Source organism: Adiantum capillus-veneris, chromosome 30, assembly GCF_014529385.1.
Source record: "Adiantum capillus-veneris isolate H3 chromosome 30, ASM1452938v2, whole genome shotgun sequence".
Lineage (NCBI taxonomy): Eukaryota > Viridiplantae > Streptophyta > Polypodiopsida > Polypodiales > Pteridaceae > Adiantum > Adiantum capillus-veneris.
In genome coordinates, this window is record NC_140960.1 from 7,541,694 (window position 1) to 7,613,782 (window position 72,089).

At 39.7% G+C, this 72,089-nt stretch overlaps 1 non-coding gene across 1 annotated transcript; it reads left to right on the plus strand.

Annotated features, from left to right (window-relative positions):
• Window positions 1–39,767: 39,767 nt before the first annotated feature.
• On the plus strand, window positions 39,768–39,870 carry LOC147417498 (U6 spliceosomal RNA). Its single transcript, XR_015187377.1, has one exon. It is a non-coding gene; the product is annotated as a U6 spliceosomal RNA (small nuclear RNA).
• The last annotated feature ends 32,219 nt before the right edge of the window (window positions 39,871–72,089 follow it).

Sequence of the window (72,089 nt, forward strand, 5' to 3'; positions counted from 1 at the left end):
GCGGAGGTTTCTCTCATCATTTAAGGATTAAGTTGCACTTTGAAAAGCCATCAATCTCAACCTCTTAAGTGTATTATAAGCTTGAAAAGTAATACCACTTAATTTCTTTGAGTAAGGATCGTAAATACAAGTTGTGTGGGAATACGATGTTGTGCAAATTCCCCTTTGAACTTTGAGTGTAGTAAGTGGCTAATGTGATGCTAAATATAGTTTTTATTGCATGTATGTGTGTGTGGGTGTTTGTAGCGAAGGACAATGTGTGTATGGACTAGCGTTAGCTTATTAGTACTCCATGGAAGCCCTTTAAAATTCCGAGGTAGCTTGCAAATGAGTGTGGGTGTGTGGATATGGTAGCACATCGAGGAATCTTGCAAATGATAAGTGTGTGTGTGGATATGGTAGCACTACAAAGTAGCTTGCAAGTGTTGAGTGTGTGTGTGGATATTGATAAGCATAGGTTGTATTGATTTGCAAGGGTTGCTTTATGTAGCCAAGAGGGTTGTCTTGCTAATAGCGCAAGAATGTGTGTGTGTGTGTGTGGGAGTATTACCATAGTGAAATTGTATGTGTGTTGCTAAGAGAGAGCGAGAGAGTACGGAAAATTTGAGTTCTTCCATTGGCACATGGAGCCACCAACAAGTAATGATAATGAGGGTATTAGTGCTCACATTTCTCGGTATGTAGTATACTTTCCCGAGTGAAAGGAATATAACTAGGTTAACATATGGCGATTTAGTCTTGAACCTTGATGAAAACCTTGGATTTTAGAATAATTCTAGTCGTCTTATCTAAACTCATGCAAGGTCATAAAAAAAAACTTCCACAGTAGAGATAAGGATAAAGAAATTAGTCCAAATTATAGATTGAAGTGATGAGATGTGTGTGTGTGTGCGCGCGCGCATGCACGCTCCTCTATCCTTATATCCATGGAGAGATATTAAAGCACTATTGAATAGAGAGGTGGATTGACAACGGAGGTAAGACAAAATTTCTTTGTATTTTATGAAAGGCTTCTTGATATGTTGCTGATTAGTTGCATGTTATGATGTGTTTTCAGATATTAACAAGAAGCTGCACATGGGTTCCATTAGGGTTGTCGAATCCCAATTCACAATACCCACAAGGTCTAAGCTTTTCTATGATCAAGAATTAAGAGAGAGAAGGAAAGGGAAGGTACAACAAAGGAAAAGGGGAAGGGGTGGCATGTATACCCTCAATGATGAAGGGAAGAAGAAAATTGCTTATGAGATTGAAAACTTCTTAAATAGAGAGCTCAAGGCATCACCATGGAAATCAGCCAAGAAATTTGGACTCTATTTGTTGAACATCTTGCTTTGCAAACAATCCACGAGAACTCTGTGATGGAGGAGGCTACTATTCATCAAGTAGTCCTTTCCAATGTTCGCAATCATTTGACCCTTGCAAAGCATCCATGTTCTAATGAGGATTTATTCATGAAAAGTGAAAAATTTTCAATGATGTTGAATTCACAAGAGCTAATTCCTATTCCAAAAGTACGTGGGTCATTCAAACTGGCTGTCAAAGCTTGTACAAGGCAAAGTCACAATTCAATGTTGATGCCATTAGCGAGTTGTTCTCATTGGCTGCATGTCACGAGCAGTAATGTCATAGCCCAATCACATATGAAATTAAATAGTTGGTTTATGCATTTTGGAGAGATAAGACACGTGTTTCTTCTAACAAAGAGGATGTCTGTCATAGGAGATTAAAGTGACAGGTTTCTATGAAGCACCCTGTGCATCTCCTTGATGAGCCTTAAGTACTCGACCTTTTTTCTTGATAATCATGTACAACATATAATGGTCGTCATATTCTATATGATGATTAGCATATGGTAGTCGGGAATCCATTTTTCATACTTAGGAACCTGAATATCCGTGTATATGCTTATTCTCACACAACACATGCTAGTTACAAACCTGTGTATGATACTTAGGATGCTAGATATATGTAAATTCACAAGTGAACATGAAATTTAGCATGCTTGATATGCTAGATAGCTCAAATATATTAGTTAAATGTATGAACACCCTAATCAGCATGATGTATAAGCTAATCAATTTACTGCAAATCCTAGCTTGTATGGTTGATGTGCTAGTTATTATACTTCAAATCAAGTGTAAGGTTTCCAGTTTCCGAAACCTTAAAATTTGTACAAAGCTTGAAAAATTTAAATGGAAAACCACTGTTAAAGGATTCAAACATGGCTAATCTTGGTATTTTTGGAACCATAAGCAGAGCTTTACTATGTTTAATAATTTTTAGAATCTGAATCCGATAAAAACTGGAAAAGTTACAGACCCTGGAAGATTACAATAGGAATTCAATTAGTTAATGAAAATTGGATGGTTTCAGTAATAATCATTAACAAGGACTTTTTACACTGCGGTTCTAGAATTAATTGGTATTCCAATTTTCATCATTAGAATCATCAAAAATCAACGAAAGTAAATTTTGGAAGATATGGGGGCTGTGTGGAAGCTGGGAGAACCTACCAGGGACAGATATAGCAGCAGGTGGCGCCATTTGCAAGCTGGGGGGCTGCTTGGAGTGTAGAAACCTGCCAGAAGCTGCTCGGTGCCCACAAAAGCTATAAAAGGACCCCCTTCTCTTCATAATTTTTCAGACTCGGAGCCTTGACACTCTCTCTCTCATCTAGAGAGAACTCTATGCCAAAATCACTAGAGATTAAGGTCTAGTCGATTAACCTAAACGATAATTAGCCTAATCCTTCTTAATTAGCAAGGCTAGATTAATCTATTTTGTTAATAAATCAAAGATTAGGCCTATGTATACTTAAAAAACCTCTCTTAATTAATTATACTCTGTTGATTGTTGTAATTAAGCTTGGTGTTGTTAAGCTAATTAATTATCTTATCATATTAGGACTGAAATTAGCCAAATTAACCACAAATTAATGAAAAATATATTAATTAAGCTTAGATTAAGTTGAGGTAGTTATCAAAACTGCATTAGATATTAATTAAGCTAAAAAAATTATCCTATAATTTTTTGAGTAATTTTCCTAATTAATTAGGCAGAATTATATTGTTTTTAGAGAAACTTAAAGAGGAAAATAATCAAATTGATTCAAAATGCTTTGAGTTATTTATCACTCGTTAATTATGTGTTAAGAAACCTGTGATAATTAGGAGAAGCTCATATAATTAATTTACCTAATTATTTTAACAAAATACTATGTTTTTAAGACAAATTAAATAGGAGACATTATTAAATTAATTTCAAATAATTTGAGCTATTTATTAGTGGTTAATTATGTGTTAAGGAACCAATGATAATTAGAAAAAATTCAGATAATTAATTTACCTAATTACTTTAGCAGAAATACTCTATTTTTAGGACAAATTAAATAGGGGAAATTAATAAATTGATTTCAAATGCTTTAAGTTATTTATTAGTGGTTAGATAGGTGTTGAGAAACCCGTGATAATTAGGAGAAGCTCATATAATTAATTTATCTAATTAATTTAGCAAAAATACTATGTTTTTAGGACAACTTAAATAGGGGAAATTAGTAAATTGATTTCAAATTCTTTGAGTTATTTATCAATGGTTAATTAGGTGTTTAGAAACCTGTGATAATTAGGAGAAGCTCAGATAATTAATTTATCTAATTACTTTAGAAGAAATATTCTGTTTTTAAGACAAATTAAATAGAGGAAATTAGTAAATTGATTTTAAATGCTTTGAATTAATTATCAGTGGATAATTATGTGTTAAGAAACCCATGATAATTAGAAGAAGCTCAGATAGCTAATTTATCTAATTATTTTAGCAAAAATACTCTGTTTTGTGAAAAATTTAAATAAGAAAAATTAGCAAATAGATTCAAATTGAATTGAGCTATTTATCAGAGGTTAATTAGATGTTAGAAAACCAATGATAATTAGGACAAGCTCAAATAATTAATTTAAAAAGACTCTATTTTTTAGATAATTTAAATAGGGGAAATTAGTAAATAGATTCAAATTGAATTGAGCTATCTATCAGAGGTTAATTAGATGTTAGTAAACTCGTGATAATTAGGACAAGCTCAAATAATTAATTTAGCTAATTACTTTAGAAAACATACTCTATTTTTTAGACATTTAAATAGGAGAAATTAGAAAATAGATTCAAATTGAATTGAGCTATTTATCAAAGGCTAGTTAGATGCTAGGGAACCCGTGATAATTAGGACAAGCTCAAATAATTAATTTAGATAATTACTTTAGCATACTCTGTTTTTTGGATAATTTAAGTTGGGAAAATTAACAAATAAATTCAAATTGAATTGAGATATTTATCAAAGGTTAATTAGATGTTAGGAAACCCATAATAATTAGGACAAGCTCAAATGAGTAATCTATCTAATTTCTTTAGTAAACATACTCTGTTTTTAGGACAAATTAAATAGGGTAAATTAGCAAATAGATTCAAATTGAATTGAGCTATTTATCAGAGGTTAATTAGACCTTGGAAACCCGTGACAATTATGTTACCATCAGATAATTAGTTTAACTAAATATCCCAATAAAATTATATTATTTTTAAGAAAAAATAAAAGGGGGAATATAGTAAATTAACCCAAGAACCTTTGATATAAATATCAGAGGAAGAACACACCTTGAGGAATCCATGATAAATATTCCAACCTTAGATAAATAGTTTAGGTATGTATTTTCAATAAAAATAACCAATTTTTGTATAAAATGGACAAGGGAAATTAGTAAATGAATTTATCTAATTGCCGAATAAATACCCGAGGTCCAAAATCATTATTGAAGAGTGGGAAAAATTATTTATACAATAAATAATTTATAGAAGGAATATCTCATCAAATTGACTATTAAAGATATCTACTTACTCCAAAAATCCTTAATTTTGGGTAAATAAGGAAAAAGAAGACTATCCAATTAAGCTTCTAATAGATTAAATCTTTTTATAAGGTTGCCGACATGGCTCCCAAGAGAACCAGGAGAAATCCTCTTACTGAGGAAGAGGATGTTAGCAACAAGCGAAACAAAGCCACAAATGACCATGAGGTTGGGCCTAGCCATAGGCCAACAGAGTAGAGTCTACGGGCACCCACCCCACAGCACATGGACGAGCAGTCCAAGGTGGATTTCTATTTTGTTCACTAAAAGCTTTTAAAGTTCATTTTTAAGTTAACATTGCATACGTAAGGTTAGGAATGATAAACTGGCTGTAAATGGAAGGTAACTTCCACGAAACCAACGAGCAATGATTGTAACTAGGAAAGAAATGATTGGGTTATGACTGATTGACCTAGGAAAGAAATATTTGACCATCCTTAAGACAGCTTGTCTCAAGACACCTCTGATTCCTTGGAAATATTTTACTCCAGGTAATGAGGAATGATGGAGATACCATCATGGAAGAGTCGGTTACCTCAGCACGCGTGGAGTCTTTATCGCGTGCTTGTTTATGTTTGTGGATAGTACTTTCAAGTTTATTCTAGAGGAACCGCCTGGTTGTATGGGCAATTGGTTTTGGCGTATGGACGCCCGGACTTTGGGTGATGGGTTTTTTCCACCCCGGTTTTTATAAATAAGTAATGGGTACCGTTTTTCACCCCTGTATAGGTGTTCTTGAGACAAGTCAGTACTGATCAGAGATACTTCAGAATGACAGTACCTTGTCTTAAGTCTAAAGATGTTTTTTTGCTGAAAGAATGTCTTCAATATTGTTTTCAAAGGTTGTCTTAATGAAATGCAGTGTGAAAGTTAAAAACGATCATTGTTTTAATTGTGAAAAGAATGTGGTAGTAATTAAACAACACAGAAATCATGTGTGAGTGCGGGGTGGTAAGTGGGGATTGACTAAGGTTGTCAATCATGGACGGGTGGACCTGATTGGTCAAGTAACTATCCATTCCCGCGCACTAAAACGATTAGAAACTTCTCACTTGGAAGAGGAATCCACCAACGGCTGTGCCTTCACATACGTTAGGGGGAAAAAGCGTTGGCTAAGGAAACCTTAATCTGAAGGATGAAGAGATAGGGCCGGAAATTTTATTTTATGGTCCCGTTTCCACTGCGAGACATGACTAGGTCTCTTCTAGGGCTATAAACCTAAACCATTGTCAATGGTGAAGGTGAATTCCCTGGAATTTTTCTTGTTTAAGGACTCTAACTTTAGTAGTCCGAGAGACCTGTCAATGGTATCATCCCGTTTTTTGTGTCGGCGGGATTGGGGACCTTACAAGTGGTATCAGAGCATGGTCTAATAAGTTCCTGACCTTAGGAGGATAAAAATTGAGAAATAGGTACAAGTTTTATTGCATTTTTAATTATGGTATATTGTGAAATGAGAATTTCCCTATCAATACATGAAAATATCCGCCAAGCTTACCAAAAGTTTGTGATTTTCAACATCATGTTCGAGGCTACTTGCAGCTCCAACAACTTTGTACTTCGCAAGAGCATTATGCAATTGTTAGATTTAATGGTCTCCCCTCCTCCTACATGGGGAATCAACTGGTCACATTTGGCGGAATTTTCCTGATTGATGCGGGACAGTTAGAAGGGTTGACACTCAATCTAAAAAGACTAAAGTGGGCAGAAACACTTCGGACCATCGAAGTTTTCTTCTTCAGTGGGACTGAAGATCCATATCATACCATTATTATAGATGGGGTAGAAGTGTCACAAAATCAGTGGATCTATGATCAGGTAGACACAGTAATATACCCAAGTAGGATCAGGCCCATGAGGGTAGGCCCAAAGTTTAGGGGACCAAAAGACGTCATATTTTTTGATCCCCTGTCAGATCCACCAGTGGTAAAGAGGATGTTGATCTAGAGAATTACACATTGTATATAGTATGACTCCATCTTGTACATAGTATGAGTCCATCTTGTACATAGTATGAGTCCATCTTGGACATAGTATGAGTCAGTGTTGTATTAACCTTTGTATATACCATGGTTTTATGACATGTTTGTGTAGTTTAAGTATGATGGTGATAATGATTGTCAGGTTTTTGTTTTCATTGTTTTAAAAGTATATGGATTAGAAGACTTGCATAACAAAATAAAAGTAGGGTAATCACTAAAAGATTTCATTAATTACAAACTCAGGGAAATGCAAAAAGTCTCTATACTCCCACCCAAGAAAAGAAACTACTGTTAAAAGAAGTTCAACTCCCAACTATCAAGGGAGAAGGAACCAACTTAGAACGTGATGCCGAAGCATGGCTCGACGCCATGGATGATTATTTCTTGGCAGCAGGAACTGCTTCGGAAAATCAGACAATGTTAGGAATGTTTCGACTCACCAGAGATGCCAAACTCTGGTGGAATAAATACGGTAGAGATAATCCTTCCATTAGTCCCTCTTGGGAAAGAATGAAGCAGGCAGTGAAGGAAAGATATCTTCCTCCAGCTCACCAAGCTATCAAAATGAATGAGTTCTTCGCCCTCAAATAGTTAGGGCTTACTTTGGAAGAGTATTACACCAAATATGTGTCTTTACAACGTTACACACCACCAATGACTATGGAACAACAGATTGCTCGTTTCTGTCAGGGTCTAAACAAACCTTTGAGTAACCGCTTGGAACCTATGAGACCCACCCCTATTCAAGATGCTCTTCTAAGAGCTAAACCACTTGCAGCTGAAGGAAACCCCCCTGCCAGGAGCTATTACAGCTACAATAACTTTAGAGGAAGAGCAAGGGGAAATTATAATCAAGGAGGTCAACGGAGGGCAGTGTCAACTGCAGCCACTATAGAGCAGACCTTTCCGAACATCAGATGCTATGGGTGCAATAAAATGGGACACTACAGGAGTCAATGTCCTGAGGGGCAAAATCCTCAAGTTGCTACCGGAACCACTCCTCAAACTTAGGTAGAACAAGGAAATAATCAAAGAGGTAGAGGCAATAGAGGACGAGGCAGAGGAAGAGGTAGAGGAGACAGATCTTATGCTGCAGTAGGAGAGCCTACCTTGTTGGATGAGGAAGATGAAAGAGCTACTCTTTTTGCCACCATTGATAACCCTGGAGCTCGGCAACAGTATGTTGTCATCCAAACCACTGCAAACAGAGAAGGTGAAAAATTTGAACTACTTATAGATTGTGGCAGCACACACTCTTTTCTCTCCCCTAAATGTTTAAGGAAACTTAAATTGAACCAATATCCCACCAAGAAATTAGTAGTAGAACTAGCAAATGGGAAAAAGGTTCTATCTCAATTTACAGCTAGGGAAGTTGAGTTTGAACGAGGGGGAACCTTGACTTTATCCTACTTTTGAACTCTACTAGTAGGAATCTATGATGGTATTCTAGGAATGGATTGGTTAATAAAAAACGAAGCCTGAATTCACTGTGCTCAAGGGAACTTAACCTTCGAAAATCACTTAAGTGAAGAAACATTAGTACAAGGATTAAATGGGAAGCCTAAGGCTCATTTAGTTAAGGCTAGTCGACTGCTGAAGGGGTTATGTAAAGGGAAACATATCTTTGTAGTAAAACTTAATAAGACAGCTGATTCAAGGGACAACACAACCCCAGAATGGCTTAAAGGCTTTTCAGATATATTTCCGGAAGATCTCTCAAATTTACCTCCTCCAAGGGATATAGACCACGAAATCGAAACCTTCCCAGGTAGTGAACCAATTTCAAAAAGACCCTACAAAATGTCCCTCCCTGAAGCTATTGAATTAAAAGAACAGCTTCGTCAGCTTATTGAACAGGGATTCATAAGACCAAACATTTCATCTCGGGGAGCGCCTGTTCTATTCCAGAAGAAGAAGGATGGATCTTTACGTCTCTGCATTGATTATAGGGGGCTTAACCAGGTATCAGTAAAGAATAAGTACCCCATTCCTCGCATCGATAAATCGCTTGATAGGTTACATGGAGCTAAGGTATTCACAAAAGTTGATCTCAGATCAGGTTACCATCAAATCCGGATTAAGGAGGCAGATATTTACAAAACTGCTTTCAACACCCGGTAGGGGCATTATGAGTTCATCGTGATGCCTTTTGGTCTTATGAATGCTCCAGCTACTTTTAATTATCTCATGCAGGATATATTCATAGAATATCTGTATGATTTTGTATTGGTGTTTTTCGATGATATCCTGGTATATTCCAAGGATGAAAAAGAGCATGAAGACCATGTACGTAAAGTACTTCATCTTCTACGCCAACATTAGTTATATGCCAAGATGAGTAAATGTGTGTTTTCCACGCCAGAAGTTAGTTATCTTGGTTTTATAATAAACCCTGAGGGAATTTCAGTAGACCCCGCAAAGATTAAAGATATAATAGACTGGCCACAACCCAAAACGGTCAGTGAGATTCGAGGATTTTTGGGCATTACACGATGGTATAGAATCTTTGTCAAAGATTATGCAGTTATCGCCGCACCCCTGACGCAGCTACTTAAAAAGACAGCCAAACTTACATGGGAAAAGGAATAGGAGGATTGTTTCTTCAAATTAAAACAAAATCTCACATCAGCTACTGTACTCAAACTTCCTAACTTCACTCAAGAGTTTGAAGTAGTAACAGATGCCAGCGGTCTTGCTATAGGAGGAGTCTTAAACCAAGAAGACAGACCAGTCGCCTTTACTTTGTGAAAATTAAGAATCCACGAGCTGAATCATCCAACTCATGATCTGGAACTCCTAGCTGTCATCCATGCTCTAAAACTCTGGAGGCACTATCTTCTAGGAGGAAAGTTTCAGTTAATCACCGATCATCAAAATGGATTTTCTCACAAGCAACACTCAACATGAGGCAAAGAAGATGGATAGAAATCTTATAGGAATATGACTTTGAATAAAATATAAACCAGGGAAAGAGAATGTGGTTGCTGACGCTTTTAGCCGTAAGGTTTTTCTTGGGGCTATTTCCATAGTTGACAATCCAATCCTCAACAACGTTAAGGAAGCTTCCCTGGAAGATAAGGATTATCAAGAACTTCTACAGGTTATCAATCAACAGGACCTAAAAGAGAAAGAGAAAGACAGAATCAAGGATTATTCACTTGAGGATGGGCTTCTCTATTATAAGTATCGGCTTTACATTCCTAAAAATCCAACATTAAAGGAGTTAATCCTTTATGAAGGACGCAACACTCCAGTTGCCGGCCATCCTGGCTATGCAAAGACCCTTAATGCCATAAGGAAAAGCTATTTCTGGCCAAGAATGAAAGGAGATATACTTCGCTACATCAGACAATGTCTTTCCTGTCAAAGGATTAAGGCTGAACGAGTAATGATGCCAGGAAAACTTCAACCTCTGGACATTCCTCAAATGAAGTGGGAACTCATTAGCATGGACTTTGTAAAAGGCCTTCCCACTGTTCAAGGGGGTTACGACTCCATTATGGTGGTAGTGGATATGTTGACTAAAGTCTCCCACTTGATGCCTGTAAAAACAACTTACACTGCATCAGACATAAGCCGTCTCTTTATCAAAGAGATCTTCATATTACACAGGCTTCCTAAGAGAATAGTCAGTGACAGAGATGCAAAATTCACTTCAAAATTCTAGAAAGATTTATTTGAATCATTAGGAACTCAGCTATGTTTCAGTACATCCTATCACCCTCAAACAGATGGCCAGACAGAAAGAGTGAATCAAGTTATTGAAGACATCCTTAGAGCCTATTGTGGTAGAGAACCCCGGAAATGGATCCAATTTCTTCCTCTGATGGAATTCGCCTATAACTCTTTCTTTCATAAAAGCATTGGGATGTCACCATTTAATGCTCTTTATGGGCATGAATGTATATCACCCCTAAACTTTTTTGACCCTACTACAAGAGTAGAAGCTTCAAAACAAATGTTGGAGGAGATGGATGCCCAAAACAAAGCCATAAGACAAGACATTCAGGCAGCCAAGGAACGCTAGAAATTGTATGCTGATAAAAAACGGTCTGATCCGGTTTTCAAACAAGGAGATAAAGTATTCCTAAGGGTACGGCAAAAAAGAAGCACTCTATCCTTGGGAAAATACAAAAAACTAAGCCCCAGATATTGTGGACCTTATGAAGTGATTAAAGTAATCAGTGATCAAGCTTATAAACTAAAATTTCCTGAGCACCTCAAGGTCCATAATGTACTCCATATCAGTCTTCTAAAACCCTACATCCCAAATCCAAATCACACTCTAGATGACGAACAGATTGTGATGCAGAAGCAAGGAATTCTTGAACTCCAACCAGATTGTATTCTCGACACTAGGGAAAGGAGTCTGAGAAACAGAGTTATCAAAGAATATTTCGTCAAATGGAAGGACTACCCCACTGAAGACACCACCTGGGAGGATGAAGTATCACTTCGCAGAGATTTTCCCAATTTGGGTTGAGATGAGGACATCTCAATTCCTTAAGTTGGGGTGATTGTAAGGTTTCCAGTTTCCAAAACCTTAAAAATTGTACAAAGCTTGAAAAATTAAATGGAAAACCACTGTTAAAGGATTCAAACACGGCTAATCTTGGTATTTTTGGAATCATAAGCAGAGCTTTACTATGTTTAATAATTTTCAAAATCTGAATCTGATAAAACTGGAAAAGTTACAGACCCTCGAAGATTACAATAGGAGTTCAATTAGTTAATGAAAATTGGATGGTTTCAGTAATAATCATTAACAAGGACTTTTTACACTAAGGTTCTAGAATTAAGTGGTATTCCAATTTTCATCATTAGAATCATCAAAAATCAACCAAAGTAAATTCTGGAAGATATGGGGGCTGTGTGGAAGCTGGGGGGAACATGCCAGGGACAGATATAGTAGCAGGTTGCGCCATTTGCAAGCTGGGGGTCTGCTTGGAGTGTAGAAACCTGCCAGAAGCTGCTCGGTGCCCACAAAAGCTATAAAAGAACCCCCTTCTCTTCATAATTTTTCAGACTTGGAGCCTTGACACTTTCTCTCTCATCTAGAGAGAACGCTACGCAGAAATCACTAGAGATTAAGGTCTAGTCGATTAACCTAAACGGTAATTAGCTTAATCCTTCTTAATTAGCAAGGTTAGATTAATCTATTTTGTTATTAAATCAAAGATTAGGCCTATGTATACTCATAAAACCTCTCTTAATTAATTATTCTCTGCTGATTGTTGTAATTAAGCTTGGTAATGTTAAGCTAATTACTTATCCTATCATATTAGGACTGAAATTAGCCAAATTAACCACAAATTAATGGGAAATATATTAATTAAGCTTAGATTAACTTGAGGTAATTATCAGAGCTGCATTAGATAGTCATTAAGCTAGAAAAATTATCCTATAATTTTTTGAGTAAGTTTCTTAATTATTTAGGCAGAATTACACTGTTTTTTAGAGAAAATTGAAGGGGAAAATAATCAAATTGATTCAAAATGCTTTGAGTTATTTATTAGTGCTTAATTATGTGTTAAGAAACCCATGATAATTAGGAGAAGCTCAGATAATTAATTTACCTAATTACTTTAGCAAAAATACTCTGTTTTTAAGACAAATTAAATTGGGGAAATTATTAAATTGATTTCAAATGCTTTGAGTTATTTATTAGTGGTTAATTATGTGTTAAGAAACCCGTGATAATTAGGAGAAATTCAGATAATTAATTTACCTAATTACTTTAACAGAAATACTCTATTTTTAGGACACATTAAATAGGGTAAATTAATAAATTGATTTCAAATTCTTTGATTTATTTATTAGTGGTTAATTAGCTATTAAGGAACCCATGATAATTAGGAGAAGCTCAGATAATTAATTTATCTAATTACTTTAGCGGAAATACTCTGTTTTTAGGACAACTTAAATAGGGAAAATTAGTAAATTGATTTTAAATGCTTTTAGCTATTTATTAGTGGTTAATTAGGTGTTTAGAAACCTGTGATAATTAGGAGAAGCTCAGATAATTAATTTATCTAATTACTTTAGCTGAAATACTCTTTTTTTAGGACAAAATTAAAAATGGGAAATTAGTAAATTGATTTCAAATGCTTTGAGTTATTTATCAGTGGTTAATTATGTGTTAGGGAACCCGTGATAATTAGGAGAATCTTAGATAGTTAATTTACCTAATTACTTTAGCAGAAATACTCTGTTTTTAGGACAAATTAAATAGGGAAAACTAGTAAATTAATTTTAAATGCTTTGAGTTAATTATTAGTGGATAATTATGTGTTAAGAAACCCATGATAATTAGGAGAAGCTTAGATAGATAATTTATCTAATTACTTTAGCAGAAATACTCTGTTTTGTAGACAATTTAAATAGGGAAAATTAGCAAATAGATTCAAATTGAATTGAGCTATTTATTAGAGGTTAATTAGATGTTAGGAAACCCATGATAATTAGGACAAGCTCAAATAATTAATTTAGAAATACTCTATTTTTAGACAATTTAAATAGGAAAAATTAGTAAATAGATTCAAATTGAATCGAGCTATTTATCAAAGGTTAATTAGATGTTAAGCAACCCATGATAATTAGGACAAGCTCAAATAATTAATTAAGCTAATTACTTTAGAAAACATACTCTATTTTTTAGACTTAAATAGGGGAAATTAGCAAATAGATTCAAATTGAATTGAGCTATTTATCAAAAGTTAATTAGATGTTAGGGAACCTGTGATAATTAGGACAAGCTCAAATAACTAATTTAGATAATTACTTTAGCAGAAATACTCTATTTTTTGAACAATTTAAATTGGAAAAATTAGCAAATAGATTCAAATTGAATTGAGCTATTTATCAAAGGTTAATTAGATTTTAAGAAACCCATAATAATTAGGACAAGCTCAAATGAGTAATCTATCTAATTTCTTTAGTAGAAATACTTTGTTTTTAGGATAAAAATTAAATAGGGAAAATTAGCAAATAGATTCAAATTGAATTGAGCTATTTATCAGAGGTTAATTAGACCTTGGGAACCCGTGATAATTATGTTACCATCAAATAATTAGTTTAACTAAATATCCCAATAAAATTACATTATTTTTAAGGGAAAATAAAAGGGGGAATATAGTAAATTAACCCAAGAACCTTTGATATAAATATCAGAGGAAGAACACACCTTGAGGAATCCATGATAAATATTCCAACCTTAGATAAATAGTTTAGGTATGTATTTTCAATAAAAATAACTAATTTTTGTATAAAATGGACAAGGGAAATTAGTAAATGAATTTATCTAATTGCCGAATAAACACCCGAGGTCCAAAATCATTATTGAAGAGTAAGGAAAATTATTTATAGAATAAATAAGTTATAGAAGGAATATCTCATCAAATTGACTATTAAAGATACCTACTTACTCCAAAAATCCTTAATTTTGGGTCAATAAGGAAAAAGAAGACTATTCAATTAAGCTTCTAATGGATTAAGTCTTTTTATAAAGCTGTTGACATAGCTCTCAAGAGAACCAGGCGAAATCCTCTTACTGAGGAAGAGGATGTTAGCAACAAGCGAAACAAAGCCACAAATGACCATGAGGCTGGGCCTAGCCATAGGCCAACAGAGGAGAGTCTACGGGCACCCGCCCCACAGCACATGGACGAGCAGTCCCAGGTGGATTTCTATTTTGTTCACTAAATGCTTTTAAAGTTCATTTTTAAGTTAACATTGCATATGTAAGGTTAGGAAGGATAAACTGGCTATAAATGGAAGGTAACTTCCACGAAACCAACGAGCAATGATTGTAACTAGGAAAGAAATGATCGAGTTATGACTGATTGACCTAAGAAAGAAATATTTGACCATCCTTAAGACAACTTGTCTCAAGACACCTCTGATTCCTTGGAAATATTTTACTTCAGGTAATGAGTAATGATGGAGATACCATCATGGAAGAGTCGGTTACCTCAGCACGCGTGGAGTCTTTACCCCGTGCTTGTTTATGTTTGTGGATAGTACTTTCAAGTTTATCCTAGAGGAACCGCCCAGTTGTATGGGCAACTGATTTTGGCGTATGGGCGCCCGGACTTTGGGTGATGGTTTTTTTCCACCCCAGTTCTTATAAATAAGGAATGGGTGCCGTTTTTCACCCCTGTATAGGTGGTCTTGAGACAAGTCAGTACTGTCAGAGATACTTTGGAATGACAGTACCTTGTCTTAAGTCTAAAGATGTTTGTTTGCTGAAAGAATGTCTACAATACTGTTTTCAAAGGTTGTCTTAATGAAATGTAGTGTGAAAGTTAAAAAGGAATCATTGTTTTAATTGTGAAAAGAATGTGGTAGTAATTAAACAACACAGAAATCATGTGTGAGTGCGGGGTGGTAAGTGGGGATTGACTAAGGTTGTCAACCATTAACGGGTGGAGCTGATTAGTCATGTAACTATCCATTCCCGAGCACTAAAACATTTAGAAACTTCTCACTTGGAAGAGGAATCCACCAACGGCTGTGCCCTCACATATGTTAGGGGGAAAAAAGCGTTGGCTAAGGAAACCTTAATCTGAAGGATGAAGATATAGGGCCGGAAATTTTTTTTTATGGTCCCGTTTCCACTGCGAGATAGGACTAGGTCTTTTCTAGGGCTATAAACCTAAACCATTGTCAATGGTAAGGGTGAATTCCCTGAAATGTTTCTTGTTTAAGGACTCTGACTTTAGTAGGCCTAGAGACCTGTCAATGGTACCATCCCGTTTTTGGTGTCGGTGGGATTGGGGACCTTACATCAAGCTGGTTGTTGAATCTTATACAAGGCAAAGTCACGAGTTAATGTTGATGGTAGTGGCGAGTTGTTCTCATTGGCTGCATGTCACAAGGAACAATGTCATAGACCAACCACATATGAAATGAAAGAATCGGTTTACACATTTTGGAGAAATGAGACACATGTTTCTTCTGACAAAGAGGATGCCTGTCGTATAGGAGATTGAAGTGATAGTTTTTTAAGAAGCACCCTGTGCATCTCCTTGACATGCATTAGGTAATCGAACTTTTTTCTTGGTAATTATGTAAAACACATAATGTCATTGTATTTTGCCAGTTGATTAGCATATGGTAGTTGGGAATTAGTGTGTCATACTTAGGAACCTAAATATCCATGTATGTGCTTATTCTCACACAACACATGCTAGTTAGAAAGCCGTGTATCATACTTAGGATGCTAGATATATTCCAATTCACAAGTGAACATGAAAGTTAGCATGCTTGATATGCTAGATAGCTCAAATATATAAGTTAAATGTATGAACACCCTAATTAGCATGATGTATATGCTCATTAGTTTAATGTGAATCCTAGCTTGTATAGTTGATGTGCTAGCTATCATACTATAGATCTTGCTGCATGTGCTAAAGACAACGCAAATATCTACTCTCAATCCATGTTAATAGCCCAACTATGTGAGCTAACAATATGTTTGTGCTAATTATCATGTTGAATATGCTCACTAACATAGGCATGCTAGATATCAAGCTTTATGCTTTTGTTAACATAATACATCTTCTACTTACACTACAAATGGTAAATAACATAAATGGCATGCTACATAGCATAGTTCATGTTTGAGATAGCATAGTTGACATGATACATAGCATACTTTACATGGTTGGAAGCATAGTTGACATGGAAGTCAATATTAACATGCCAAATACCATGGATGACATTTTAGATATACTAATTAGCATATTTTATGTTTTAGCTAGCATAGTTGACATAGTAGATATCATAGTTCACACAATAGATAGTATAGTTCACATGGTGGATAGCATAGTTGACGTGCTACATAGCATAATTGACATAACATAGTTCAGGTTCTTTTGATAGCATTCTTTTGATAGCATTCTTTTGATAGCATAATTGACATGGAAGATAGCATAGTTCAAGTTCTTGATAGTATAATTGACATGGCAGATATCATACTTTAGATGGCTGATACCTTAGTTGACATGGTGGTTACTATAGTTGACATGCTAGGTAGCATAGTCTAGATAGAATAGTTGCGATGCTATATAGCATAGTTGATATGCCACTAGCATAGCTAATATGCTACCTAGAATAGTTGCCATGCTAGATCGCATAGTTGACCTAGAAGCGAACATACTTGCTAGCATACATGTCCAAAGTAAGTAGCATAAACATGTCGTATATCAGGAATATTGGATATGCTAGATAGTATATGAAAATTATTAATAATATTCATAGCAGATATGTTTGTCAACATATAGGATATGCTAGTTATTATACAAAAATACTAGTTAGCAAATATACATATTAGATATGCTAGTCATAATTCAACAATGAAATCCACCATATGGATACACTACAAAGTACATGTGATATCCTAACCATCCATTTGGGATATGCTAGATAGCATATGAGACATGCTAGGTAACATTCCATATTTGATTCCATGTACGCTTTTGCTTTCTTCAGCATTTATGCATGCTAGCCAACATCTACACTACCATCTATCCTTACAATTAAGTCTTTTGACCAGCAATAGAGAGGGATAACTAGATGACCAGGTATGCTAACTAGCACACTAGGTATGCTAACTAGCATCGTAGATGTGCTAACTAGCACTCTAGGTATGCTGACTAGCATACCAAGTTGCATTATCAAATATATTAACTAGCATCCTAGGTATTATAATAAGTAACATATTAAAATATATTTCCAAGTATGCTAACTACCCTACCAAATATGGTAGCAAGCATAGTAAGTGTTTTAACTAGCATTCCAAGTATGCTAACTAGTGTTTTAGGTATGCTAACTAGCATAGAAGGTATTCTACTAGCATACCAAGTATGCAAACTATCGTATGAGGTTTTCTTACTGGCACATTAGGTATGCTAAGTAGCATACTTGATTTTAACACCTTAGAAGAGTGCTAACATGATTTGTGTGCTAGTAAGAATGCATAGTGCTTTGAATCAACATATATAATGTAGCTTGTTAGTATGCACAAATTTGCTAGCTAGCATACAAAATTATGCTAGATACTTACAAGATGCTGCTAGTCACTAAACCTATTATTTCTTGAACCATACCTTATGCATCACGTAGCCTAATGTATGAACGAGGATTGAGAATAAAAACCATTTACTCGAATTTGGTGTGATTGGGGACTCCTATTTAGATATCATCCTTGACCAACTTTTAGGTATAGACAATTAACAATTGGAGACTCTGCGATGGTATCCAAGCCAATATGTAGCGGATATGTAGCAAGAAACAGAACATGTGGTACTTCTTTTTGCAAGGCATAATGATTATTATGTAAAGCTCAACTAGATCAAAGTCCAAGCCACAACCACAACATGATTTGGTTAATCCATGAAGCCCTGAACCCAAATCATATAAGATATTGGCCACAACGTGTCGACCTAGGGTAAGGCAACTTTTGCAATTGCGAACTGGATCTCCAAATGTGTGATCAGTTGCAACTATCACTTTGCATTGTGAACCACATATTCTTTACTCTTAAATTAATACACACATTTTTTTGTCGGCCCACACACGGAGGCGCGCGCGCGCACACACACACACACACACACAAAATTACATGAGTCCTTTCTCATGCTTCACTACATAAATTGGACAGAAAAAGCCTGGCTTGTTTAAAAAAAAAACCACCCTTTTTTTCTTCACCTTTACATCTCTATTAAATTATCCATTACATGATCACACAAGCAACTGTCACAGTAATAACTTGTGTTTGGACACTCGGCCAAAGGTAAGATATGGTTGGCCAAAATTACACCATACTCCCTGGTGCTAGGTGTGCTATTAAAATATCCTCTAAGGGGCTGTCCAAAAATGAGATACAAAAAAATCTTATAGTGTGGAAGAAACTGCGCTAGCAAGTATAACCGCTCAAAAAATCGTCACTTCATTGAGTGTTCCACATAATAATACTGTGGCCCTAAGCCCATGGCTTCAGTTACCATCACAAGATGGATATTGTTCCTGAAGTGCTCTCGACCCCAAAGGGTCACCCCGTGTCACTCTATCCTGATATGTCCACCACTTCATCTGCGTAACCGATGTTCCTAATTGGAAGAATAAAAGACGCTCATAACGAAGTATAGTGGTTCTCCTAATGGACTCACTCGATTGCTGAAGATGAGGAATGGTTATGTCTAAAGCCTGATCTTGATTATAAGTCATAGCGTATAATGTTATGACACAGCTTAAGACAAGTAATGAGTTGGTTGTAAACTCTTTGAAAGTTACTCAAGATTGATACAATGCACTCTGAAGTTTAAAAACGCCCATCTTTTATAGACCTACATAGCTACCTGAACCTAATGGATATCTGTACGAATAGCCCAAGCTACTTGGCATCTCTTATTGGGTCTAATATTACATTAACTCACCTCTTTGTGATTGGCATATGTTTCTTCTAGTAACTTACCCAATTGGCTAGCTTACTGATAATACTCTCGTTTGATATGTCGGTTGTATGAGTAATTTCTTGTCTGTGTCCATCTTGAGTTAGAGGCTAACCTCTTTAGGAATTTTAAGTGCCGCGTATCGACCTAGCAACAGCAGTCTAGAAATTTCATACTATCTACTGCCACAATAATATTGATGCTCATAAAGGATTTAAAAAATTAATTAAAAAATATAGCTATCCTCTTTTTATATTGTTCAAAGCTTGTCTTTATCTTTTAATTACCCTAAAAATGCCTTACACTTGTGATGCGTGTACTTTGAGTAACCCTCTGCAATACTTCTCTTTTATTGGCCTGGTCGCACACTACCCTCTGCATGCATATAGTGAGTTCACAGGCGCGTGGATGCAGTGCTTGTGACTCGACACTTGCTTTTCTCAACCGGATTGTGTGCTGAAAGAAATCCCTGGAAACAGGGTCTTTAATGGCGACCTCGATTATGGGAATGCCTGGCATAATCTGGGTCCCTTCTGCTACAGCGGGGCATCATCATCTATAAAACCTTCACTGATTTACATCAAGTGAGTACTTTACTCACTTAGCATCATGGTTTTGTGATTACAGCTTGTGCGTTCAAAACTTATAAGCTGTTGTGACTTCAACAGCCTAAAAGTATGGAGAAAATTTTGGTGGAGTCGTCATCCTCTCGAAGTCTACAGGTTATCAAGCTGTTCGGCACTCATGTAGCCTTTAAAAATATTGGGCTGGACTGGTTTGGCTAAAATGAAGGTGCTTAAATTTAATAAATGGTAATTTTTGTTTGTTTAATCTTTGGCTAATTGGACATTTTTGTTTAAAGATGATGCTCTGATTCAGGGATGTTTGGAAGAAATTGAGAAAATTTACTATTGCTTAACTCAGGTCACTGAGGTGCTGCCAGGTCTCTAAAATATTAAGAAGATTCACTGTCTAGTTACTGTGGTGCAACCAGATATTGGAAAAATTTGTAGAGGTTGTTGAGCATCACATACCCAAATAATGTAGTGTTTTTTAGGCTGTTTAAAGCTTGAATACTTTTTGCCTTCATACATCACTTGCCCGCTTGATCACCACTTGCAGTTTGTATATATTGCTGACTTATGGTTACTGGATAATCAGTTGCGTATAATCACGTGCTAACAAATTGTTTTCTTGTGGCTATGGGTGCAGGTGAGGGCTATCTTCTTTGATAAAAACATTCTGTTCTATGTGGTTGATGACTTGTGGCGTATCTCTTACCTTGAAGTAGCATCACCCCAGACTTTGGGATTACTTTCTCCCATGTTGTACTTTGTTATCTTCATTACCTTGTACAAAATTTATTTTCAACTGCAAATAAATTATTGTACAAATCCATTGTATTTGCCTAGAATTATTGGTCTGTGAACAGGTAGTGTTTATTTACGTGTATGTATCTATTTAGAACTGCTACACACACAATAAATGCAAAAGAGTGATTGGATTGTCTTTCTCTCTGAGACCTTAGTTCTAGTTCTAAATTATTATATTCTAAATAGGCAGGGGTGCTATCACACAGTCTCAGTGGTCCCCTTTGACTTGATGCGTGAAAGGTTGCTAGCATGACCATTCCATTCTATACTAAAGATTCTCGTTCTCTCTTTCTAAATGACCCTTTTTCCTTGTCATTTCACTAGTTTATTACTTTTGTCTACCAGGTTACTAGAAAACTCACTGCAAGAATGAAGGTATGCTCTGACCCAGTAAAAAGAGCCGTAATTTTGGAGAAATTACAACTTGCTAGAGAAATACAAAGCATCTTTCCTAATATCTCTCTTAGGATTAGGCTCTATCTTCATAGGGCTATAAAATTAAAAAAGAAGTTACACTCTGTATAAGCTCTTTGGATCTACTCAACTCTTCCAAAATGCGGTAACCTAATTGTTGTTATTGAAATCTTTGCAGATTGTCTCCCTTTCCCAAGGGCTCACTCTTCCTATGGAACCCCTATCCTTTGCTTCTCTACTTGTCTTGAAATGTATACAAGATAGCGAGGCTTCAACTCTAATTGTAACATTTAATGGCCTAGTAACTCGTGTGTAGCGTAAAATAGCATGAACATAGTGAGCATTTCATTAGAATAGATTCCTAATGAGATTAACAAGAGTGCTTGGGTGGAGAGAGCAACAAAAAGCATAACACCTAGTTAGATAGGATGAAAAATACTTCAAAAGAGAGAGAAATTAAGCAATTGACAACAATTGAGGACTGGATTTTCATGGAGCCGGTCCCCCCTCCAAAAGGCTTTGTATTATGGTTTCTCCCATCAAGAGAGACATTTTACAATACAATTTCTTGTGTTCCTTCAATACTAGATAGTGCAATGAAGATGGAAACTTCATGCACTATGCAAAACACTTATCAAACACAACATCAATTCCCTCACAGTCTCAGACCCAAGACCTCACACACCTTCGAAGATGGTGAGAGCTAGCGGGGTATGAGAGTAGATTGAGAGGAAGAAGGAGTATTCTTACGAGAAAGATGTACATCTCCTCACATAATCACTCATATTAGCATAGATTAGCTTAGTAATTAGCATGGTAGAGGAGATGAGCATGCATTGAAGCTTGGCTCTTGGTTGGATTTGCATCACAAAGCCAAGAGTTGTTGATGTAGGCCTTCCTTTCCACAAGCTTGGAGTAGGTGATAAGCTTTCCATTAAAGCTTGAGAAGGAGAGAGAGTCTTCTTTACTTCACACATGAGATTGTGTGAGTGTGTGTGTGTGTGTGTGATAATGCCTTGCAAAAATCAGCCCCCTCTCTCTTGGTCGACCCCTCTTGCTATTTGCTCTTGCTAGCATCCTATTGGACCTCCCAGGCTTAGCCAATGGTAATTAAGCAGCATAAGTGATAGCCTTCTGACATGTGTCCCCCTTCCCCTTTTTGTGAGAGCTTTAGGTAATTATTTAATTCAACTAAACTCTCATTGGACCCATTTGCCTCCTGGCCAATAGGAATCAGGCAAGCCATTGGGCTGTTGAATGCTCATTGGTCCCCTTGGGAGACTGTCCAATAGTCTTCTAGAGAGCTTAATTCTTATTGTTTCTTTTATTAAGTGTTTTTAAATTAATTAAACTAGATTTACTCTAGCCTAATTCTCATGGGTCCACCTCCAAGGCCATCCAATAGGAATTGGGTACACCTTGTGGGCATCTGGGCTAGGGAGCTGACATGTGTCCCTCATTCCCTTTGTGTAAAGGGAGCTTGTGTGTGTGTGTGTGTGTCTCTCTCTCATCCCCTACTTGCAAGTCTCGCCCCCTCCTATGTCGGGATTGACAAAGACTTTTTGTGACACACACTAAGCATCCAATTTCCCTAGTGTCTGGCCTTTGGACACAACCTTTGAATTTTGGAACCTTAGCATTTTGGAAGTCTTAATGGGCTGAACCTTAGGGTCTTTTAAGCCCATTGTTGCACATTGCTCTTTTGCAGATGGCCCCCCCTTTGGATCCCTATTTTCCCTCCTTTGGATCCCTAATGTGGCTCGGTCTGCTTGCTTAACCAATATTCTAGTTTTTTCTCCCCTGGAACTTTCCCATGTTAAATGATCAGTTTAACATGAGAAAATCATTCAGGAGAATTAGATATTGATTATTATGACATTACCTCTCTCTTGAAATCATAGTCGCATTGACTATGGGGTAGAGAAGATAAAGCATATTCATTAGTCCTTTTTCCTAGCGGGTAGAGGATCCCTATGTTACTCTATGACATCATTCCACAATGGATGACTAGTCCATTTGGTGCTTGAGAGCTTGAGCTGCCGCAAGCATGTCTGCACATTAGTCCTATCATCTTCCATAGCAGAGTGACAAGCTCTACTTGGTGTTCGGAGACGTCGTCTCCACAAACTTGATCTAAGCATGCATACTACTTCATTTTTGTGCACAATAAAGAAAAAGAGAGTCTTATAAGACAAAAACTTTGTTCATTTTTAACAATTGTACATTTGCTTACTCTAGGGAAGCATTGTAAACATTGACAAGGTTTAGGTTATCCTTTAATTGTATGCCTTGCATCCATCTAGCATATTCAAAAGGATAATTCTTAAACCTTAATAAGATATCGTCGGATAGTCTTACCGCCTCTTAGTACCTTGTCTTCATGTCGGAGAATGGACTCAGGTTGCAGCACCTCTTCTTGGTCCTCGATCTTTGGTGAGTCTAATAGTTGGTTCTTGAGGTGGCTCTCCTTTGTAAGGCTTTAATAGGCTCACATGGAAAGCATTGTGTATGAGCCAATGACTGGGCAACTTGAGTTGATAGGCCATCTCATTGATTGGCCTAAGAATATGGAAAGGACCATAGTACCTTTTTGCTAACTTAGCATAGTATTTTTGGTGTCCCATAGGATTCTTGCGCGTGATGTGCCTTAATCGAGCCTTATGAAATTTTAATAAGACCCAACATTTTCTTTAAAGGCTTGGGCTCTTCTGTGCTTGTCAGCAGCAGCCTTTTGCCTTTGCTGTGAGATAGAGATAGCATCCTTAATCTTTTGGAAAGATTCTTGTAGGTCTCGGCTATACTCATCTGCAGCGAATATCTTCCCATGTACTCTTAAGTAGCAAGGGACTTCTTGATCTTCCCTCAATTACCTCAAAAGGTGCTTTTCCCGTGGAAGTATGTACAAAATTATTGTAAGCATACTCCACTAAAGTTAAGTACTTCTCCCATTGGGATCTTTGATCTACTTCTGTTACATAGGCTTTTAGTAGATCGATAATTCTTAGGTTAGCTATTTCACTTTGGCCATCCGTTTGCGGGTGATAGGCCGAAGAGAAGTTTAGCCTTGTTCCTAAATTCTCAAGACCCTTCCAGAAAATACTGGTCATTCTAGGATCTCTATCCGACACTATGGATGTTGGCAAGCCATGGTACTTGAAGATTTGTGAAATGAAGAGGGTTGCCATTTGATGGGCTTTGATAGTCTTTTTGACAGGTATAAAATGAGTTTGTTTACTGAACTTGTCTACTATCGTCCTTATTCCCGTATTCCCATGGATAGACTTAGGCAATCCAAAGATAAAATCCATGGATATGATCTCCCATGGAGAATTAGGGATTGGCAAAGGGTGAAGCAATCCAAGTTGCTTCCCTCTATCAAACTTTGTATTTTGGCATACCACACATTTAGAAACATACTCTTGTATGTTTGCTTTCATGGTAGGCCAATAAAAATATGTTTCAATCCCCTTTAGGGTAGACTGAATCCCTCTATGCCCTGCATAAGGAGGAGCATGAGATTCATACATTACTTTCTCACGTAGTGAGCTAGTAACACATAGTCTATTGCCATAAAGAAGATAACCATCTTGTAAAGTAAATGGATCCTCTTTCTTCCCTAGTGCAAGGGCTGAAATCACATCTCTAAAATCGGGATCAATAGCATACTCATCTATCATAGAAGATAGATCATTGTGAGTTGCTATGGAAACCGCATTCACTCTCGGCCGTCTTGAGAGCGCATCGGCTACTTGATTATGCTTGCTAGCAATGTGAGCAATATGAAAATGAAATTGCGAAAGAAAATTTGCCCACCTCATTTGTTTGTCGGAGATCTTGGTCTGTGTCATGAAGTACTTAAGACTTTGGTGATCCGTTCATAGAATGAAAGGAGTCCCTAATAAATAATGCTTCCATGAGTCTAAGGCATGTAGAACTACAAGGAGTTCCTTTTCATATATGCCTAGAGCTTGCTCAACAGGGTCAAGCCTTCGACTTTCATAGCCTATGGCGTGCCCTTCTTGACGCAAAACAACTCCAAGGCAATCACCACAAGCATCACATTGGACCTCAAATGGCTTTGAGAGATCCAATAGTGTAAGCACAGGTTGAGAGATAAGATTTCTTTAAGCTTTTCGAAAGCATTGTTCTCCTTGGTAGACCATGTGTACCTAACTTTTTTCTTTGTTAGGTCATGTAATGGTCCTGATATTAGTGAGAACTTTTCTATGAAGCGTCTAAAGTATGCGCACATACCTATAAAGCTTCTTAATTCATGAAGATTCCTTGGTTTAGGCCATCCTTTTATTACCTCTAACTTTGATGGATCCATTTGGATGCCATCTTGAGAGATAATGTGACCTAAATATTGAACCTCTTGTAAGAAAAATTCACTTTTCTTTTGATCAACATAAAGTTTATTCTCTCTTAGAACTTGAAATATTACCTGGAGGCGTCGCTTGTGTTTGTCTAATGAATTAGAGTAGATGATGATATCATCAAGGAACACTCCAGTAAAGGTTCAGTGAGGCCTGAATAGCTTCTCCATCAAGCGATTGAATGTGGTTGGTGCATTGGTCAAGCCAAAAGGCATGACAATGTATTCATAAAGACCAAACGTAGTGCAAAATGCGGTCTTTACAATGTATTGATCAACTATCCTTATTTGATGATAGCCACTTTTAGGTCAATCCTACTGAAGTAGGTGGAGCCTTGTAGCTTATCAAATAGGTCTTCTACCCGTGGAATGGGAAACCTATTTTTGATAGTGATCCTATTTAGTGCTCTATAGTCAACACACATACGATATGTGCCGTCTTTCTTTTGCACTAGTAGCACATGAGAACAAAATGGAGATGAGCTAGGCCTAACCATGCCCTTCTCAACTAACTCATGCACTTGCCGCATAATCTCCTCTTGTTGAGCTTGACAAACTCTATAAGGAGGTTTGCTAGGCAGTGAACTTCCTGGAAGAAGTTCAATTGCATGGTCATCATTACCTCGTTTAGGAGGTAGCTCACAAGCAATGTCGTCAATAAAGACATCTTGAAACCCCTTGAGAAAATTGGATAACTCTAATTCCTTTTGGTTGTGTATATTTCTTTCACTAAAACATTAGGTTCATTTTGAGAATCTTTAACAAAATCATGTACACGGAAATAGATCTCTTTATTGACTTGTTGAAAGCTTGAGTATGTAAATGGGTATAGTGTTACCCATTTCCTTAGCATCTATATACATATCTTTTTCCTTGAACTTAAAGGAGATTTTCCTTTCAGGGAATTTAACATTGGCAACCATGCGGTCAAACAAACCATGGTGCCCCTAGGATTACATCCTCATGCTTGAGAGGAGAGATAAAGAAGTCCTCTTTGTCCACATAGCTTTGGCCAAACATGGAGCCTCAATTTCCCGATTAAGGGAGTGACTGAAGCTTCTTGCCCCTTGAAAGCATCGTATGCGGGTAGGGCATCTCCCATCTCATAGGCTTGTATGCCTAGGTTGGTGGCCAACTCTATAGATATAAAATTATGAGTAGAAACAGGGTCAAAGAGAATAAAAGCATCATGTTCTCTTACCTTTCCCCAAGCATGGCATAGAGGAGATCCTTTGTGGTGAGTTTTCTCCTCTTGGGTTTCGACCAAGGTAGCTCTAGAAGGATCATGGCGGTTGTTCTTTTGGGGACAAGCGCATTACGCATGACCTTGTTCGCCGCAGTTGAAACACCGGTTATCCTTGCGATAACGCTCAAGCTCTTTAGGAGAGAGTTTATTTTTGCCTTTGTAAACTCCCCTTAGGCTCATTGGAACCTTGTTTTCAGGGGGCTTAGAATTCCTCTTAGCCCCTGTTTGGAAATTGATTTGAGAGGCCACCATAGTATGATGTATTACCGCCGATATGGTGCGTGGCCTTTGGGAGTTGACATAATCCACCATTTCTTTGGTTAAACCCGCACTGCTTTTGCTCTCCAAAATCCAACTTTTTGAAGACAGTGGCTTTGACTTGTAGATCCCAAAACTTGTCTACATATTTGTGGATGGATTCATAGGGAGAGAGATTCAAGCTTTGCCATTCGGTGAGTACTTTGTCTTTGGCATCGGTGGCCAAAAATTACTTCATGATGGAAGCTCTTAAAGCTTTCCATGTTTGTGGAGCTTCACCGTTGGCCCGTAGGCTAGACCACCATTGTCTGGCGGAGTTTTGAAAGTACATAGCTACATGGCATAGCTTAGAGGACTCCGTGAAGCCCTCATCTCCAAACGCCGCATTGTATTGTTGGATAAAGGCCAAGACTTTGCTCGTAGCACCAAAAGTGCCATCGTAGGTAAGGAAAGAGATACTCTTCCCTCCTTCAAACTTCTTGAGCTTGGATGACCTCTTCCATGCGGCATAGGATTTCCTATGGCCTCTTCTTTTTGATGGTTCAAAGGTTGCACCATCACTTTCTTTAAAAGATGAAGAATTTGAGGAAGATGGACAAGAGGGTGATCTCTTTCTCGCCTTTTTCTTTCCTTTCTTATTTGTCTTCACCGTCACTTTCATAAGAGGAAGAGGATGAAGAAGATGGAGAAGAGGGTTTCCTCTTTCTCGCCTTTTTCTTCTCTTGCTTTTTGTCATCCCTCTTTGAAGTATGGTGTGGAGAAGTATGCGATGGTTTTCTCCGTTTTGGAGGTGATGGAGAGCGTTTAGCCCGCCGTCTTCATAGAGCCATCTCCACCGAGGTGGCGGGAGACTCACTTCTTTCTTGTTCCTTCGGTGGAGGCTCTTGAATTCTCCTTTGAGAAGGAGATGCGTCATCAAAGAGCAAATTTCTGAGCCCTTCATAGGGATCCTCTTCTTCTTCCCGAATCGGAGAGACACCTCTTTTGGAAGTCTCACAAAGAGGCTTCCTAGGTGTTCTCTCATCATGGTGGGGAGCTTGGAGAATCCCATGAGCACAAAGCTGCCGTTGCACTTCACTTTGGAGGGATGGATTGCCCATGGCTTGTTGAAGCCTAGAAACAAGATAGTTAACAAGCATCGGGGCATCATTAGTAGCTTGCTCATTAGCAAAAGCAAAGTTATCAACATTAATTTTACTCTCTTTACTATTGTCAGCCATTCTAACAACTTTTAGGTGTAAACTTTTTAGGTGTACTTTCGCACTTCAAGCCCTAGTTGCTACTCCTCTTTACCCCTTTAGAAAAAGCACTCAAGCTACTGTACCCGTGGCTCGAATACCATTAATTGCAAGGAATAGAAGAGAGGGTCGTTCAACACCAAAACAGCACCCGCTCATGTCAAGCTTCTAATAGCTCAATAGTGGTGAAGCCGTAGGCAAGCCCCGTAGGACTCCACTATTAAGACCATAGCTCTCGACGGTGATGCCCCGTTAACTGCACAAAGGCAGGTGCACAGCAAGGCTAAAAAATCACATGCAATTAATAGTACCAACCATTTATAGATAGCTTGAGGACCTCCCTTCTTGAGCAAGAAAAGAGAAACCGTGTGCTCTGATACAAATGTAACATTTAATGGCCTAGTAACTTGTCTGTAGCGGAAAATAGCATGAATATAGTGAGCATTTCATTAGAATAGATTCCTAATGAGATTAACAAGAGTGCTTGGGTGGAGAGAGCAACAAAAATCATAACACCTAGTTAGATAGCATGAACAATACTTCAAAAGAGAGATAAATTAAGCGATTGACAATAGTTGAGGACCGGATTTGCATGGAGCCGGTCCCCCCTCCAAAGGCTTTGTATTATGGATTCTCCCATCAAGAGAGACATTTTACAATACAATTTCTTGTGTTCCTTCAATAGTAGATAGTGCAATGAAGATGGAAACTTCATACACTACGCAAAACACTTATCAAACACAACATCAATTCCCTCACGGTCTCAGACCCAAGACCTCACACACCTTCGAAGATGGTGAGAGCTAGTGGGGTATGAGAGTAGATTGAGAGGAAGAAGGAGTATTCTTACGAGAAAGATGTACATCTCCTCACATAATCACTCATATTCGCATAGCTTAGCTTAGTAATTAGCATGGTAGAGGAGATGAGCATGCATTAAAGCTTGGCTCTTGGTTGGATTTGCATCACAAAGCCAAGATTTGTTGATCTAGGCCTTCCTTCTCACAAGCTAAGAGTAGGTGATAAGATTTCCATTAAAGCGTGAGAAGGAGAGAGAGTCTTCTTTACTTCACACATGAGATTTTGTGAGTGTGTGTGTGTGTGATAATGCCTTGAAAAAATCAGCCCCCTCTCTCTTGGTCGACCCCTCTTGCTATTTGCTCTTGCTAGCATCCTATTGGACCACCCACGCTTAGCCAATGGTAATTAAGCAGCATAAGTGATAGCCTTATGACATGTGTCCCCCTTCCCCTTTTTGTGAGAGCTTTAGGTAATTATTTAATTGAACTAAACTCTCATTGGACCCCTTTGCCTCTTGGCCAATAGGAATCAGGCAAGCCATTGGGTTGTTGAATGCTCATTGGTCCCCTTGGGAGACTGTCCAATAGTCTTCTAGAGAGCTTAATTCTTATTGGTTCTTTTATTAAGTGTTTTAATTAATTAAACTAGATTTACTCTAGCCTAATTCTCATGGGTCCACCTCCAAGGCCATCCAAGAGGAATTGGGTACACCTTGTGGGCATTTGGGCTAGGGAGCTGACATGTGTCCCTCATTCCCTTTGTGTAAAGGGAGCTTGTGTGTGTGTGTGTGTGTGCTTCTCTCTCATCCCCTACTTGCAAGGCTCGCCCCCTCCTATGTAGGGATTGACAAAGACTTTTTGTGATACACACTAAGCATCCAGTTTCCCTAGTGTTTGGCCTTTGGACACAACCTTTGAATTTTGGAACCTTAGCATTTTGGAAGTCTTAATGGGATGAACCTTAGGGTATTTTAAGACCATGTTGCACATTGCTCTTTTGCAGATGGCCCCCCCTTTGGGTCCCTATTTTCGCTCCGTTGTATCCCTACTGTGGCCCGGTCTGCTTACTTATCCAATATTCTAGCTTTTTCTCCCCTGGCACTTCCCCATATTAAATGATCAGTTTAACATGAGAAAATCATTTAGGAGAATTAGATATTGATTATTATGACACTAATTTTTTATGCCTCAAAGGATTCTAGTCTGTCAATTGTCCAGCTTATTTCTTTTGACCAACGGCTGAAAGTTCTCGTTCTCCTCATTAAGAATAAAATTGAAAGTATCAACCTACTGCTAGAATTTACTTCTAATTTGGTCGGTCTTTTCAAAGCCCATATTCAGGACTTAGCTTCCTTCTCTTCTAACGGCTCTGAACTTTTGCGGGCTTAGTCCCAACTCCAATAGTCCCTCCACCTAACAGCCTCTTTTGTAGATATGTTGTTGCATTGGAAGCTGTAAAAGATTTTCCAAAGGATCTTTGTTCACTCAATGAAGCTTCCCTTTTGGATATGGTGCCAAAATCTATAGGGCCTTTCCTTTTTTACCATCACGACAGATTGAAGTAGAATCCTTGGGTGTAGAGCACAGACTTTGGTTGTTCCCAAATAAAGGGTTTCTTGCACCCATTTCTATGGAAACTTGGGTTTTCCTTGCCAACCTATCACCTGCCACTATTGAAGAATGCAAGCTTAAGGTTCTTAAAGGGATTCAGCTCCTGGATAAAGGAGATCTGATTAAAGCTCCATTCAATATGAATTTCCTTGATGATAAAAAATGCGGATCTAATACAGGTTTATATGCAAGAACCAAAGGTGTGATGACCTTTAGTAAAAATAATGTTGATTACTACACTAAAATAGTATGGAATGTGTTCACACCTTACCTTAAGTGTGCATGCAAATTTTTAGATCCTAAAGTTGCTTGTGAGTCAAGCATCATTTGGTTTGACCATGCTATTTGGTACGCCCTCAACAATCTGCCAAATATATTTCCTGACAAAGTAGAAGATTTTCATCTTTCCCTCTTTTGTTTGTGGCTTGGTGGACAAGCTAAGGATCTGGTCTTAGCTCAAATCTCCTTTATACATTACAGATCGATTATGTGTGACACCCTCCAAGAGCTTGGTTCTGAAGGTTGTGGCACACTGTTAACCAGTTATGGAGGTTATAAAGGAATCAAAAGTATGGTTGGTCAAATCAAGCCTAATATTGATGATGATGAAACTCAAGTTTCCAAACTCCCCGACACTCTTGTCTCTCCGTCGGCTTCTTGCACCTCTTTCTTGACTCCCTCCTCTAGTGATTCTGTTTTTGGGAGAGGGAGAGCTAGAAGTTATATTAGAGGCTGTGGCAGAAACCTACAAATCCAAAATCTTTTGGATATGTAATGTGCAGGTACGAAGGAACGCCTGTGGAAGACTTTACCTACCTCCGAAGGAAGAAGCATGTAATAGAATATTTTCACACTGCTTGTTTACTAGCAAGATTTTGGATTTTTTTACTCCCCAATCTATTTTTACTGAATGTTTTAGACATGTTTTTGGATCAAATCTGTTGCTAAAACATGTGATGTTTGGATGAAAATACTTGTCGTCTATCAAAAATCTTTTTTATTCAAATGATTTCCTCCACAATGAAGAGGTTCTTGTCTGCGCTTGTCACCTATTTTCGAAGTTTTGTAAGACTTTTACTAACTTTGGCTTACATGTTTGTACTTCTAACTTAGAAATCATATCTAATACTCCTGTGAGGAGCCTCTTGAGTAAAGGCTTGAATCATATTCCTCCTTTTCCACTAAATCCTCAGCTTGCCTTATTGGCTCTACTTGAAAGCCTGGCCGACTTGGCCTTAAAACTCCAATTGGAGGTTGATGTTCACATTCTACTTACCTCAACACTCAAAGAAATTTTTTGGAAAAAGATCAGTCTTATGCCGCAAGTATGGCTAAGTACTGAGACTACCTGGCTAACTCCTAAATTTAAGACTTCCATCTCTAATATTAAGGAGAGATGGTTCATTATTGGCCTTGATAAAGCCTCGAATACTGCTTCCTTTATATGTTAAAAAAATAGCTTTTGATTCTACCTATTCCAGACTCAATGGTGTGGATTTTTTCAAACTTGATACCTCTTCGCTTAGAACTTCTATATAATGATTTATCAGGACTTGGTTATTGTCCTAACTCTCTGAAAATTCTTGTACTCTCCCAACTTATAAAAATCATAAGCATAAATTTAGATGGATTACTGACGCATCTAATAGCCTGTTTTCTTGTATTACGAATGACATCACCTTTTGCTTAAACCTACTAGAAATTGAAGCAATTTGCACCATCAAGCGTAATGATCTTAGATGATTCGGAAATTTAGACTGCTGCCCGTTTTGGATCATTGAAAATGCAGCATAGGTTTTTGTTAACCTCCCAAAAAACATTTTCTCTATCTTTACGGCAGACATAACACAATGCTATGAGAATATTCCTCTAAAAGGATCTTATGGTCTTTTTAATACATTATCTAATCTTATAAAGTTAGCTTTTTCTCATAGAGTGAAACTGGGATATACATGTATCTCAACAAAAAAGAATAAAGGTTGGGTAAAAAAATCAAAAAAGTCTACACCTTTCGTCTTTAAAGAAGATGATTTATATAGATATATCTTTTGGCTCCTGAATAATTGCTGTCTCCAAATAGGGGTTACTTGCTATAAACAAATATTAGGGATCCCAATGGGATTTTCTTGCTCTCCAGTTATGTATAATCTCTATCTTTGTCACTTCAAATACAAATGGATCTTAAAAATGTTAAGTCACCCTACCAGGGCTTTGTTACTCACACACTTTGTTCATTTGTTTAGGTTTATGAATGACCTGTGTAGCCTTAACAATCCCATGTTCGAAGATACACTTAAAGATATATATCCACCTTGTCTTAATATTGAACCTACGTTCTCTGATAAAATAATGTGGCTTGATAATTGGGTCATTTCTAGGACTCACTTCCTGAATATCGCGATTACTCTGACTCCCCCATTCTTGGGTAGTTTTTATACTCGTTTCTTCTGGGAAAGAGATAATCTCAAACTCGTCTCCTCTGAATTTACAAAAAGGAAAAGCAATATACCCTTTAAAAATTTATTACACACCTGTCTAGGAATGTTTTTTCTTATAATGTATGCCTCGTTTGATAGATTTTTAGCATATGAAGAAATCAACACTCTTATTATCGAGTTCATTAATAATGGGTTTTCTCAAAAAGACCTTGTTGCTTGTATTTGCAATTCCTTAAAAAAGCACAACTGGTCCGGCCTTAAGTTTGACCTACAAAATTTGATTAGTCTCTTTAAACCAGAATAAGATACACTAGAGTATTGAATTTCTCACTTTCTAAAGGAAACCTCTTGTTTTCCTTTCGAAATATTTGGAAATAATTTCTTTTTGAGATAGTAGGCCCATATTCTATGGGTCTACCACCACTTAGAATATGGTGCCTGGGAATGGGTGGGCACACACACACACACACACACACACACACACAAAATTACATGAGTCCTTTCTCATGCTTCACTACATAAATTGGACAGAAAAAGCCTGGCTTGTTTTATAAAAAAAACCCTTTTTTTCTTCACCTTTACATCTCTATTAAACCATCCATTACATGATCACACAAGCAGCTGTCACGGTAATAACATGTGTTTGGACTCTCGGCCAAAGGTAAGATACCGTTGGCCAAAATTACACCATACTCTCTGGTGCGGGGTGTGCTATTAAAATATCCTCTGAGGGGCTGTCCAAAACTGCGATACAAAAAAATCTTATGGTGTGGAAGAACTGCGCTAGCAAGTATAACAGCTCGGAAAATCCTTGCTTCATTCAATGTTCCACATAATAATACTGTGGCCCTTAGCCCATGGCTTCAGTTACCATCACAAGACGGATATTGTTCCTGAAGTGCTCTCGACCCCAAAGGGTCACCCCGTGTCACTCTATCCTGATATGTCCACCACTTCATCTGCGTAAACGATGTTCCTAATTGGAAGAATAAAAGACGCTCATAACGGAGTATAGTGGTTCTCCTAATGGACTCACTCGATTGCTGAAGATGAGGAATGGTTATGTCTAAAGCCTGATCTTGATTATAAGTCATAGCGTATAATGTTATGACACAGCTTAAGACAAGTAATCAGTTGATTGTAAACTCTTTGAAAGTTACTCAAGACTGATACAGTGCACTCTGAAGTTTAAAAACACCCATCCTTTATAGACCTACATAGCTACCTGAACCTAATGGATATCTGTACGAATAGCCCAAGCTACTTGCCATCTCTTATTGGGTCCAGTATTACATTAACTCACCTCTTTGTGATTGCAAATGCTTATCTAGTAACTTACCCACTTGGCTAGCTTATCGATAATAGTCTCGTTTGATATGTCGGTTGTATGAGTAATTTTTTGTCTGTGTCCATCTAGAGTTAGAGGATATACCTCTTTAGGAATTTTAAGTGCCGCGTATCGACCTAGTGAAAGTAGTCTGGAAATTTCATACTATCTACTACCACAATAATATTGATGCTCATAAAGGATTTTATTTTTTATTCTTAAATATAGGTATCCTCTTTTTATATTTTTCAAAGCTTGTCTTTATCTTTTAATTACCCTAAAAATGCCTTACACCTATATTGCATGTACTCTGAGTAAACCTCTGCAATACTTCTCTTTTATCGGCTTGGTCGCACGCTACCCTCTGCATGCATATAGTGGGTTCGCAGGTGCGTGGCTGCAATGCTTGTGACTCGACACTTGCTTTTCTCAACCAGATCGTGTGTTGAGACAAAATCCCTGGAAACAGGGTCTTTAATGGCAATGTCAATTATGGGAATGCCTGGCATAATCCGGGTCCCTTCTGCTACGGCGGCGCATCATCATCTATAAAACATTCACTGATTTACATCAAGTGAGTACTTTACTCACTTAGAATCGTGGTTCTGTGATTACAGCTTGTGCGTTCAAAACTTGTAAGCTGTTGTGACTTCAACATGCCTAAAAGTATGGAGAAAATTTTGGTGGAGTCGTCATCCTCTCCAAGTCTGCAGGTTATCTATCTATTTGGCACTCATGTAGACTTTTAAAATATTGGGTTGGACTGGTTTGGCTAAAATGAAGGTGCTTAAATTGAATAAATGGTAATCTTTATTTGTTTAATCTCTTACTAATTGGACAAATTTTTGTTTAAAGATGATGCTCTGATTTGGGGAAGTTTGTTTTTGGCTAGAATCTTTGAAGAAATTGAGAAAATTTACTATTGCTTAACTCAGGTCACTGAGGTGTTGCCAGGTCTCTAAAACATCAAGAAGATTCACTGTCTGGTTACTGTGGTGCAACCAGATATTGGAAAAATTTGTAGAGGTTGTTGAGCGTCACATACTCGAATAATGTAGTGTTTTTTAGGTTGTTTAAATCTTGAATACTTTTTGCCTTCATACATCACTTGCCCGCTTGATCACCACTTGCAATTTGTATATATTGCTGACTTATGGTTACTGGATACATCTTGCCTGTTATGGTTTGGGTCACCGGCTTTAAAATCATCTAAGCATTGCTTCGTTTAAAATTACCCTTATTTGCTCTCATTATATCAGTGCATAGGAGGATGATTGCATACCTGTAGGATGCTATGAACAAGAATAGAAAAATGCTATCTCCAGCTAGTGTGTAAATATCTATAAAGGGCTGATGGTATATTTGGTACTCGCTAGTATGTGAGATGGTCTTTGACTAAGCCTGTGATGGTCTCTGGCCTTTTTTATTCTGGTTTTGGTTGAATGCCTTTTCTAGGGAATTAGACCTTCCTAGCTGGTCTTGCTGTGATTTTATTAGAACATATTAGACATTTAACATGGGGTAATGGTATCATGGCTACTCTCTCGAGAGTGGGAGGATGACTTTGGGAAAATACTTCGGCTGATCTCTGGTTTTTTTACTATATCTCTAGCTTGTACTGGTTGGGCCATTTTTAACTTGATGCCATGACCTGCCCTGTTGTGCAGGTTATTTTTTAGAGAATGTCACTTTGGCCTGCACTATAAAAACATAATTTCTTGTTTGTCCGCTCTCTTTTTTTCATAATAAGAAGAACAAATCTGCAGTTTGTATTTAATTTTGGGTAAACAGATGATGAGAGTGATTTTATTATATACTCGATTAGCGAGGATAAAAACAGGTATTTGGTACTGGCTATATGGAAGATTATGTCGGCTATGACATAGGAAGAGAATCAACTGTTAATAATGATGGTATTTGAAAGGATTTAATTGGTTCTTAATTTTGGTATTAGTATAGTTTTAAAAAATCCAAACATTTGTTTCAGACTCCTCTGGTTGGTCTGCTGGTCCTGTACCTTACTGTGTCGCTCTGATGTATGTTGGTTTGGCTTTCGTAATATACTATAGAGGCCTTTTAAGCTTTGTAAATGAAATAAAATTCAAGCTCAAACTTTGTTCAGACATAACCAGGCGGTCCTTTATCTCTTCAAGAGGTGTTTTAGCCATTTAAGATCTAATATCTAGTGTAGGATTATATGTCTCGAGCTAACTTGAGCTTGCTCCTATGGGGTTAAAATCTCCCCGATCTCGTTAAAGAATGAGTTTCGGATCTTTTCTATAAAAACCTAGTTTTTTTATAATCTCTTTAAAGCTCTTGAAACTAAGGTTAGGCATTGGAAAATTTTATAAAATAAATCTGGAACTCACTTTGATATATAGTAGCTTTGGGGGAATCTTACTCTCCGGGATAGATTGCCTAAAAACCAAGGACTCTTATTTTGTTTTAAAAAAAACAAAATACGTGTAGAGAACTGTTTGTTTTTTCATTGCGACATGGATAACAACTGGGATGCCCAGCATCACTTGCGTACTGTCACGTGCTAACAAATTATTTTCTTGTGACTATGGGTGCGAGTGAGGGCCACCTTCTTTGATAAAAACATTCTATTCGTATCTCTTACCTTGAAGCAGCATCACCCCAGACTTTGGGATTACTTTCTCCCATGCTGTACTTTGTTATCTCCATTACCTTGTACAAATTTTATTTTCAATTGCAAATAAATTATTGTACAAATCCATTATATTTTCCTACAATTATTGGTGTGTAAATAGCTAGTGTTCGTTTGCGTGTATGTATCTATTTAGAACTGCTACACACACACACACACACACACACACACACACACACACTAAAACATTAAAACACACACACTTTTTTTTAACGAAATTTTGAAAAGACTTATCTACATTGAACATATAGATCATAAAAAAAAATAGAACATGCAATTTTCATAGTGGCATGCAGAGACAAGGGCAGAGAAATGTGTAGAGTACTACTTGTGTTTGAGTTGGAGGTCTTCATCTAAGGTGAGGTGGTAGCTTGCAATGGCTTTGTTTGTTTGGATGGACTCTCACCTTGTCGTGCTTTCCTCGTTTAAATGAGGCGGACTTGCAGAGATAGGCTAGGATTTCTTCAACTTGGATGATGATTCAATTACCTTGAGTCTTTATTTCTATGAAGCAAAGGCTCGTTAGATGAAAAATCTCTAGCGTTCTCCTCTAGCAAGTTGAAATCAAGGTCTATATCTCCTCGCTAAGATTGCTACAATAGTGCACGCCTCACTTGTCACAACTTCTCCTTCATGAGAGCTGGCTCAATCTACTCACCAACAAAGTGGGAGGTACGAAACTTTACCCCCCCACTCTTCGCCATAGTAGGTCCCATCTCTCCCTTCCCACCCATAATCATCACTCCACCACTCTTATCTATAACATCCAGCTCCTCAAATGTTCAAAGACTTGTGCTATCCGGGGATGCTATGTGAATCTTAGAGCTTCATCACTAAGTAATAGATAATTACAAACTCTATCTTAATTCAATTCTAATTGTATGTGCAAACATACATATACACACAAATGTACAAATTGCAAAATACTAGCTTACATTATAGTTATAACCTTTGTGTACACACACACTATTAATATTGGAAGATAAATAATTAATCATGCTTGTATAATTGAAATGAAAAGCTTTCAGATTATGGTAATCCCTCTCTTTTGTTGTGTCGTAATAGATTATCTTGTAACTAATGATAAGAGCAGAGCAATGAAGAAGAAAGAGCTCGAAGAGAGCTTTCAGGTGAGCCTAAGCACTCTCTTTGGGTCCAAGGAGGTTGATAATGCGCACGCGCGCGTGCACACACACACACAACAACAACAACGACAACAACAAATTAAGAGATAACACCCTAGAAAGGAGTGGCATGTGCTATTTTTAGCAGATGCCTTGCCTAATAAGCCAGATCCCTTGATTTTGGCCTCTCTGCCAACACTTTTTGGGTCGACCCCTCTTTGCAAGGTCGTGTGTTAATGATCTACTTATCACCAGCACTCTATATGCACTTATCACAAGGTGCCTTTCACATGCAAGCTTTCCCGTCTAGTTCCCATAGTGCTCTCGAAACACTAAAATTGAGGTTGGGAGGTCATTTTGAAACTGTTGAAAATTATACCGGGTTCCTTAAAAGAATTTCCACATCATAATGGACATTCCTTTGAGCTTTTGACATCTTCATGCGGGAAGCCGGTTTAGGGTTTAGGGCTTAGGGTTTAGGGTTTTAACCAAACCTTAGCTGCTTATGAATGTTATGAGGCTCCTTAATACCTTTAGCCTTGGTCTTACCATTCTCGCTTCCTGGGCAGCCTATTTTAAGTCAAATACAGACATTTCGTCTCTCTAGGCTAGAGAAAAAAAATACTCATCTAGCATTAGGTTTTCATTTTGATTTTAAGAGATCGAAATGGCTTTCATCATTTAGAGAGTAACTTAGACTTGCCAAAAAATTAAATTTGGTGGCAGTGTATCTAAGTCTCCTTTTCTGATAGAGTCGAAGAAAATTTATGCTAAAAGTGAGGTTCCAATGGCAATCCCTAAAGGTGAAGCTCGGCAATATCTCATGATTTGAATGGATTCTTTAACAACAAGAGCTACAACAATGCCACCATTAAAGACCTCAATTAAGGTGTTCACCTTGGATTGCCGAGCTAGGGAAGGGCCAACGATGGCACGCATCACCGACAAACAAGCATAGAGATCAAGAAATCGCAAATTCCAACCCTATAAGAGTGGCAGTTAGCTAAGACTTTCCCTCTTTCTACTGACAAAAGGCACATTCCGGCCATCAAAGTGACGCAACAAGACTCGAGGCATGTGTGGTTTTAAATGTAGGACTCGCGTGCAGAGGAAACTTCTCTCTCACTCATGCTCGGATATATAAACTGGTCGATCTATATATATCTGCAATGTCGACGCGACAGAAGGCCTGTAACTTGCAACTTTGTACTATGGCCGCAAGGGCATAAAGGGGAAGGGTAACACGTTCTGCTCCTATGATGGAGAATTTGACCATGTGGAGGGAGTTTTACCGTTTAAGTAGCAATCTGCTCCCTGCACCCTTTGAAATTACTACGTATGGTTCCCACATTCTTGTTCTCCTATGGGGATCATGGATGTGTGGAGTAATAAATACGGTTGTGGTTGAGGGCTTGTAAGTTTGGGCGTGCGTGAGTTGGGAGGCCAGGACAGTGTGGAGTGTTGGAGCGTTTGCCACATGGCAAAGGACTGCCCCACATGCACATTTGAAATCCTCGAAAAGGAAGGTTCATATGTTGGAGAAGGGGCTTGTTCTCTTTCGTCCCTTCGGGGACATCTGATAAAATTGGAACGATACAGAGAAGATTAGCATGGCCCCTGCGCAAGGATGACACGCACAAATCGAGAAATGGTCCAAATTTTTTTGCTATTTCTGTATGGTTTACTTTTATTGGGTCGTTTTGTGCAGGGCGTTTCAGCGGTGGTGCAGAAGATGCAAAGGATGCCATAACTACAGCGCGGCTTTTATTAGGTGCTTGGGAGCTCTGTTTCACATGTTTGGGTGCCTAGCGTGGAGAAGTTGCCGCCTGGCCTAGATTTGTGCCATTGGGAGACACGTGCACATTCTGTACCAAGCCACTGCCAGTCTGCAAACCTGTTTGAAACAGCAGAATATCAAAAATTGCAGAGTCACGTGCAACAATGGTTCGAGAGTTGTTCACTGACCAAGACTCTGCATCTGCAACCTCCACTCAATAATTATTGGGGAGCATTCAGAAGACCATGCATGCATGCATAAAGATTTGTGCCGCCCCACAACAAGTCTCTATCACACGCCATTGCCATTGCCATTGCGATATGACCCCATGTCATCGGCATCAACATGCAACATGCACAATGGGAGGCACCAAGGTATTTGTGATGTTCTCTCAACAGAGAAGCTCCCATTGGATGTGAAATGAGGTCATCTCTCCCACTGTGATCAGATGCAAGGTGAGATTACTCTTTAGGGGCTCTTGGCACTCAGATGTGAGCTTAGCACTGATTCGGTTGCAATTTATCAAAAATTCAGAAATGTACTTGACAAGAATGTTGCCACTTGGAGAGCATTAATTGGTAAGGTATGCCCAACAAGGGCACGCCACTTCTTTTCAAAGGATGCAGAGTCCACGATCATCTTATGTTTATCTACTGTGGATTCCTGGCAGCATGCCATTGTGGATAGAGTCGTTGTCGTGCCGGGATACGCTGAGTGGCTCACTCTACGATTTCCAGGTGAGATGATTGGTCTGTTGAATGTGTATGCTCCTAACCAATGGAGCACCTTTGCACTATGATTAGAGATGTTTTAGTGCTAAGGGGGGACTTTAACATGCTAGAGCTCTAACCCATTTGATAGATTGGGAGGTGGCCACGCTACAAATGTACATGGCGATGAGTTGAAGCGCGGGAGAGACTATGTAGGACAGTACGGTTGACTGAGGCGCGGGAGAGACTATGCATCATGAGGCTTTCATGGGATAGCAGAGAAGCTCCCAATCTGATCGGCCTGCCAACTTGTCGCACACAGCTAGCTCATTTTTATTCATGTGACTTCCTTGGTGAACGAGGGGGAACCACAACCATCTTAGCACGCTCCTTCTTCTTCTCAAACCATGTGGTAGCTGTGTTGGTTCTCAAGGAGGAAGCAGGGAGGCAAGCCATGAACTGAGGATTCTTGAGAGAGTGTTGGTTGACTTGGACAGAAGAGGGGATTTGGCAGATAGCGATCTGCATGGTGGATATAGTGCAGCAACCACACAAACAACGGATAGCAGAACAGCCCCAGCCACAGCTATGTCCCAGCAACAGGGTATGAACTCTGCAGCAACACATTTGTGATGCATCCAATGCTCAGGTATGAACTCTGCAGCAACACATTTGCAATGAGAAAGTGAGACGAAGCAGGGACCTTATCCCAACCTACCCAGTCAACATGGGCCCTCTCTTCAAGTGTCATCCCTCGTGATCCTGAGCAGGTGGAATACTTTTGCAATACTCTGCATCTCCCGATCAAAACTGCCCAATCTCTGTGGCATGTCTCTTGACTTCCAAGGCTCTTGCGAAAGCTCGGAAAGCGATGGAGTAAATACTCTTCCTATACTCTGCATCTCCGGATCAATAATGCCCGATCCACCCGCTTTCTGTGGTGCATCTCTGGTCCCACGAGTGGCCTCCTCATCAGAAGTGACGATGCAACGAGCTAAAACACCTGATTGCACTAACCCAGCAATGTTGAGTACCAACCTCCTTTGCCACCAACACAACATGCCAATGAAATGATAGTGAGACTAATGGCATAGTTTGCAACGAGTAGACTGTAGAACAAAGGTGAACTACTGCTTAGGGAAACGCCCACCACACCGTGGAATCCTAAGTAGCCAACTTCAATAGCAGTGTGTAATGAATATTCCGCCCGTTTACCACCTATCAAGGCTCAATGACTGTGTTCGACCCGAATAGTAGCAGTAGCAGCAAACTCGGATGGAGAATTCACCCTCTCTACCTCAGAGGGACTCTGATGCAGCCCCCTTGCCCCATAGAAACACGGAACGCGGAGTGGAATGGGAAGAGGAACCACCCAAGACTCTTAGCACGAGCACATAGGGTCCGGCCAATGGTGAGCACTTTTCGTGGTCGGAGCATGGATGGATGGCCGGCCGTTGTAGCTCATGACTCACCTTCCCAGCAAGCTTAACAACCACTTTCTTCATGCTCCTAGCTAGCATCCTTTTTTAACTCCTTGTCAGCCACTTTTCAATCTCGACACAGACCTTTGACGACCAAAACAATGCCAAAATGCATTCTTCAATGGGGCCGAAATGTGTTTCTTGTTTGAAACGCAAAATGAAATGACAAAGGGCTGGAACAACATTTTTGAAATAGCCCTTGGGTAGAGCGCGTCCCTATCGGTTGCTTCATCATCCTTGTGAGAAATTTTACGGATGGGCACCAGTTTTCATTTCTTCCTTTAAACAGGTCTCAGAAATTCGAGAAACAAGTTATTGCTACTGACATAATTTCTTGTATGTTGTGTGGCTCCAGTTGTTAGGGCCATTGATGGAATAGGCAAAATATCACATTTGGGGCCTCAAACTCTCCTGTTTTTGTATTATGCTTCACATATGGGTGTGGAGACCATAGGTCCTTCTTTGCTAAGAGTCATTATATGCTTCTACTCTATGTTTTTGGATGGAGAGTAGAAGATGCCAAGGTTGCCCTTGTGTTGACATAACAAATTCTTTTCACTTCTCTCCAATGATTGATACTTGAAATTTTCATATACTCGCTACATTGTGAGTGCATATTGGATGTCAAGCCTAGTATTGCACGATAAAGAAGACATCCTATAGCTTGATTTTAGATGGTGATCATCTCCTTGTCGATGATCTCCTCATCTCTCGGGGGGTTCACCTCTTAGACATGTAAGTTACCACATGAGTTCAAATGAATGGATTTTTTAATTGCCAAGATTTTAAAACTTTAACAGGATTATATTAATAGAAGGGATATCTAAGTTGATTTTAGAGAAAAAATCGTAACTTTTTTTAAGATTCATCATCCTCGTGAGAAATTTTATGGATGGGCACCAGTTTTCATTTCTTCCTTTAAACAAGTCTAAGAAATTTGAGAAACAAGTTATTACTGCTGACATAATTTCTTGTATGTTGTGTGGCTCCAGTTGGGGCCATTGATGGAATAGGCAAAATATCACATTTGGAGCCTCAAACTCTCCCATGTGGCTGGGCAAACTATCTAACCTGTCATCCCTCATGATCCCGACCGTAAGAGTTCCAAATAAGCTCCATCTACACCTGTGATGCATCCATTGTGAGAGCGACAAAGGGACCTTATCCCAACCTGCCACTCAATATGGGTGGGTACTCTCTCTATATTGTCGTCCCTCATCATCCCAAACATAAGAGTTCCAAATAAGTGGCCGCCTTGCACTCTTTGCATCTCATTGTCTTCACAATTGAGGCACATGAAAGGCGAGCACTCGATGGAGGTCATAGGAGCCTCCGTATATTAAAAAAAAGATGAGTGGAACCAAAGACTAGGGACAATCTTGCCATGTCTAGGTATATGCTAGCCAACACGTATGATTTCAAAAATAGCTTCCAAGGCTCTCATGAAAGTGACCCTGGACAATGAGCTTGAAAAGCAGTGCAAAACTTTGTGTCTCCGGAGCAATAGTGCCCAATCCACCCTCTACCCATGGTATAATCATGTCCACCAAGAAACTCTAGCCCGCATGTCTCTTGGCCCATGAGAACATTCCCATAGATCCTGTTGGTGTCGTTGTCCATGTTAGAGCCCCCACACTCAACCTTAGCGTCACTAAGCACAATTGCAAGCACTAGCAGCTCGAGTGGATTCTCAATTATTGATATTGCCTACAATTGGCAAGAGATCCATGGCCACCGGGGTTGTCAAGGTCAGCATCTTTAGCCTTGGCCAACAACTAGCCTAGCAATGGGTTCCCATTGAGAAATGTTTCGATTCCTTGGGTTGTCAGTAATCTTCATAGGAGGAACCATCTTCAACTCTCTCAAAGTGCAACACCGTCATCTGCTCTACTATGAGGTCCCCAATCCTGAAGATTGGGGCGACTTGATAGTTGGTCTTTCTTTAATCTCAAGTTCCATTGACGACACCCTTCTCCAATTCCATGAAGCAAGGATACAAGCAACAGAAGAGAGAAAGTCCTTTATGCATCGTGATCGTGGTTGTAAGGGTCATACACTTCAAGCCTCAAAGGATTCTAATGGAAGCTATTTCCTATATTATAAAGGTAAAGTCTCATTGACATACTGAGGATCTATAAACACCGCCTTTTTTCCCACGTTGAAGAGGCACGGTCGCAAGTCTTAAATGTGATATGAGACTTAGTCTTAACTAACTAGTAACCTTGCAAAAAGTATGACTAATTGAGTCCATCCGTCCATAAGTGTAGTTCCATTTGGACACTAGTCTCCCACTTTTCACACCGCACTCACCCGTTTCTTAGGTTTTTTATTTACTACCACATTGTTTTACATGTACAAACATGGTTCCTTTATTAACTCCGGGCACAAGTCACTTTCATACAACCCTTCAAACATCACCAAAACGATTATTTATCAAATAGGGTCTAATGAAAATAGTCTTATATTTCAACAAAAAGAATTATCCACTTTTTTAATGAAGTTGTCGCTACCCGCGAACTTTCTCTATCCAATCAACAAAGCCTTTGTTGCAAAGGTTTTATTTATTCGCCAATCGCAAAATACACAAACTTGTTCAATTGATAAGCGTAGGGAGCATCTCGCTAACCGCAAGGCATCTTGCTAACGACAAAGGAGAAAAAGAGAGCTGATAACCTCAATTTAATCTCAGCTTTCCGCGGGACCATCTCGCTAACCGCAAGTTCCATCTCGAAACAAGATATTACTTCAACAATTTTTGTCTTTAAGTAATCCTTCAAACATGATCCACTAACTCCTAATTTCCAACAATAACAATTTATCAAACATTTCTTTCAATACTGTATGGAATCACGTACTTGTTTCATACAATCATGTCTCTTGGACGGTTTAAGGGGATTCCTAAGCTTGATTTACCGGTTAGTATGCATAACAATGCATAATTAAAAATTTATCTTGTCGAATTAGCGACGTGTTCGACTACCTTCCGTGTTGGAGGTTGGACGACTTCCACTTCTTCCACATTTGATACCTCTGCTTGAGCTACGATTAGAGTAGGTGATACCTTTTTTTGTACTTCATAGCTCCTCATAGCACTCCTACCCTCTCAGGTGGAAAAGCACTTTATGAGCTCTTCTGGGTGGAAAAGCTCCAAAACGTTCTCTTCCACCGTCCATGTATTCACATTGATGGTGGAAGAAAACGTGAGACAAGTTTCTTCCATTGCCTTTTGTGAACCTCGGGAGGCAATGGAAGAAAGAGGAGGAAGAAAATGTGGACAAAGGGGTGGGAGGTTTGGATTAATGTGATTGGTGCCAACATGGCACTTTTTGCCTAGGTGGAGGGTAGAAAAAAGAACTTCCGGGGGTAAGGGGAATAAATTCCTTTAATCTCTTCCACGATGTGGTAGTCTCTATCTCACTTTTTCGCTGCCCTATGTGAACAACAAGGTCCACATGGCACTTTCTTGTTGGTTTGCAAGCTTTTCCATTTTCTTCCCCCGCCTTATGTGAACCCAGTCTTATTAGATAATAATGGAGTCTGGAACAAAACAAAGGGCAAAAGAAATTTACTATGAACTTGATCAAAGGTTGCACAAAAAAAGAAATTTTTTAAATTAATATCCCATTATGAGTTCCCCTAACTCCATATCTTTACTTTCTTGACCTATGGTATCATGTAAGTGGAAAAATATCACTTACTACCTAATAAAGGGCACCATTGCCATTTTGAGAATGTGGTGCCAAAAACATAGAATCTACAAAATTGATTCGGGATATTATTTTGACATTTTTTATGGAGCTCTCAATACAAGAAGTGTAGCAAGCTTTTATTTATTCTTTGTGGAAGGGAAGTTAGGGGTCTATAATAAAATTCAATTTTGAATGCCTTTAGGATAATAGACTTTCTTTTGTGCACTTAGATCCAAATCCAAAGGGCAGGCCTAGTGATCTTATCACTTGTTTAACTCCTTGTTGTGTGGCTCCTTTTCAACCACTGCACTTGGGGCCATTGATGGAATAGGAAAAATATCACATTTGGCCTCAAACTCTCTCATGTAGCTGGGCAAACTATCTAACTTGTCATCCCTCATGATCCATATCGTAAGACTTTCATATAAGCCCTATCTAACACCTATAATGCATCCATTGTGAGAGTGACAAAGCAAGTCCCTTATCCCAATGTGCCCACTCAATATGGGTAGGTACTGTCTCTAGATTTTCGTCCCTCATCATGCCAAACATAAGAGTTCCAAATAAGTGGCCGCCTTGCACTCCTTGCATCTCATTGTCACCCATATATGAAAGGCGAGCATTGGGAAGAGGTCATAGCATCCTCCATAAGAAAAAAACGATATGAGTGGAACCAAAGACTAGGGCCAATCTTGCCATGTCTAGATTTAGTGCTAGCCAACGCGTGATTATAAAAAAAACTTCCAAGGCTCTGATGAAAGAGACCTTGGACAATGAGCTTGAAAAGCAGTGAAAAACTTTGTGTCTCTGGAGCAATAATGCCCAATCCACCCTCTATCCGTGGCATAATCATGTCCACCAAGAAACTCTCACCCACATATCTCTTGGCCCATGAGAACATTCCCATAGAGCCCATTGGTGTTGTTGTCCATGTTAGAGCCCCCATACTGAACCTCAACATAAATAGGCACAATTGCAAGCAGTAGCAGCTTGAGTGGATTCTCAATTATCAATATTGCCTATATTTGGCAAGAGATCCATGGCCGTGGGGCTTGTTAGAGTCAGCATCTTTATCCTTGGCCAACAGCTAGCCTAGTGGTGGGTTCCTATTGAGAAATGTTTCGACCCCCTTGGGTTGTCATGAGTAATCTTCTTAGGAGGAACCATTTTTAACTCTCTCAAAGTGCAACACCGTCACTTGGTCTGTTGTGAGGTCCCCAGCCCGAAAGATTGGGGCGACTTGATAGTTGGCCTTCTTTTATTCTCAAGTTTCATTGGCGACACCCTACTCCGATTCCACAAAACAAGGATACAAGCAACAAAATGATGGAAATGGGATCGTGCTACCTAGGGTGAAAGACAAACATTGTGCACACAAGTGAGTGTGTGTAGGCTACATTGTTACTCAAGAGAATTAGGTTCCAAGATTGATTAACTCGGACTCATAAACACGATCTTGAGTAGTTTGCTAACCCATCACGAGCTCACCATAAACAAGAGACATGTAATGCAAACTTGGAATAAATGTTTATTTATGAAAGGAGCTTTAAGTAGCTTTACGGCCTTACACCATTACATGTGGGATAATTTCGCTCTTCTCTCATTCACTCACACTTTAGTGACTCTAGGACAAAGCCCATACCTTACAATCCTCCCCTTGGGGTTTGGACTAGGACATACACTGAAGATTATTTATCCACTAAGGATGGCACATGGTATCCACTAAGGATGTCAATACATATCCATAAAGGATGTCAAATCCACAAAGGATGACAAAAATGGTATCAACACAGGATGACAATAAATCCTCCCCTTGAAGTAGAGAGGCTATAATCTTCGTCTTTGATTCTTGAAACGCACCTGTCCTCCTTCCTTTTCTTCATTCCACTGTTGGAGTCTTCTAACTGCACCTTGTTGGTGCCAATGATGTTGATCTCGCCATAGCTTTGTCTTGAGATTTATTGAAAACAAGTACAATGCAAAAAACCAATGATACTAATGCAGATGCGATTGCTATTCCTGCCAATTTCCCTCCCCTTGAGGTGGAATTCCCAAATCCCCCCATGGTTCCTTGGAGCGGTCTTTGCACTTGGAGACTATCCAAGGCCAGTGATGGAACTCCGTACATAAACATAAGGAAATATCCACAATGATAAATATGAAGTTGCGATTGTGCTCACGGTTGCAAAAAATTTAAACTTTGAATTACAAAGATTTATAGTGAGAGAAAATGATTGCTCCTTTGCTTTGTATGGTTGATGAAGCTTTTCCCTTGTATCTTGGAACTCCTTGAATGTTTGAAGTTTATTGTTGATACCTTGGGAAAATCTTGAAGTTCCTTTTGAAGTCGGGTGCTGTTTGAAGTTTTTAGCTTTCTCTTTATAATAAAATGGCTTTGAAGATCTTCCTTTGAATTTCTTTTAAGCCCTTTGGAAGCTTTTGATTTCCTTTTAATGCCTTGAAAATCCTTTGTACTGTAGCTGGTTACGAGCAGGAATACCTCCTTTGCAAGAGGTTGAAGCTATCTCTTCCACAGTGGGACGAGCCTCTTAGCAAGGTGGATGCTGATGGAGATCCTCATGGAAAGGCAAGCCTGTTAAGGGCCGAGGTTGGTGCTTTAAGCCTTGGGGCCTTCTCACACGATTGGTTGCTTAACTAGGGCGGTTCTAGGCTAGGAAAAATGTCAGGTCCTGTGAGCGAGGTCCAGCGGACCCAAAATTCTTCAATAGATAGCTTACCACCAAACTTGCGTCCACCGACAAGCTGCGGGCAAGAAAAGTCACACACAGGAAGTGCCCCCAACGGACCCATCGGATGGATAGGTTGGATTTGAGCTTTTTAAAAGTTCGCCCAGCTTGCCCATTTTAGAAACCCCTATTTTGATTACAAGACCTCACGGCATCTCCGGATCAACAATGCCCAATCCACCCGCTTTCTGTGGCACATCTCTGGTCCCATGAGTGACCTCCTCATCAGAAGTGATGATGCAACGAGCTAAAACACATGAGTCCACTAACCCAGCAATGTTGAGTACCAACCTCCTTGGCCACCAACACAACATGCCAATGAAATGATAACGAGACTAATGGCATAGTTGGCAACGAATAAACTGTAGAACAAAAGTGAACTACTGCTCAGGGAAACATCCACCACACCGTGGAATCCTAAGTAGACAACTTCAATAGCAGTGTGTAATGACTATGTCGTCCGTTTAGCACCGATCAAGGCTCAATGACCGTGTTCGACCCGAATAGTAGCAGCAACAGCAAACTCAGATGGAGAATTCACCCTCACCACCTCGAAGGGACTCTGATGTAGCCCCCTTGCTCCATAGAAACACGGAACACAGAGTGGAATGGGCCACCCAAGACGCTTAGCACGAGCACATAGGCTTCGATTGATGGTGAGCACTTTTTGTGGTCGGAGCATGGATGGCTGGCCGGTGTAGCTCATGACTCACCTTCCCAGCAAGCTTAGCAGCCACTTTCTTCATGCTCCTAGCTGGCATCCTTTTTTAACTCCTTGTCAGCCACTTTTCAATCTCGACACAGACCTTTGACGACCAGAACAATGCCAAAATGCATTCTTCAATAGGGCCAAAATTTGTTTCCTGTTTGAAATGAAAAATGAAATGACAAAGGGCTGGAACAGCATTTTTGAAATAGCCCTTGGGAGGAACGCGTCCCTCTCGGTTGCTTCATCATCCTTGTGAGAAATTTTATGGATGGGTATCAGTTTTCATTTCTTCCTTTAAACATGTCTGAGAAATTTGAGAAACAAGTTATGGCTATGCTGACATAATTTCTTGTATGTTGTGTGATTCCAGTTGGGGCCATTGATGGAATAGGCAAAATATCACATTTGGGGCCTCAAACTCTCCCGTCTTTGTATTATGCTTCACATATTGGTGTGGCGACGGAAGGTCCTTCCTTGCTAAGAGGAATACATGATTTCTAAGTAAGATACAATTTCCTCATGTAGAATTGTTGATGATCAAGGTTTCCTCCCCAAATTGAGTCATTATATGCTTCTACTCTATGTTTGTGGATGTAGAGTAGAAGATGCCAAGGTTGCCCTTGCCTTGACATAACAAATTCTTTTCACTTCTCTCCAATGATTGATACTTGAAATTTCATATACTCTCTACATTGTGAGTGCATATTGGATGTCAAGCCTAGTATTGCACAAAAAAGAAGACATCCTATAGCTTGATTATAGATGGTGATCATCTCCTTATCGATGATCTCCTCATCTCTCGGGGGGTTCACCTCTTAGACATGTAAGTTACCACATGAGTTCGAATGAATGGGTTTTTAAATTGCCAAGATTTTAAAACTTTAACATGATTATATGAACAGAAGGGATATCTAAATTGATTTTAGAGAAAAAATTGTAAGCTTTTTAAGATTCATCATCCTTGTGAGAAATATTATGGATGGGCACCAGTTTTCATTTATTCCTTTAAACAGGTTTGAGAAATTCGAGAAGCAAGTTATTCTTGCTGACATAATTTCTTGTATGTTGTCTGGCTCTAGTTGGGGCCATTGATGGAATAGGCAAAATATCACATTTGGGTGGGAAAACTATCTAACCTGTCATCCCTCATGACCCCGACGGTAAGAGTTCCAGGTAAGCTCCATCTAACACCTGTAATGCATTCTTTGTGAGAGTGACAAATCGGGTCCAATATCCCAACGTGCCCACTCAGTATGGGTGGGTACTCTCTCTACATTGTCGTCCCTCATCATCCCAAACATAAGAGTTCCAAATAAGTGGCCGCCTTGCACTCTCTGCATCTCATTGTCACCCATATATTCAAAATTGAGGCACCTAAAAGGCGAGCACTCGGAGGATGTCATAGGAGCCTCCGTAAGAAAGAAAAAGATATGAGTGGAAAAGGCTCTGATGAAAGAGACCATGAACAATGAGCTTGAAAAGCAGTGAAAAACTTTGTGTCTCCGGAGCAATAGTGCCCAATCCACCCTCTGACCGTGGCATAATCATGTCCACCAAGAAACTCTAGCCCGCATGTCTCTTGGCCCATGAGAACATTCTTATAGATCCCATAGGTGTTGCTATGCATGTTATGGCCCATTAGGAAGAGGATGGGGTGTAAGAGGGCCTGTTTATTTGCCACGAGCTTATTTTGACAAATACGTGTATGCCATGTGTGCAACAATGGTGGGTATGTAAGAGATGTGTAAGAGTGGTCATAGGATGCATTTTTCTCCCCAAAAAGGAGGTGGACAATTTTATGATTTTCCGCCTTCCATAACTCCCACATATGATCTCCGATTTAAGCAGAGATCATAGAGTTGCAATCTACACGTCGGGCCCTTTCCATAGATATGCTACATGATATGGTTTTACATGCTAGATTTTAAATTCCATTTTGGGAGGAAACTTCAAATTTAAATAAACTAGCCATTTTGCCTGTTTGAATTTAAAATTTGTCCTTTGATTACTTTCTTAATACTAAAGGTTTGACTTCTTTAAACTTCCAAATAAAGAGGCCCTCCTAGACCCCATTCTCTTCCTAATACCCACACTCAACCTCAACGTCACTAGCCACAATTGCAAGCAGTGACAGCTTGAGTGGATTCTCAATTATCGATATTGCCTACAACTGGCAAGAGATCCATGGCCACCGGGGTTGTCAGTGTTAGGAAATAAGACGTAGTTAAATAGATAATTGAGTAGATTACTTAATGGAGAGAGACAGATTTACATACACGAGATTATAGAGTAGAGAGAGAGAGAGAGTACACACGATATACGTGGTTCACCCAATGTGGGCTACGTCCACGGAAAAGCAACCACTCAATGGCTTTAGTACTTCAAAACAAGAAGTAGTTTACAAAGGGATTATACCCTTTTGGAGCTCCCGCCTTGCTTTACTCTCACCACCTCACACCCACCTTGTTGTATCAAATTCACACTATGAAATGTGTGTAGAAATGGCGTCTTTTTATATGCTAAAAGGGCTGCCCTCTCTTATGAGAGGCAGCCATGTGTAGCCGCCCTTGTGTAAATAAGTCCAAATCGGACCCTCCAATCCACCCATGTGTGGCCGCCCTTGTGTAGACAAATCCGCTTTTAATTCGGCCACCGGCCATTGAATTCGGCCACCGGCCACCGGCAATTGACTTCTTTCGGGCACCCCCGGCCACCGGCCATTGACTACCGGCCACCGGCCAACCGACCGCTTTTCGGCCGCCGTCCGGCCATAATATTCCGGCGGAAAGGAATATTCCGGCGAAGCAAAAAAAAAAGTCTTAGGGGCGGAGCCGAGGCCCCTGAATTTTGGCCGTGAAAATTTTGGTTTCCGGCGAGTGATTTTCCTTCACGCACGATGGCTTCTCCTCATAATGGGGGCCTTACAAATGTGCGTTTTTACCACAAAAAATTACAAGGGGTAAATCAGGCTCCATACTTAACAATCTCCCACTTGGAGACTGATCTTCAAACCAAACCTGTGACTACCTTCCATCCTCGCTTCTTATCCTTGAATGCCGATTGAAGATGAGCAAAAGCTCAACTTCTCCTTGTTGACCACCTTTGTAAACATGTCTGCAGGATTTTCACTTGTATGCACCTTTCCTAACTTTAGCTGTCCCTCTTCCAAAAGAGTGCGTATGAAGTGATATCTCACCTCAATGTGCTTTGTCCTTGAATGAAAGGCTGAATTCTCGCAAGATGGATGGCGCTTTGGCTATCACTGTACAAGACACAATTGTCTTGTTTGAATCCAAGCTCTTCTAAGAATCTGTGAAGCCACAGAATTTCGTTGCTTGCCTCCGTCATTGCTACATACTCTGCTTCCGTGGTAGAAAGTGAGACCACTTTCTGTAGCTTTGAAGCCCAGCTTACTGCTGTGTCTCCAAACGTGAACACATAGCCAGTAGTGCTCCTTCAAGTATCTTTGTCACCTGCCATATCTGCATCAGCATACCCTTCCAAAAAAATATCAGTTCCTCCAAAATACAAAGCATTTGTTGTTGTCCCTTTTAGATACCTAAGTATCCACTTCATAGCTTGCCAGTGCTCTTTACCTGGGTTGTCCATGAACCTACTTACAACTCCCACTGCATGTGCAATGCCTGGCCTTGTCCAGACCATAGCATACATAAGAGGACCTATCGCTGCAGCATATGGAACTTTAGACATATAGGCTATCTCCTCTTGTGTCTTTGGACACATATCTTTCGTTAATTTAAAGTGACCAGCCAAAGGTGTAGAAACTGGTTTTGCATTTTGCATTGCAAACCTTTCTAGTCTCTTCTTGATGTAATCCTCTTGAGATAGCTTTATTGTCTTCTTCGTCCTGTCCCTTGATATTTTCATACCAAGTATCCTCTTTGCAGCACCTAAATCTTTCATTGAAAAAGATTTAGACAGCTCCTCTTTTAGGTCTTTGATGTCCTGCATGTTAGCACTTGCAATCAACATGTCATCAACATACAACATTAGGATGATGAATTTCCTATCTCCCAAATTCTTCGTGTAAACGCAGTGATCCGAGTTGCATCTTGTGAATCCATGATCCAACATCCATCGATCAAACTTCAAGTACCATGGTCTTGATGCTTGTTTTAAACCATACAAGCTCTTCTTTAATCTGCAAACCATTTTCTCCTTACCTTTTACTTCATACCCCTTTGGTTGAAGCATGTAGATTTCCTCCTCTAAGTCACCGTGGAGTTAGGTCTTCGAGCGAGCTTTTTTTTTTTTTTTGGAGTGCCGCCCTCTCTACCTCCCCTTCCTCCTCTTGCCGCCCATGTGCTTCCTCCTCTTCCCTTCCTCCTCCTCCTCAGCCTCCTCCTCCAAAATCTTTCCTCTTCTCCACCTCCTCTCTCCATCTACTCCTCTAACCACCTTCCCTTCCTCCAGCTCCTCCTCTAGAAACCACCATCCCTTCCCTAAAGTCCTCCTATCTCCTACTCCCTTCTTCCTCTCTCTTTTCTTAGTCGCTCTATAACCCCTCTCCTTGTCCCTCTCTCTCTCTCTCTCTCTCTCTCTCTCTCTCTCTCTCTCTCTCTCTCTCTCTCTCTCTCTCTCTCTCTCTCTCTCTCCACCCCTCTCTCGTGCTGTCTTCCCTCTGTGTGTGTGTCTCTCTCTTGCCCGCCACCCCTCTCTCTCGTTGTCTCCCCCTCCCACCCCCTACCCCCCCCCCCCCCCCCCCCCCCCCCCCCCCCCTCTCTCTCTCTCTCTCTCTCTCTCTCTCTCTCTCTCTCTCTCTCTCTCTCTCTCTCTCTCTCTCTCTCCCCCCCCCCCCCTTTGCCTTCCCTCCCTTCGTGGAGTGAGCTTCACCCCTCTCTCCCCCATGTCTTCTCTCTCTCTCTCTCTCTCTCTCTCTCTCTCTCTCTCTGTGTGTGTGTGTGTGTGTGTGTGTGTGTGGCAAGGGTAGACTCTCTCTCTCTCTCTCTCTCTCTCTCTCTCTCTCTCTCTCTCTCTGACACACACACATACACACACACTAGGACGAGAGGGAAGGGTGGCAATGGTAGAGAGAGAGAGAGAGAGAGGTGCAGAGAGCTATTTTAAAAAAACAAAGCACTAGCAGTATCTCTAGTGCCTCCATTTTTTTGTAAAAGAGGGAGAGAGGGGGAGAGAAAGAGAGAGTGATAGCGGGAGGGGAAGAGAGAGGGGGGGCATTGGGAGGGAGAGAGAGATCAAGAGAAGAGGCGTGGAAGGTGGAGAGAGAGTAGGAGACTGGGAGGGAGAAAGAAAGTAAGCGCGGGGGGGGAGGGGTTGTACAGGGTGAGCCTGTCTTTCTTTTAAAAAAAAAACAGTACACTTCACCTCTCTCCCTCAGAATTTTGTCTTCCCCTTCTCTCTCTCTCTCTCTCTCTTCCCTTATCGATTGATCTCTCTCCCACTGCATCTTCCTTTTTTCTTTCTCCGCCTCCTGTCACATTGTTGCTTTTTGAGTCCCTCCAATCCTAATGACAAATGAAATGAAATGCTATGTTAACTGTCATAAAAAGGCCAAAATGACCCATGCGACCAAAATGATACATTCTTGGTGGATCTAATACAATGTCTGGGTACAAAATAAAATGAGAAAGAAGGGGAGAGAGAGAGAGAGAGAGAGAGAGAGAGAGAGAGAGAGAGAGAGAGAGAGAGAGAGAGAGAGAGAAATGAAATGTTATATTAACATCTTCAAAAGGCCATAATGACCTATGAGACCGAGCTGATACAAAAGTGGTGAATCTGTTACAATGTCTGGGTACCTTAGTACCAAAGTACTAAGTGTGAAAAGTGTGAAAGTGTGAAAATAAATGTGAAAAACGAAATACAAAGTATTAAATAAACTTCTTAGGAGCATTCTGGGTGTCTGGCTAGAATGCTTCTAATCCTTTGTTGTAGTCTCCTCCGGTGAAGTGTGCTTCTGCATCTCGGTCATGGTCGTCTCGATTTCCTAAGCTCAATCGCCCTATCAATGAGGGTGTCTTTGGTATGAATGTGGGTACTCCTTTGTGCTGGCTGCTGGCCTCTTGCTTCTCCTTCCACTCCTGCTTCTCTCGATCCAAAGAAATCTGTGATCTGCCTCTGAGGCTGTAGTGCTCTTTGTCTTCTCATTAGATTATCCCTGTGCCGATGTAGTTCCAGTAGGTACAAGCCTAAGCATCTTTGATCTTGGTATTGCATGACTCTATCTAGAGATCCAAAGCCTTCTTTAAATAGGCAATGGAAACGCCCACGTATCTCATAGTATACGGTGCAATGGCATATGTAGTGTAATTCTGTCTCCGGCTCCATTCCGCATAACTTGCAAATTCTGCTCTCAGGTGGGATTCCCCTAAATCTGCCAAATTCAATTTCTAGCTGGTGTGAGGATGTACGAATCTGACCAATAGCACATCTCAAACCATGAGACAGGTGGGTATCCATGTAGCTCGGGCGAATCACAAATCCATCTTCAGATACCTGTAGGAAGTTTTCTATGTAGTCGGCCATCTTCGTGCCCAATTCTTGTGTAGGGTCTACCCATGTCCTCTTAGTATCCAACTGTATAAGATCCTGACGGATGATTTTATTAATCTTTGTTCGTGTAATTGCCAGTGATGGAGCCGCAAGAGAGTATTGGAAGAGAGAGAGAGAGAGAGAGAGAGAGAGAGAGAGAAGGGGGGAGAGGGGTCCGCAAGGGAAGGGAAGGTTTGGGCACACGGGGGGGGGGGGGGGGGGGGGGGGGGGGGATTGTGAGAGGGGAGAGTGGAGTGTTTTTTTTTTTTTTTTTAAGGGAAAGAAAGGGAGAGAGACGTCTGCAATAAGACAGGAGTGAGGTAAGACACCCGTCCCACACTCTGAAAGATAGACAATAAAAGAGAATAAAAAGAGTGTGTGACATGTGCTTTTCTTTCTTGAAGGCATGCATTTGTCATTGAGCATAGAGGGAACCATTTCTATACATACACACACCCTAACATGGCTACACACATGAGTAAGGAACACACATTTTAGTATGTGTTTCTTAAGGAGGCATGAGTCTCTTGACTCGTGCATGCACGGTCCAAGAGCGTGTATTGGCATGCATCTAAACGATACACTTAATGAGTATATGACGTGTAATTAGGTACCGCAAGGAGGTAATTTATCTAGAAGCCAATCTTTTATTAAATAAGATTGAATTCAAAAGGACTCGACCCCTTTTTTAAGACAAGAGGAAGCTAAAATTCACTACTACAAATCATCCACTAAAGATGAGTAAGAATTTGGAATGCCTACTAGACAACATATTATCATTTTAGGGATGCTAGCTAACAAAGAAGTCAAGTCAACTATATCAAATTCACTTGGGATACGGAAGTAAGACAATGTCTATAAACGTAGGCCCTCAATCAAGGCGTTAGTGTTGGAATGCACATTGACACAATTAAAGGGAATTTGGTAACAATTTAAAGATAGCTATGGCTACCCAAGTGTACAATAGAATTTTTTTCAAAAGGTGGTTTGTGCATGACCACTTTGGTCTATCAATAGGCTCACGTGTAGGAGACACCTGAATAGCCACTCGTCTAAGCGAGCCCCAAATGGCCTATCCCTAGCTCCAGTTCTTCTTCTTATCTAGTGGAGTCAAGCAAACATAGAAGATCATCTAGGCAGCAAAGATAAAGGACACCACCTTCAACCTCTTCTTGTGAACAAGAACATTATATCTCTAAAGGTAAGAGAAAGAGAGGACATCAACGTTCTCACTCTCCACGAAAGAAAGTGTGTTGTATAAAAACATTTAGACATGTATGGTAATACTAACAAATAATTGTATTCTATACAACAAATTAATCCCTCTAATATGGTCTTAACCATTCACACTTACCCAGGCATTGGTCGAGCATAACCAAGCATGTGATGTGCTGGGATACACACTTGTGAGGTCGTTCTAAGCCTCCCAATATCATGTGTGGACATCTAGCTCTATGACGGAATCCACCCTTGAACTCTACATACACAGGGTGCTCTACGACCCTATTTGTGCATATCATACATGCACCATGGTCCCAATGCTATAGATGACGTAACATTGCCTCCCTCTAAAGCATATTTTACAACCTTGTAAACATTATGGATCCCTAAGGAGAGGAAACCATAAGGTAAAAACCTCTCCTTGAAGGAGTTCAACTTAGAACTCCTTTCCTTTTTTCTTGTGAGTTCTCACTTTGGGAACTCCCTATTACCTTGTGAGTTTACTAGAACTCCTCTTAGATTGACCAAGCATCATATACTACTTGATTCAATATATATCATTCTCTATTAGGTAATTGTGGTCTCCCTATGTAGATGTGGGTGTGTACTTATGTTAGGCATTGACCAATAAATACAAAAGCATAACCTATCTTTAGAGATCTTTACACCATTGGCCAGGTGAGACCTCCAAAGATTATAGAGGTCCTCAATCCATAAAATTCATTGCTTCTTTTCAAGCCAATGATTGTCTCTTTTCCCACAAATGAGCACTCTTTGTAGTTGGGAATTTATCATATTGCCAAAAGGTAATAGGCTTTGTAAGTTTCCCATTAGGGAAAGTTTAAGGTTGTTTTTTTTCTTTTAACATTTAGAGAGAGAATGTGCTCTAAGCCAATGAGAGGAGGGCTTCCGTTACGGAACCTTTATGTTTAAAATTTCTTTTGAATTTCTAAAATGAATTCTTTTGGAAAGAGAATCTAAGTTAACTTTCCATTACATGGTCCTTTTACCTCAAAAAGGTCTCCTTCACGGATCAAAAAGTGTTTTTGAATCTTCTTGCGGCCTTATTTTCCCTCCTATTCCCACCTCTCTTTTGAGTCTTTTCACATACTTCTTTTCTATCCTATTCCCACCTCTCTTCTCATTCCACCATCTTCCTTGTCTTCCTACTATTCTCTCTCATCACTCATCTTCAATGTGTCATCTACCTCAAGCAATGGAGTTCACCCGGTCTAAACACCCTAGCACATCCGTTGAAACCATTATCACCTATGCCACATTAAAGGAGCACAAATAGTGGATCCCAACGTCCATAGGCAAGGTTAGCTGGATTATAATGTAGCAAAGCAAGAGAAGAAAAGACTCCTCAAAAAACCAATTCTAACCATGTTGGAAAGAAAGACTAAAACATTTTAGGCTTTTTGGTGCCAAGTACATGTTTACATGCACAAGGAGCTTCATCTCCATCCTAGGAGCTCTAATCTTCCTCTGCAGAGAGATAACTGTAAGTGATTGATGTGGTGACTATTATTTTCAATTATTTTTAGTTTTCTTTAGGTTGTTTGTGGTACTTTTCTCTTCTTGATTTTTTTTTTTGCTTGTTTTGTGCTACTATGCCTCGTACACATCTCTATCTCTAAAGCATAGAGGAATGGAAATTGGTGGAGTGTGCCATGGACATCTTGGATGTCTAGCCTTGGATCCATTGGGGAGGAGCTTTATAAAGGGAGAATTCATGGGTCTCTGGCAGAGAAGGGGGTATTCTTCTATGTTCTAGGACATTGATATGTGGATGTAAGTGAACACATGACCACCTTGAAGATAAGATCCATGTGCACATTGCACTAAATGAGGCAAGATCAATGCCCTGCTTCTATGAGGCATACTCTTAATTTTCCTTTTTTATAATATGGCTTGCAGGTCATGATAAGGATTGAAAGAATTTTCTATGCCAAGAAGTTCCAAAAGGGATTGTCCATCTACTGCCAAGCTAAACTACTCCTTAGCTAGAGTCCTACACTATTGCTAGTGTTGTCGGCATTTTGTATCAATTGTTCCCTACAATTGGCATTTTATGTAAGAACAAGTAACTTTGGCAATTACTTGTTTGGTGCAAATGTCTCATCTTGTTGGTTTTCATTTTGTAAGGCTTTTTTGTGGTGAGATGGAGAAAGGTGTGTCAATGTCATGCCGTCAATATTGTATGGTGTTTGTATGTTAAAAAAAGAAAGTGTTATCATACCACAGTCTTGTCATGCCCTTGCTTTATAATTATATAAGTAGCTCAAGTCAAATTTCAAAAATCACCCATATACACTTACAATGGGCAATACAGATAGAAATATGGGTAAGGATACATGCTCCTCTTCCTCATTTCTGATGATCAAGGACAAGGAGAAGAAGAAAAAGAGAAAAGAGGGTGAGTAGAGGACCATAGAGGAGGAGAAGGTAGAGGAGGAAGTCAAAGAGAAGATAGAGGCATACTTTGAACTAATTTTCATAATCTCAACACTTAGCCCTCCAAGTGTAGATCTAGGAGATGGCATGGATTGTTCTTTGGGTTTGACATGCTAATTTTAACAAAATTAGAAGGGACTAAACATGCAAAAACATATCCAAGGACTGCCACAATTGCAACAAAATTGAAAGACTATATTGAATGTTACACTTGACTTGGAGACAATGAAATTATAACAATGGAAGCCTTTTACTTGTATTTACTTACTTTATAATCAAAATGTTTGATTTTACAAGGGGTTTATAGCCATACAAAATGTTGATTTACAGAAAAGGATTGTAAATTCTTTACAAAATGTTATGTGCTCTTTGCAAAATGTTATACCTCATATCTTTTTGAGTTGTTATGTAACATGCCTACAAAATTTCTAGAAAGGAAGCCTATGCATTGCCTTAATGAGTGCCTTCTATGTTCTCGTAATCTCTTACATATCACTCTTTAAGAAATTATTCTCTTCTCTAAAAGAGAATGAAATGGAATCTTGGTATCAATTCCTTCCTTAAGAGATAGGCTTTTATGTGCAATATTTTCTTCTTGCATCGTGATTGAAATAATAAATATAGCTCTCAAAGCCCTTATATATGTCATTTTTTATCCATCCTTGGTATTTTTTAAGATTTTTGTATAGAACATAAAGCTCAATAAAGCTCAAAATGTTGTTGACAAAACTGGTTATAAGATTATGATTGAATACATTGCATTTCCTTATTCCAATAGAGAAAGGAAAGTTCAAATCTTTGCAAATCACAACAACTCTGAATGTCCAAGATGTGGAGGAAACACCTGTCGATTTTTAGAGAAAATGGGAGGCTTCAAAGCAAAGAGATTCAATAAGACTTGGAGTGGACAAAATCATACTTCTTGAGAAGTAAGAAGCCATTAGATTTTTTGGACTTGCTCCATAATTTATGGGCTCAAGAAGTGCATACTTTGGCACTATGGCGAGTTATGTCCTTGCCTCTTCTGGCAAGCAGTTGCAAGGTTACAAGAAGTAGGAGTACTTGAAGTGGAGGGGGAAAAATGAAAAGTCTAATCAAACAATTAGAATTGATCCTTGTATTATCCCCCACTTGCTTCCTTGCCTCTCTCTAGTGGAAAACCATTGTAAAAATATTTCACTTGCAGATGATCTATTGTATGCATCCTTCCTTTTTTGTATACTCCTCTGTGTAGTTGTAGCAATATCAAAATTGTTAAATGATTTTTTAGTCTCTTGTGATCTTGTTCTGTGCCACACTTGTCTGTAAAACCACTGGAATACTTCACACACTATATTAGCTTTTTGAGCTCCTCCACCATGTCTAGTGTGTTTGAAAACTTGGTTCTTGCCTGATAGTGGGACTTCTCCATACACCTTTAGACCAGATTAACAAGATTCCATATTTCTGTACAAGGAGTGTGATTGTAGATAATGTGATGCACAAAAAAAATATATAATTGCTTTAGAAACTTCTGCGAGTATTGAAGCAAATTAGCAGAATCAGAATTCATAAGTATTACTATGTTGTGTGTGAAGTGCTCTAAGCTCCAAGCACTTGTCATAGCTTTCTTCAATATGTTCAACTCTTTCTTAAAGTTGGAGAGGTCATTCTTTCCTTGATGACTTTTATCACAGTAAGAAAAGTGCATGCAATGTACAGAGGTGGACGTTTGAAAGGGGAATATCTAAAATAGCTTGAAAGTTTGGATTTTTAGAGTGTTTATCTGGGGCTTTGTTTCAATTAGCAGGATTTAGCTCCTTTGATGCACCCATGTAGTAGATACAAGGGATTTTGCCATTGGCAACCCCCCTTAAGACATTGTGCATACACTTTAGTGTCTTTAGGTGCGTCCCATGTGCCATTCCACTACCTACCAAAGCCCTTAGCATCTAGCTCCTCTCTAGTCTATTGTGCTTTGATTATTGTAGGGATACTAGTGTGGTGGAATACCCAATTCAACACATTTAAATCTTTACTATCAACCTCGAAAGCACCCAACCACCAAATGTTCTTCTATAATTGCACACTAAAAATTTTAGGGTTTTTTTTCCTTTGTGGTATAAAGAGCTCTATTCATGAGGGTTATTGATACTCTCTCAAGCTTCTACCCTTCACAATTTCACTCTCATCTAATTTGATGACAAAAATGGCTTTCCCATTTACCTCAGTATGTTGAAGATCATAGGCTTTTATCATTGCCCTTTGCAAAGTTCTCAAGTCAAAGAACAGATTGTTGAAAGAGTTAAACTTGAGGTCTTTCTTCTTACCAAGATATATGTCATAGATGTGGAAAGGCTCTTCAAGCATCTCCATGACTTTGAAATTAATTCTAAGCTTGGCGTGTTGAGCAACTGATGGATTTGGAAGCAAGGACCCCTTCACTCTTGACAGCTTCAGGTTTCTAACCTATTGATTAGCATGAACAACTTTTGGTAACATGCACTATTGATTCCAACTTTGTCCAAAGTGCCTTGAACTTCATCTTTCTCCAAAGTAGAACTTTGCAAAAATCTATTGATGTTTTTTCCTAGAAACCCTAATTCTTCTTTCCATCAATAGGTTGCCAGCAACAACAGGTGGAATCACTTCACAAAATGATTGTGATGCACCTCTCATGTTTCCTTGTGAACATTCTAGCTGAACTAAAAACCTAAGATAAACACAAAGAAAGACTATGGCACCCAGAGATACCAACTTGCAAAACAAATATCAATTTGATAAAATAAAAAAAGAAATTTTACCTCACTGCTTTGATTATTCTGTTGCAGCCTCCACCACCTCTCTTGAGACTCTCTATATTCTTCAACTTCATTTGTCTTTGTTCAATCCCAAGCTATGTGCTCTTTCTTCTTTATGTATTCAACAATGATTACAGGTTCTTTACCTTCTTCCTTCTTTCTTGATGCTGTTGATTAAGAGAATCCTTCAACTATAGTAGAAAATGGTTTTCCAGCTTAAGAATGTCCCTATGTGCTGCAAGTTTTTGTGTATAGCTTAATAGCCCTTTCATGCCATCTCTACAAATCTCATCAATGAAGAACAATTGAAAAATGGACGGGTTTGGTTATGGTGTCTATGGGAAACAATCTACCATCTGTCCATAGATCAATGTGCTTCTTTTGTTATAATCTCAATGCTTCTATGGTAGAAGGAGGAGTTTCACAAAGCCTATTTCTTCTTTGGAGAGGGAATATTCATCTTCCAAATCGACATGGAGATGATAGATACATCTTTTAATGGATTCACGGAGATGATGTTTGTTGGATGGATACGCCACGATGGACGTCAGCACATCGAGAACTCACCTAACATATAATGTCATCAAAGGATGAAGCTCGACCCGCAGGCGCGTGGAAGCAAGCATAAGGTGTCAACCTACACTCGACCAACTCCTAACTAATTCCTACAAAGGTCTCTACCAATTGTCTAAGTCACAGCCTTCAAGAGTGCATACAAGGAAACTTCCTACAACGCTTTCTAGAGCCGAACACCCATCAAACAATCTCGAAACACCATAGAACTTGAAGGAGACCCTACGGTCTATGAACCAAACCCCAACCCAAAACACCCAGTGCAAAATCACGTAGGATGTCTGGCCAAAATTTGCACGTCTTCGTTTTCGAAATCTAAAGTGCCTAATGTGTAGCTCTACTCAATGTGTACACATGGATATGCTACAATGCAAAATCGGACAACGTATGCTCACCAAATCACCAGATGAAGCTCGTAGAAGGAGCTCGCAAAACCGGACCGTATACGCACAATGTAGGTATCGGCGCATAGCTCTCGTCGGGGGCAACACGTTGCACTTCTCCGCACTCGATTCCGATCACCGAGGCACACGTAGCGTCAAGATGAAGCTCACACTCTCTCTCGTACACAGTACGCTCACTCACAGACTTCAAAATTTTATTTATTTTTTAATGACAAAGGTCCTTCATTAAGGTCAAAAAGTGGTATATATACCTTACATTTCTCAAACCCTAAAGTTCCAAAATCAACCAACTACTCCATCTATCTATCAAAACTGGGATACAATCTGGAAACCTCTGTAAGTCCCAATATTTACAAGGTGAAAAATCAAGTTTCTTCAATAAATGAATAATTACAAAAAATGATAATCCTCCGAGTAGTTAGTCTCCGTGGGGTGTGTCCAGCTTCTAACACTCCCCCCCTCCTTGCTCATGCCGTCCCTGACATGGCCGCTGATTTGCTGCTTCATCGTATGGTTTCCCGCATCTTAATCAGTGATTCGTATCTTGCATGTAGATTCATCATTGTTGGGCCGAAAATATCAGTGTTTATTGTAAAGAAGCCTGTGTAGGACGCTTCTTTAAAGGCCTGGAGGTGATAGGATGGTAGAAACATTATCCTTTGATACAACGCATGTATCACCTCCTTGGAAGGCTGACCAGACATATCATAAGCGCATCTATAAGTATCTTGGAAGAAGAAGATACTGTTTGTCACTTGGCCTAGCTTGAATGTCTCAAATACTGCTAAGAGGGTTTTGCAGATTTTCTTCATCATGATGCACGTAAGGTCAGGTGAGCCAGTGAACAATTTGATGGCGCCCGTTAGGGTTTTCACCATGTATTGGACACTTATTCTCTCACCTGCCTTCGAGCCCGGCAGCTTAGGGTAATTCAGCCAAGTGGGTTGGCTCCTTTGCAAGATCTCCTGCGCTTTCCACGTCATGATCCTTGGTAGAGGACAAAAGCTGACGTTGTCTTTGATGTTTTTCCGTGCCTCTACCAAGTGGATTAGGTATTGTGGGTACTTTGTGAGCCAGGCCTTCCTCCATTTTGGCTGAGAGTCAACAATTAACCTGACCCCTTCTGGTTGTGAGGTATCTGCGTTATAAAGTGGTACGGTCGGCTCTTCTCTTATCCGCTTGTTGATGGTGGCTGCTTCATATTTCAGAAATGGATATGGGAGAGAGGGTTGAAGCCATTCGCACCTGAGGTTGCTGGCGTCGATCTTTTGAATGGTCATGGACTTGAAAACCCTCTGCTCCCACTCCAAGGCTTCCTTTGTTGTCTCTCTGATCTCCACCTCTATTGCTTTACGCAACTTTTCTTCCTCTTCTTGTGTTAGATCCTATGGCTCTTAAGAGGATCCTTCTAGGATTTCCTCTTGCATAGGCGTGTCCACCGGATCTACCACATTCTCTAAATTGATGCCCTCATTGGCTGCTGGCCCTGTGCCCTCTTACTCTCCTGCTTGATGTCCTCGCAGCTCCTCAATCGGCTTTAGAAGTTTTTACTTTTCTGATTCAGCTGCTTCTCCCATATTCACGAGGAGGTCATTTAATTCGGTGTTTATTCTCTCCGCCTCCTCGAGCTTTCTTTTTATACTTTTTACTTCCTCTTGCAGGGCTTTTTGGTCTTCTTCCATTCTTGTTTGCATGATGATAGACCCTTCTGCCATCATCAATCTTTGCTTTTTCTCTAGAGTCAGCTCCTTCTGAAGTTCTTGCATCTGTTCTTCATAGAGTTGACTTTCCGTAGTGATGTGAGTCGAGTTAGTAGCTCTGACTCTGGCAGGGGATGCTCACAGCCTCTAGATGGTCTGATCTTTCACTTTGAGTTGGTCCTTGAGCTCAAGGACCTCATCCTGGCTGGCTTCTTGATCTATCTCCACCTTTTCTTTGGCGTTTCTCATGGCTTCAACTTCTTTAGACTCTTTCGCCAGCTGTAGGGTCAGGTTATCTCTTTCCCTCTCGGCATGTATCAGTGATTTGCTGAGCTGCTGACATTCCTCTTCAACTCCTTGCATTCTTTTTGCTGCTGCTTGATTTTCTTCGTCCATTGCCTGGCATCTTTGCAGGGCCCTTGCTAGGCTGGCTTGTAGCTCAGCTTCTCTCTCTTTCTACCTTTGGCTTTGTCCTTGTAGAGAATCTACTTCCAGCTTTATCTTGATTTCCGTGGCCTTGAGAGCTGCCATCTCACTTTTTGAAGCCATGGACTACGCTCTCAACCCGGTTAGCTTCGTCATCACCACGTCCCAATCGTTGGAGGGTGAGTGCAGATCCACTGTATCTGTGGCAATTTCTTTTAGTTCCACTAGCCTGATGCCTTGCATTTGTTCCTTAGGCCCTGTGCTTGCCAAGTCGAATGCGACTGTGGTAGCCTCTTCTTTTGTATATCCTGCAGCTAGCAGGTTCAAAAATGTGTGATATGAATCATCTGACTCTTGTTGCTCATTTCAAGGCTTAGCCTCTTCCTTTGGCTTCGGCTCCTGGCTCTGCTCTTGCTTGGCCTCTTTCCGTTCTTCTGGTTTGTCTTCAGCCTCTTTATCTTCTTGTGGAGGGCTGCTAGGAGGTGGTGAGGGCGGTGGTGAGGGCTGTGGGCTGGGTTTAGGGCTGGCCGGTAGAGATGTAGGCTTGCCCTTTAAATCTCTGTCTGCTTTAGTTTTTCTTTCTCTCTCTTGGCTCTCTTGCTCATCTAGCAGTTTCTGTCGTATTTGCTCCACTTCCTCCTCTGTGAAAGGGACATGCGGTATATTCTCTGATGCAGCATCAAGAATCTCAAAATTCTTGATATAATCCTCGAATCTGTCCCTTTGCACTCTTCGGGATGATCCCGACATAGCTTCTAGAGAAGGCTTCCAGAGTTCACTTAAATCACCTTTAAGGGCTCTCTCTGCTCTGAAGCTCTCCATCAGCCTCTCTAATCTTGCCGCTTTTTCTGACTTTGTTTCTTTCACCGACACTTGGGCAAAGTCTTTCTTCCCCTTCTTTTGCTCGGGCTGCTCTTCTAGGACCGGCTCTAGCCGTCTTTTCAGTCTTGTGGCAACCCTTGGTGCTCTTTGCGACTTGTCCTCTTTGTCTTTGTTTAGCCTCAGCCAGTCATTCTGAGACGGGAGTTCATGCCACCTTCCTTTTGCGTGTAATGCCCCATAAATCACCTTAGTGATTAGTTCTCCTGGCACAATATATGTTGTCTTCTTGTTACCCATCTTTACTAGGTTGTCATGTATATACGCCGCATAATTGATTATCTTTGGGGTGCCTTTCGTCATTGCCCAAGTGAATGTCATGGCAATTGCACTTGGCGGCATTCTGTACTTCTGTGGCCTCTTCGTACACATGTGGAAGTATTGGTTGTACAACTGGCTCATGATTGCCACCCTTGGGTTTGCAATATCTTCAAAGGTGTAGTTTCCTTTCTTCTCATTGTACACCTTGACCTCATCCCTTCTTTTAGTTACACTATCCCCCTTGTTGGAGAGATCTAGTGCATCTGCTACAACCTGCTCAGTGATGATTATTTCTGTTTTTGGCCTGCCTTGTAGATCTGTTACTTTGGCTACTCCATCTTCTTTGATGGTTGTCACGAATTCCCAGACTCTCTTTATGTCCACCCCTGTCGGTACTGCTTCAAAGTAGTTGTGGAGATCAATCTTCTCCAAATACTCGACCATCTTGCTTCTTATGAACTCATTGAGTTCTCGCGGCAGCATTGGTAGCTCGATGACATTGCCTTCAGTGTCTTTGAATACTCCTTGGTAGATCTTTAGGTCGTTGGACTCTAACAGATCTTCTTGGATCCACGTGCTGGTGGGCTTTAGTGTTCCTTCTGGTATGACGAAGGGCTCCACTTCTTCTAGGTAATCCTTGATGGTCATTCTTTTCTTCTTTGCCGGTGACTTCGCGGCTTCCATAGATCCTGTTGCACTCAGTAGTCCGAAGTTAACGTTTTTTCTATATTAGCTGAGAAATTGAGTTTTAACTATCCAAATGACTTGAAAATTGAAAATAAAGCTTAAAAGGAACTTGTGAAGCTGTGCATGTGCTCACAGTGCAATTCTAGCCAAAATTTTCCATTTAGACATCCTACGCGTAGGATGTCTTTTTCATCAAAATTAGTTGATACTTGACATGCCGGTAGTGCATGGCTCATGGAACATGGCTATGCTCTTGGATTTGGATTTGGATATCAAAAAGTGGATTTTTGGGCTGATTAAGGCTTTAGGTCACACATTGGGTAGAAAGTCCATCATAGGTAGCAATTGATGTCCAAATGGGTTGAAAATTGGTGTATGGGCTCATTACACCATGGTATTGGCTCCCATGATGTCACTCTTTGCATAGAAGGCCTAAATTATGATGGAGACATCCTACATGTAGGATGTCTATTTCATCAAAATGACATGAGATTTGTTTTGTGGGTAGTCCTTGGTCTATGGAACATGGCTATACTCTTGGATTTGGATTTGGACAAGGATTGATGCTTGAAAGAGCCTGTGTGGTGTTTTTGGGCTCCAAAAGTGTATCTTGAAGGTGTTGGGAGTCAAAAATGATTAGAATGGCTTCAAAATTGATATATGAGCTCTTGATGATGAGGTGATTGGATCTGGAATGAACAAACATCCTCTGCAGGCCAAAAAAGTCAAATAGACATCCTATGCGTTGGATGTCTACTTCACCAACTTTTGCTTCTGACCACACAGATTGGTTGGTGATGTGTTGGTGAATGTGTTGTGCAAGTTTCATGTGATTTGGGCAAGATTTGGTAGGTCTATGGCCCATTATTGCCTCTATGCCCTAACTTTGCATTTTTTTGTGCATATGAGGTCAATTTTGGTCCAAATGTGATGAGACTTGGTGGATAGCATGTAAAGGTCATTCAGAAAATGTGTATGATGAAAAATGTTGGAGTCTGTGCCCATAAGTGCCCTTGAGACATCCTACGCGTAGGATGTCTCCTGATGATTTTTTCATGGATTGTGCTCCTAGTGCCTACCCTTGGTCCCCCTGAGTCCCTTTTAAACCTAATTTCAATAAAAAAGTCAAATGGATAGAGAATAACTCCCTGTGTGGACTTCAGATCCTCCGAACCGTTTTTTGACTTTTGGAGTCCTTTTTGGCGATGAAATTTCTTGATGTTGGTCTCCATAGCTTCCTGATCCCCTAGGGATCCTTGTCGTATGGTTTTTGTTGACTTTGGCTTCACCGGAGCTTCATTTGGCAATTTGTCGCTCTAGAAGCATCCGTGGTTGCGTTTACATACCTTCAATGATTTGTGGTGGTCTACCACCATAGAACTTGGTTGTTGATGATCTAGGAAAGCCGCTCGTGAAGTTTGGTGGCAAACGGGCATGCGGTTTGGCCGCAAGAGCAATTTGACGCTTTGTGTGTCTGATGTCGTTCCTGAAGTTTAGTGCCGCTTCGGGTCACTTTTTGGTTATGTGGGTCACAGAGACTTGTCGAGCATGTCGAGATGCTCCTACCCATGAATTTTGGTAGCATTTGGTCGCCTTTTTGCCGATTTCCCATTTGGTGGCCTCTTACGGGATTCTAGGAATTAGGGTTTTTCCCAATGGTTTTCTACTGCCTTTGGACATCCAGGACTGGTCTCCTATGCTAGGGTAAGCTGCCAATGAAGTCTTGTTGCTTTTGGGTTAGCCATTAGGTCGCCGTCTCTACTTGTAGGTCTCTACCGCCCGCTTTGTGTGTGAACCGCTAGCTTTCGCGACAAAACGACAAACATGCGTGAAAAGCTCAAGGTGGTGAGCCTACCTCTCATGTCTGGAGCTCGTCAGGTAGTCGTGCGAGTCGTAGAAGCTGCTGGAAGGTCCGTCCGCTCTAGGTGACAGAAGCTCTCTCCACAAAGTCAATAGTGAAAATGAGCTAAAAATGAGGTGAAAATTTCTTATGATAGAGGTCCCCAAACCACTTGTCATGAAATTTGACATGTGCTCCTATCTTCTTGCGAGATGCGGTTTAGGCTCAAAAATTTCTTGATTTGGACTCCATTTGCTCTATTTACCAGAAATTTGGCATTTCGATCAAAACCTGGCCAAAACACGCTTTCCGCTCCAGTCTCATAATTGCACCCCCACTGTACCATAGGTTTTCCTATAGTCACTGATCATCCCCATAATTTTTTTTTAATTACGCCCGTTTTTCACTTGCTTTTTGTATTTTTGAAGTTTTTCTGCCGAAAATTAGCAAAATTAAAAGGAAAATACCAAATCAAACCCAGAAAATCCCCAAAAATCATAGTAAATCACAAACATCACCGCAAAACATTATATACACTCACATGCAATTTTTATGGCCGGATTTCTCTGTTTTACCAATATTTTGCCCGAAAAATGGCTATTTCTACTTATATACGCACACCTAGGGGCTTGATTTGACGTTTGGCCCCATATACCTATAGATACATGCTGTATAAGGGAATCTATACTTGGGTTAGTCCAGAAAATTTTACAATCAAACAAAAACCCTTAACATAGTAAAAAATCATGCCCTTTTTTTGCTCTTTCTGCTATTGGTTCCGCATTTGAGAATGCCTCCCCCCCTCCTAGCCGGAGTCCTCCTGGACGACAAGGTATCGCCTCAGAGTATGTGCCATGCATAGGTTGAAAAATTTGTGCTAATGCTTGGCCAATTAATGTGGCCCTATTTTATGCATACTCGGTCAATGCATGAAAAAATTACTACTGTGCAAGAGAAGGAAATAAGCAAGATGCTTATTGGCATTCGCCGTCGAGGTTTCTTGTTTTCTTTGCAAGTAACAGTTGTAACTCTACTGCTCTCTGTTTAATTGTCTTTTTTGCAAAAGGCAATCGCTTTGCCGCTTCTGTTGATATAGCCGTAGCTGTTTCTATGGAGAGGATTGGCTTGGTCGGAATGGCCGTGGGCCATATTTCCTTTGCTTTTCATTGGTATTTTGTTTCTGCCGATTTTTGTATATGTTTTGATACTTCCTTTGTTGCCACTATTTTGTTGCTGATTGGCATCCACATAAGTCGATTGCCTTTTTTCAAAGCAGCTGTGTGGCTTCCTTTGTTGCTTATACTGAAGGGAGTTCCTTTTGCTTTGGTTTTGGTATCCAAATGCGAGTGACATTTGGGTTATTGTTGAGCATTTTCTTTGGGATCCATATTTGTTTTATGCCCTTGGTTTTTGGTTGAACTATCTGCTTCGTTGGAATTCTTTTGTTGCATTGTTGTTTGTCTGCCATGTCATTTCTATCCTTCCGCATCCATACTTGTTTCCCTTGTTTTGGTAACCTAGATCTTTGCATTGCGGCCGGTGACTTCGTATGTCTGTAATTAGCATGGTTGGATTTTACCTGTCTGTTGGTCTCGGTATCATGTTGTTCTTTGGTGGCATTCTTGCTTTTGGCTCTTTTTCCAGTGATTGCATGGCTTGCAGCTGATGATTCCGTTATTGCTAAGCAAAGGCTATCACATGTTGTTCATGTGCATGCTGAATTTTGACTGCCTTTGCATTCAAATCTATCTGCACATTGTACTCTTTTTGCCAAGGTTGTCCCAATATCATTGGGTGTTGTGTGCTGTCGTCCTCCACCACATAGAATTTGTGTGGGTAAATATATTGATGTATTTGTACATGCAATGTAGTCCATCCCAATGTTTTCAATGGGTGTGATGTACTACTTTCCAGCACTTGAGGAGTAGGATGAAGTTGACCTGTGGATTTGAGCTGTTGGTATAATCCGTAAGAGATCAAATTTTCTTGAGCTCCAGAATCAATCAATGCCATTGATTCAACCTGATTGCTACCCACTTTCACTACAATTATTGGCTCCATTGTGTCGTTATCCAACTTCGTCAGTCGAATGGCATTGATTTGCAATGGTGCTCCACTTTGTTGTTGTTGTCGCAGAAGTCTTCTTTTTGCTATGCGTTCTTGTGCTTCTGCTTGAGCTTCCTCTCGTACTCTCTGTTTTTCCTTCATTCGTTGTTTTCCTTCATAAATTTGTTGGAGCATCTCCTATGTGAGTGGTAGATGATATTTGTTCAGTCGACATCCACTAATCCAGTTTGGCATTTCTTCAACTGCTAATGTAGCAAGCTTGACAGCTCCACTTTGTGATAGATCACTAATCACAAATGGTCCCATCCCTCGCTTTTTAAGTTTCTTGGCATGTTGCTTCAAAGTATAAACAAGTACATAATCACCTGTTTTGAACTCTTTAGTGCGCACATGTTTGTCAAAAAATTATGTTTGTTTTCTCTTTTTAGCATAGATTGAAGCTATAGCTCTCAAGCGGAGTTCATCTAACTTTTCAAGATCATCTATTCTTGAAGAGAGCTCATGCCCTGTCCATTCTAAGCGTTTTGCTACTCGTAGAGTTGGAATTAAAAACTCTATGGGTAGTATAGCATTTAGGCCAAACACCATGTTGTACGGTGTTGTTCCTATTGATGTTTTGTAAGCTACCCTGTACGCCCATAGTGTTGAGTGTAGCTGTTGATCCCAATCTGTTCTTGATTCTGACACTATTTTAGTGAGAACCGTGCATAGTGTTTTATTTGTGGCCTCAGCTTGTCTATTTGCTTGTGGATGGTATGGAGCAGATTTCCTATGTATGACCATGAATTCCTCTAGCAGATATTCAATGACTTCATTGAGAAAATGTGTCCCATGGTCACTGACAATTTCTATTGGTAACCCGTGACGTACAAAAACATTCTCATACAAAAATTGTGCAGTGGTGCGTGCATCTGCTTTTTGTGTTGCCTTGGCTTCGACCCATTTTGTGAGATAGTCCGTAGCC